The following is a 72,089-nucleotide window of genomic DNA, read 5'->3' on the forward strand; positions in this document are numbered from 1 at the left end:
TACTCACCCCAACAGCTGGGTCATTGTTCCGTTCGGGAAGTCCGTACCCTGCTCGCAGCGCCAAATGTAAGGGGGAGATGGGAAGGCTTCCTCTCCCTCGAGCGGGTCCACTGATATAGAGGGTCGACGCTCGCCCCAGCCCATGTAGCAATTCTTGAAGTTAGCAGACAGAGACGGATGGCAAAGTATAACGATCTTTATTACGAACGTCCGGGAACACCTCTTATCACAGCCGCCTGTGAGTGGAGATGCTCCCCGAACAGCACAATCATACAACTTTTATACATTTCAAAACCCCTCTGTTCCCGAACAAGACCTCCCTAGATTTCTAATTGAACTACCTTATCAGTACTACTTCTCTAATTGGACTATCTTATTCGTGCTACTTTGGATTGACAGGCCAAGACCCTCGTGACCGCTTTAGGCCGTGACTAGAATGACTTCATTAGGTCGGAATTTGTTATACATTTCCTTGGTGCCTGTGAGTCACCTCGAGCCTCTTCGCAAGGTCTTATCAATGTCTGTTTAGGTTCTCACATCGTATCCTGTCGGAATATTATTGAATTGTTAACTTCTGGAGCCTTGGTACAAGGCCGAAGAGAGGTCTTTTACCTCCTTATGGGCCATTGCAGGAACCAGCACTTTAACCCTTGTCCCGCTGGTACCCCTAATGCCAAATTTCTCTTACAACATATAAACGTATCTCTGCCTTTCTTGGGCAAGACCACATGGTTACCCCACAACAGACAGTCCGCCTGCAGGGACATTTTGTCTTTGTGCCTGTGGAACGGCTTAACTGCCTCCTGCATCTCCGCTGGGACACTGGACCAGCTCCCATGGAGGAGACAGTTTTTTTACCAGGGACAGTAAAGGATCCTGGCTGGTCCAGGTCCTGATCTGGCAGGTCGTAATGGGGTACTTCTCGTTCTCGAATGCCTCCATGACCATGAGCAAGTCCACTGGCTGTGCCATTTCCACCCCATTGGTGGGCAATGGTAGCCGATTGAGAGCATCTGAGCAGTTCTCTGTGCCCGGTCTGTGGCGGATTACATAGTTGGATGCGGGCAGAGGCATTAGTGTTAAACCCTTTGCTCTCAGAGAACAGCGATATGAGCGGTTTGTGGTCAGTTTCAAGCTCAAACTTGGGGCCAAATAAGTACTGGTGCATTTTTTTTACCCCGTAAACGCATGCCAGAGCCTCTTTTTCAATTATGCTGTAGGCCCTTTCGGCCTTGGACAAACTCCTGGATGCATACGCGACTAGTTGCAAAATCCCCGATTCGTTAGCTTGTTGTAACACACACCCGACGCCGTATGACGACGCATCGCAAGCTAGCACTAATCTTTTCCAAGGGTTATACAGGACAAGCAATTTGTTTGAACACAACAGATTTCTGGCTTTCTTAAAGGCAGCCTTTTGTGAATTCCCCCATACCCAGTCATCTCCCTTGCGCAGTAGCGCATGTAGGAGTTCTAGCAGGGTGCTTAACCCAGGCAGGAAATTACCAAATTACCAAGGGAATTAAGGGTTACGGGGAGCGGGTGGGTAAGTGGAGCTGAGTCCACGGCCAGATCAGCCATGATCTTGTTGAATGGTGGAGCAGGCTCAAGGGGCTAGATGGCCTACTCCTGTTCCTAATTCTTATGTTCTTATGTTCTTATGTTCTTAAAATAGTTAAGGAGTCCCAGAAACGACCGCAGCTCCATCACGTTCTGTGGTCTCGGCGCGTCCTTGATGGCCTCTCTCTTGACATCGGTGGGTCTGATGCCGTCTGCCGCGGTTCTTCTTCCCAAGAACTCGACCTCCTGTGCCAGGAAAACACACTTTGAGCGTTTCAACCTGGGCCCCACGCGATCCAACCGACTAAGAATCTCTTCCAGATTCTGCAAGTGCTCCATGGTGTCCTGACCTATAACCAATATGTCGTCCTGGAAAATCACGGTGCAAGAACGGACTATAGCAGGCTCTCCATGTTCCGTTGGAAGATCGCCGCGGCCGACCGAATCCCGAACGGGCACCGGTTATAAATGAACAGACCTTTGTGCGTGTTGATGCAGATGAGGCCTTTCGAAGACTCCTCCAGCTCCTGTGTCATGTAGGCCGAGGTCAGGTCCAGCTTGGTGAATGTCTTCCCTCCAGCCAGGGTCGCAAATAGGTCGTCTGCCTTGGGTAGCGGGTACTGGTCCTGTAGCGAAAAACGGTTAATCGTTACTTTATAGGCCCCACAAATTCTAACCGTGCCGTCCTCTTTAAGTACCGGGATAATCGGACTGGCCCACTCGTTGAATTCCACCGGCGCGATGATGCCTTCTTGTTGCAGCCTGTCCAGCTCAATTTCCACTTTCTCACGCATCATGTACGGTACCGCCCGAGCCTTGTGGTGGATGGGTCGCGTACCGGGAACCAAATGGATCTGCACTTTCGCCCCCGAGAAGCTTCCAATGCCTGGCTCAAACAACGATGGAAACTTGCTCAGAACCTGGGTACATGAGGCGTCGTTGATGGACGAGAGCGCTCGGATGTCATCCCAGTTCCAGCGTATTTTTCCCAGCCTGCTTCTGCCAAACAACGTGGGGCCATTTCCTGACACAATCCACAGCGGGAGTTCGTGTACTGCTCCGTCGTAGGAGACTTTGACTTCTGCACTGCCAATTACAGGGATTAGTTCCTTGGTGTAAGTCCTTAGCTTGGTGTGAATGGGGCTGAGCTTGGGCCTGTGTGCCTTATTTCCCCACAGCCTGTCGATGTTGTTTTTACTCATTATGGACTAACTTACACCCGTGTCGAGTTCCATAGATACTGGAATACCGTTCAGTTCAACTTTGAACATTATTGGTGGACATTTCGTAGTGAATGTGTGTACCCCGCACACTTCTGCCTCCTTGGTACGAGTCTCCAATTCCGCCTGATCCACCGTGGATCGATCTTCCTCTGCAGCGTGGTGGTTTGCAGGGTTTGCAGCTCACCTGCACATTCGCTGGCGGTGTCCCATTGTTCTGCAACCATTGCACGCATAGTGCTTGAAGCGGCATTGATGGGGCCGATGATTGGTCCACAGCGCCAACAGGGTGTTAACTGCCTCGGATTAACAGATGATGGCGAACTCTGGGTCATCTGAGGTCAGACAGAAGCAGCCGGCGTGTACGTTCTGCCATGTATATTTCTGCTCGAAACCGACGTTACTTTATGCACAGTACTGGCCGAAACCTCTTTACTCTGCGAAATCTGTTTGGTGTTAATGGCTGGGCTATCGTTATGGCTTTACTTAGATTCGGAGTTTCTACAGTCAACAGTTTGCGAAGGATTGTCTCATGGCCAAGGCCCAGTACAAAAAAGTCTCTAAGTATTTGTTCTAAGAATCCCTCAAACTCACAATTTCCTGCGAGGCTCCTTAGTTCGGCGACATAGCTCGCCACTTCCTGGCCCTCCGATCGTTGACACGTGTAGAACCGATATCTCGCCATCAAAACGCTTTCCTTAGGATTTAGATGCTCCCGGACCAGCGTACACAATTCTTCGTAGGATTTCTCTGTTGGTTTTGCCGGAGCTAGGAGATTCTTCATGAGGCCATAGGTTGTCGCCCCACAGACAGTTAGGAGGATCGCCCTTCGTTTGGTAGCGTTCTCGCCCCCTTCCAGCTCGTTGGCCACGAAGTATTGGTCGAGTCTCTCCACGAAGGCCTCCCAATTGTCCCCTTCTGAGAACCTGTCCAGGATACTGACTGTTGTTTGCATTTTCGCGCGGTTGTTCATCACCTTGTCGCCAATTGGTACACTCATATTAAGTGATGAAACTGAGTACTGTGTACAATGAGCAAATGTAACCTTAGCTCCTTTAATAAGACTCCAGAGTGCAGGTATCTCGTGGGTGGCCTGATTATATACCGTGCTCCCAAGGGATGCTGGGATCCCTTGGGACTCCAACAGGTGGGCCCTCTGGTGGTGGTGTAATACAGGTTACAAGGGGTTAAATACTTAACACACACAGTGCCCCCTCTCTCTCTGTCTCTGTCTCTCTCTCTCTCTCTCTCACTGACCACACAGTACCTACGCTCTCTCCGTCTCTCTCTGTCTCTCTCTTTCTCAATCTCTCCACCTCCCCTCTCTCTCCCTGTCTCTCTCCCTCACTCTCTCTCCCCTTCTCTCTCCCTGTCTCTCTCTCTCTCTCTCTCTCTCCCTCTTGCTCCCTCTCCCTGTCTCTCTCCCTCTCTCTCGCCCCTTCTTTCTCCCTGTCTCTCTCCCTCTCTCGCTCTCCCTGTCGCTCTGTCTCTCCTTGTCTCCCTCTCCCTGTCTCTCTCCCTCTCTCTCTCCCCCTCTCTCTCCCTGTCTCTCTCTCCCTCTCTCTCCCTCTCGCTCCCTGTCTCCCTCTCCCTGTCTCTCTCCCGCTCTCTCTCCCCTTCTCTCTCCCTGTCTCTCTCCCTCTCTCTCTCTCCCTCTCGCTCTCTCTCTCCTTGTCTCCCTCTCCCTGTCTCTCTCCCTGTCTCTCTCTCTCCCCCTCTCTGTCTCAGCCCCTCCCTCCCTCTCTCTTTGTGAACCTGGCTGTTGGTGGCCAGTCCTGATGCTGGGGAGCCGGATGGACTATTGGGCCTTGGGTGTTGCCGAGGCTGTTGGATCAGCACAGGCGTGAGACCTTCAGACCGGGGACCTGTATTGGATACACGCCCCACTGCCACGTCGTGGAGCCCTGAAGATTTATTTCCTTGCTCTGACTCTCCTCTAACCAGCCCCGGGTTCGTAATGCTTCCATTATTAACCCTTCGATGGAAGAACAGGCTTCCTGATCCACTTTAGCAGGTCTCCCCGGAGCTTGCCGAGGTGCTCCGCTCACAGCCCAGGACATTGAAACACAGTCGTGTAGTCAGCCATTTTGCGCACTGCAAGATCCCAAAAGCTGCTTGATCGCTTTTCTTTCGGTGGTCGACGGAAGGATCTCGGCAGAAAGCGCCCGCTCTTCGAATAAGGTCACGGAGATCATCAACATCCTGCTTTAAAAAAAAAAAAATTTGTTCCGGGTATGTGGGCGTCGCTGGCAAGGCCGGCATTTATTGCCCATCCCCTAATCACCCCTTGAGAAGATGGCGGTGAGCCGCCTTGTACTTTCAGCCCTGCGAAAATTGGAGCAGGCGGACTGGGGCCTTGGACTTCAGGCCTCGTCCGAAGGCCTGGTATTTTTCTACCAGCATTGAACACTCTGAGAGCACGGTGCCAAGTGAACCGCTCGAGAATCGCTGCCCTCCGTCAGCGTCGAACTTATTCCGACAGGGTGCACTTATCGTCCTGTTCGTAACCCAACAGCCCGGGAATAGGCTCGCCCGTTCTGATTGGCTGTAACCCCGGAGGTTCCATCGTGCGACCTTCAACCTCCAGCTGCCCCGCCCCCACCACCTTTCGCCATTGGTCGCCCGGCATGTCCATCCCCGCTGCGCTCCGCCCTCCTACACCAATTGGAAGGCGAGTAGACGCATCGTTACACGATTGGTGACTCCCGACGGTCAACCAAACAGCCTCTCCCGCCCGCCCCCCCACCCCCGGCCATCTCCTCTACTTTCCTAACTTTGTCAACTGTGTCTCAGTGGGCAGCACACTCGCCTCTGGGTCAGGAGGTTGTGGGTTCAAGTCCCACTCCAGGAACTTGAGCACATAAATCCAGGCTGACACTCCCCAGTGCAGTGCTGAGGGAGTGCCGCACTGTCGGAGGTGCCGTCTTTCGGATGAGATGTTAAACCGAGGCCCCGTCTGCCCTCTCAGGTGGATGTAAAAGATCCCGTGGTACTATTTTGAAGAAGAGCAGGGGAGTTCTCCCCGGTGTCCTGGGGCCTATATTTATCCCTAAATCAACATCACACAAACAGATTATCTGGTTCATTATCACATTGTTGTTTGTGGGAGCTTGCTGTGCGCAAATTGGCTGCCCTGTTTCCCACAATACCACAGTGGCTACACTCCAAAAAACGACTTCATTGGATGTAAAGCGCTTTGGGACGTCCGGTGGTCGTGAACGGCGCTATATAAATGCAAGTCTTTCTTTTCTTTTAACTAATAAATAAAAAGCATGTCAAGAATTTTTTTTTAAAAAACCCTTACAACAGGAGAGTGTCCGGAGCCTATCACATCAAGGAGCCAAACACAAGCCAAGATCTTTCTCCCGTGACCTTTAATCCTTTGAAGATGTCAGTTTGGCCATTCTCGTCATGGAAACCGGTCAGGACCAAAGCCCCGGAAGCTGCCATTTTCTGCTCTACTTCCCAATGTGCAGCGGCTCATTAGCAAGTCCCACATCGGCGCAGTGCGGCTTATCAAGGCCAGCCCGTGTCCCAAGGGCGCGATGTCACGCGCGATTGCAATCGCAGAATTCGTTGCCACAAACGTTTCTCCTTGACAAACCTTAACCCTCTGTAACGTCCAAGTCAAATTCTGACCTCTTGAGCATCCTGATTATAATCGCTCCACCATCGGTGGCCGTGCCTTCTGTTGCCGGGGCCCCAAGCTCTGGAACTCCCTCCCTAAACCTCTCCGCCCCTCTCTCCTCCTTCAAGACGCTCCTTAAAACCGACCTCTGTGACTGAGCTTTAGGTCACCAGCCTGAATTTCTTCTTATGTGACTCAGTGTCAAAATGATTTGTTTTGTCTTAAAACACTCCTGTGAAGCGACTTGGGATGTTTCACTACGTTGAAGGCGCTATATAAATACACGTTTTGTTGTTGTTGTTGTATGGGGTCGCCAACTCGAATTGGATGTCTGCCCGGAGGCTTCATCACATGGCCTCTCACCTCCGTCCAGTCAAACAGCCACTTTTCCTCCATCCTCAATATTTTTATCGCTAAGAAATGAAAGATTTTGTTGAAGCCCCTGTGATTGTTCTCACTTACAGCATTGTTCAGGGGACTGATGTTTAACTCCTGGCTGGTCTCTCACGTTCCACCCTACGTAAACCTGAGGTATTCCAAAACTCGGCTGCCCCCGTGTCCTAACTCGCACCAAGTCCCGCTCACCCAACTGTGCTCGCTGAACTTCATGGGCCCCCGGTTAAGCAACGCCTCCATTTCAAAATTTTCATCCTTGTTTACAAATCCCACCATGACCTCGCCCCCTCCCTATCTCTGTAACCTCCTCCAGACCCACAATCCTCTGATATCTCTGCACTCCTCCAATTCTGGCCTCTTGTTTATTCCAGATTTCCATCGCTCCACCATTGGCGGCCGTGCCTTCAGCTGCCTGGGCTCCAAGCTCTGGAACTCCCTCCCTAAACCTCTCCGCCTCTCTACCTCTCTGTCCTCCTTCAAGACGCTCCTTAAAGCCTACCTCTTTGACCAAGCTTGTGATAATTTGCCCGAATATCTCCTTATGCGGCTCATGTCAAATTTTGTTTGATAACACCCCTGTGAAACGCTTTGGGACGATTTACTCTGTGAATGGTACAACATAAATAAAGTTGTTGTTCTCGTGCATACATCTCTCACGTTACATGAGCAGCGTCATCAAGCAATAGCTCGAGCAAATAAGCTATTGCGGTGCATTCATATGATTCTAAGACGGGGCATGGCTCCAGTTGGGATGGAGCGTAGGTTGTTTCGGTGTAAGGGGGTGTCGCAGTTGTGTGGGGCGGACTGGTTGGGCTGGGTGCTCTTTACCTTTCCGCCATTGTTCCTAGGTTTAGATGTAACCTTCAGGGCTGCTGACCGAGGGCCGTGTCGGCCGGTGCGGACACGATGGGCCGAAATGGCCTCCTTCTGCGCTGTAACTTTCTATGTTTCTATATTATTTTGTCTTTGTACAAGATCTTGATCAGGCCTCATTTGGAATACTGTGTCCCAGTTTTGGACTCCTCACATAGCGGATGACACTGAGTCTGACAAAAGGGTGCAGTGGTGGGTCACGAGGCCAATTCCCAGTATAAAGCTTCAAGATAGGCTGAAAGAATTGAAACTCAACACTGTCGAGAAGCGTAGACTTCATTTTCATAGGCAGTCCCTCGGAATCGAGGAAGACTTGCTTCCACTCTTAAAATGAGTTCTTCGGTGGCTGAACAGTCCAATACGAGAGCCACAGTCCCTGTCACAGGTGGGACAGACAGTGGTTGAGGGAAAGGGTGGGTGGGACTGGTTTGCCGCACGCTCCTTCCGCTGCCTGCGCTTGCTTTCTGCTTGCTCTCGGCGACGAGACTCGAGGTGCTCATTGGATGCACTTCCTCCACTTAGGGCGGTCTTTGGCCAGGGACTCCCAGGTGTCGGTGGCGATGTCGCACTTTATCAGGGAGGTTTTGAGGGTGTCCTTGTAACGTTTCCTCTGCCTGCCTTTGCCTCGTTTGCCGTGGACGAGTTCCGAGTAGAGCGCTTGCTTTGGGAGTCTCGTGTCTGGCATGCGGACAATGTGTCTGATTGAGGTTTCTAAGATAATGAAGGGATTGTGTTCCAGTTGACAGTTCGATCCAATAGGTTAGGGAGGGCCAGGGGTCACACATTTAAGTTGTACGAGGCCAGATCTAGGTTCGATGCCAGGAGGTCCTTTCCCCCCAGAGAATAGTGGACCGCTGGAACGGGCTGATGTCTCGTGCGGTGGACGCTGAGTCGCTGAATTCCTTCAAGCGAGAGCTGGATCTGTCTCTGGCTATGGTGGAGATCGCCTCTTACAGAAGGGCGTCACACTGCCAGAGAATTCAGAGCCAGAGTGATCTCCTGGACTAGTTCCGATCGCCTAGATGGGTCACAGAAACATAGAAAATAGGTGCAGGAGCAGGCCATTCGGCCCTTCGAGCCTGCACCACCATTCAATATGATCATGGCTGATCATGCAACTTCAGTACCCCATTCCTGCTTTCCCTCCATACCCCCTGATCCCTTTAGCCGTGAGGGCCACATCTAACTCCCTTTTGAATATATCCAACGAACTGGCCTCAACAACTTTCTGTGGTCGAGAATTCCACAGGTTCACAATTCTCTGGGTGAAATAATTTCTCCTCATCTCGGTCCTACACCTTATCGTTACACTGTGACCCCTGGTTCTGGACTTCCCCAACATCGGGAACATTCTTCCTGCACCTAACCCGTCCAATCCTGCCAGAATTTGATATGTTTCTATGGGAGATGAAGGATTTCCCCTTCCTCCCCCTGCAAATTGGCTTGTGTTTTTAATCTGGTCGTCCCAGGAGGTCACATGGTTTCGGGTGGGGTGGAGTGTATATGTTGAGGTACACAAGGTATCCCAATTGTGAGGGATGGGCTCAATGGACCAAAAGGTCTTTATCTGATCGTTAATGTTCGTAATTCATTCACACGCTAAATTGTCACAATCTTGCTTGAATATGATATATGGCCTTGTCTGAGATATATATTTTGCCAATCATAATTTACTAATCTCACAAATATTTACTGGTAAATTTTCTATATATGTTACGTTTCTCAGCAGTGATATAATCTTATTCAGAAGATTTATGGTTCACTCCGATGCCATGATGCAAAGGTTATTGATCTCCTGTTGTCATTATTTATAATGAGAATATAATTTTGTATCATGATTTGTCCCATAAATCACACTCCACATTTTCAATAACAGTATTCATTTCCATCTTCAACAAGGCTGCCAGTTTTATTGACACTTAAAAAGAAAGCAAGACTTGCATTTATATAGCACCTTACACGACCACCGGACGTCTCAAAGCTCTTTACAGCCAATGAAATACTTTTGGAGTGTAGTCACTGTTGTAATGTGGGAAACGCGGCAGCCAATTTGAGCACAGCAAGCTCCCACAAACAGCAATGTGATTATGACCAGATAATCTGTCGTTTTGATATATTGATTGAGGGATAAATATTAGCCAGGACACCGATGATAACCCCCCCTGCTCTTCTTTGAAATAGTGCCATGGGAGCTTTTATCTCCATATGAGAGAGCAGACGGGGCCTCGGTTTAACGTCTCATCCGAAAGACGGCACCTCCGACAGTGCGGCGTTCCCTCAGCACTGCCCTGGGAGTGTCAGCCTGGATTTTTGTGATCTAGTCTCTGGAGCGGGACTTGAACCCACGACCTTCTGACTCAGAGGCAAAGGTGCTGCCCACTGAGCCACGGCTGACACAGCTTCACATTCAGAGTGTTGGTCAATTTGGGAAATTACAGTCTCCCATGGCAGACCAGTCAAAACAAAATGTCAGTTCACTCAGAGCAGCTTTTTGCCCAACCCTCTACCCATCCCCCTCTCATTACAACAGTGACTACACTCCAAAAGTACTTCATTAGCTGTAAAGCGTTTTGAGACGTCCGGTGATCGTGAAAGGCGCTATATAAATGCAAGTCTTTCTTTCTTTCTTTGTCTCTTTCTTTCTTTCTCTCTCTCTTTCACTATCTCTTTTTTTCTCTCTTTCTTTCGTTCTTTCGTTCTCCCTCCCACCCCACCACTCTCCCCACCTCCCCCAGGCAATCATTCCGTTGATCAGGGGAGGGTATCATGCTCTTCAGGGAGGTGCTCAGTGTTGTCCTGACTTGCCCACCATTTCGGGGGGTGGTGGGTGTTCAGACCCATTTTGGTCACACTGCACCAGACCAAACGTGGGTCGGGGTACATCAACAACAGGCAAAGGCCCCCGCCATGTTTACCATCAACAACAGCGAGATCCAACACCGCCTCCAGTGTGCCAGTGCAGCCTTCGGCTGCCTGAGGAAGAGAGTGTTTGAAGACCAGGCCCTCAAATCTGCCACCAAGCTCATGGTCGACAGGGCTGTAGCGATACCGTCCCTCCTGTATGGCTCAGAGACGTGGACCATGTACAATAGAGACCTCAAGTCGCTGGAGAAATATCACCAACGCTGTCTCCGCAAGATCCTGCAAATCCTCTGGAAGGATAGACACACCAATGTTAGCGTCCTCGACCAGGCCAACATCCCCAGCATCGAAGCACTGACCACACTTGATCAGCTCCGTGGGGCGGGGCCACATTGTTTGCATGCCTGACACAAGACTCCCAAAGCAAGCTCTCTACTCAGAACTCCTACACGGCGGGCGAGCCCAAGGTGGGCAGAGGAAACGTTACAAGAACACCCTCAAAGCCTCCTTGATAAAGTGCAACATCCCCACTCACACCTGGGAGTCCCTGGCCAAAGACCGCCCTAAGTGGAGGAAGTGCATCTGGGAGGGCGCTGAGCACCTCGAGTCTCGTCGCCGAGAGCATGCTGAAAACACGCGCAGGCAGCGGAAGGAGCGTGCGGCAAACCAGTCCCACCCACCCTTTCCTTCAGCCACTGTCTGTCCCACCTGTGACAGAGACAGTAATTCCCGTATTGGACTGTTCAGTCACCTGAGAACTCACTTCAGGAGTGGAAGCAAGTCTTCCTCAATTTCGAAAGACTGCCTATTGTCATGTATTCAACCAGCATTCAACCAGCATTTGTAACCCATGTATAATCTGACCTAAGTTGTACACTGTGAGAACAATGACCACTAGGTGGTGAACTTGTGGGAGACACTCCTAACCTGGACCTTCAGGTATAAAAGGGGAAGCTCCACCCACTTCCATCACTTGAGTGCTAAGGAATAAAGGACAGGTCACAGACTGACCTTCTCTCAAGCATGGGCCTCGTGTGCATTTATACTGTATAGTAAGGACCTATCAATGGCGACGAGAAACTGAGATTTAAACCATGCGAGCATGGCTACTAGCAGAACAGATGAGAGGTACTTATTAAGGAATGGTTGGGACAGAGATTCAACATTAAAGCAGCACACAGTTCTCCAGGCAGACAAGGGCAATCGAGCATGCCCCAACATGTAGTCAAACCCAGAGGGGGAGTTCGACAGAGACAATGGCAAGCTGAACGGCAATTCACGCCATTTCAAAGGACAATGTGGCCAGTAATGGGGCCATCAACACCTGTTAATGGCGCACTCAAGGGCAATAACAGGGGCAGTCAGGGACGATCGACTGGCAAGGGACCTTTTGTTTCAAACCCCAGTTCATGCTGGAGACGTGGAGGCACACACTCAGCCAGAGTTTGCAGAGATGAGCAAAATACCTGCAGAAATTGCAGAAATGAACGCTGGGGGAAATCGCTGGAAGCTGAAGTTCAGCGAGTTCATGTGGAGCACGTATACAGTTCATACACCAGGACGCCACCGATAATGATGAAAGTGCTCCTCAATGGCATCCCAGTATCAATGGAGCTAGACACGGGGGCCAGCCAGTCCCTGATGGGTATCAAACAGTTCGAAAAGTTGTGGGCGTCCAAGGCCAGGAGGCCAAAATTATTGCCGATTGACGCACAGCTACGGACATACACAAAGGAGATCATTCCGGTGCTAGGCAGTGCCACGGTAGTCGTGACCCACAAAGATTTGGAGAACAGGTTGCCGCTCTGGGTTGTCCCGGGGGACGGTCGCGCACTACTGAGGAGGAGTTGGCTTGCTGTCATAAACTGGAAATGGGACGATGTCAATGCAATTTCCTCTGTGGAGCGAGTATCATGCTCACAGGTCCTGGACAAATTTGACTCATTATTTCAACCCAGCATTGGCACTTTCATGGGGGCCAAAGTAGTGATTCACATAAACCCGGACACCAGACCAGTACACCACAAGGCCAGAGCGGTGCCGTACGTGATGCGGGAAAAGATGGAAGGCGAATTGGACCGCCTGTTGAGGGAAGGCATCATCTCGCCAGTCGAATTCAGTGACTGGGCGAGCCCAATTGTGCCGGTGCTCAAGGCGGATGGGTCGGTCAGGATATGTGGTGATTACAAGGCCACCATCAATCGCGTGTCACTCCAAGACCAGTACCCGCTACCGAGAGCGGAGGACCTCTTTGCGACGCAATCCGGTGGCAAACTTTTTTCAAAATTGGACCTGACCTCAGCTTACATGACCCAGGAGCTGGCGAGTGAGTCGAAGAAGCTGACCACCATCACGACACACAAGGGGTTGTTTGAGTACAACAGATGTCCGTTCAGGATTCGCTCGGCCGCCGCGATCTTCCTACGAAATATGGAAAGCCTCCTCAAGTCGATTCCAGGGACGGTGGTTTTTCAGGACGACATCCTCATCACGGGTTACGATACTGAAGAACACCTCCACAACCTGGAGGAGGTGCTACGCAGACTGGACCGGGTAGGGCTGTGACTGAAAACATAGAAACAGAGAAACATAGAAAATAGGTGCAGGAGTAGGCCATTTGGCCCTTCAAACCTGCACCGCCATTCAATGAGTTCATGGCTGAACATGCAACTTCAGTACCCCATTCCTGCTTTCTCACCATACCCCTTGATCCCCCAAGTAAGGACTACATCTAACTCCTTTTTGAATATATTTAATGAATTGGCCTCAACAACTTTCTGTGGTAGAGAATTCCACAGGTTCACCACTCTCTGGGTGAGGAAATTTCTCCTCATCTCGGTCCTAAATTGCTTACCCCTTATCCTTCGACTGTGACCCCTGGTTCTGGACTTCCCCAACATTGGGAACATTCTTCCTGCATCTAACCCGTCCAAACCCGTCAGAATTTTAAACGTTTCTATGAGATCCCCTCTCATTTTTCTGAACTCCAGTGAATACAAGCCCAGTTGATCCAGTCTTTCTTGATTTGTCAGTCCCGCCATCCCGGGAATCGGTCTGGTGAACCTTCGCTGCACTCCCTCAATAGTAAGAATGTCTTTCCTCAAGTTAGGAGACCAAAACTGTACACAATACTCCAGGTGTGGCCTCACCAAGACCCTGTACAACTGTAGTAACACCTCCCTGCCCCTGAACTCAAATCCCCTCGCTATGAAGGCCAACTGCCATTTGCCTTCTTAACTGCCTGCTGTACCTGTATGCTAACCTTCAATGACTGATGTACCAAGACATCCAGGTCTCGTTGCACCTCCCCTTTTCCTAATCTGTCATCATTCAGATAATGTCTCTCTGTTTTTACAACCAAAGTGGATAACCTCACATTAATCCACATTATACTTCATCTGCCATGCATTTGCCCACTCATCTAACCTATCCAAGTCACTCTGCAGCCTCATAGCATCTTCCTAGCAGCTCACACTGCCACCCAACTTAGTGTGATGCGCAAATTTGGAGATACTACATTTAATCCCCTCGTCTAAATCATTAATATACAATGTAAACAGCTGGGGCCCCAGCACAGAACCTTGCGGTATCCCACTAGTCACAGCCTGCCATTCTGAAAAGTACCCATTTACTCCTACTCTTTGCCTCCTGTCTGACAACCAGTTCTCAATCCATGTCAGCACACTACCCCCAATCCCATGTGCTTTAACTTTGCACATTAATCTCTTGTGTGGGACCTTGTCGAAAGCCTTCTGAAAGTCCAAATACACCACATCAACTAGTTCTCCCTTGTCCACTCTACTGGAAACATCCTCAAAAAATTCCAGAAGATTTGTCAAGCATGATTTCCCTTTCACAAATCCATGCTGACTTGGACCTATCATGTCACCTCTTTCTAAATGCGCTGCTATAACATCCTTAATAATTGATTCCCTCATTTTACCCACTACTGAGGTCAGGCTGACCGGTCTATAATTCCCTGTTTTCTCTCTTCCTCCTTTTTTAAAAAGTTGGGTTACATTGGCCACCCTCCACTCCATAGGAACTGATCCAGAGTCTATGGAATGTTGGAAAATGACTGTCAATGCACCCGCTATTTCCAAGGCCACCTTCTTAAGTACTCTGGAATGCAGACCATCAGGCCCTGGGGATTTATCGGCCTTCACTCCCATCAATTTCCCAACTAATAAGGATTTCCCTTAGTTCCTCCTTCTTACTGGACCCTCTGACTCCTTTTATATCCGGAAGGTTGTTTGTGTCCTCCTTAGTGAATACCGAACCAAAGTACTTGTTCAATTGGTCTGCCATTTCTTTGTTCCCCGTTATGACTTCCCCTGATTCTGACTGCAGGGGACCTACGTTTGTCTTTACTAACCTTTTTCTCTTTACATATCTATTGAAGCTTTTGCAGTCCATTTTAATGTTTCCTGCAAGCTTCCTCTTGTAATCTATTTTCCCTGTCCTAATCAAACGCTTTGTCCTCCTCTGCTGAGTTCTAAATTTCTCCCAGTCTCTGGGTTCGCTGCTATTTCTGGCCAATTTGTATGCCACTTCCTTGGCTTTAATACTATCTCTGATTTTCCTTGATAGCCACGGTTGAGCCACCTTCCCTTTTTTATTTTTACGCCAGACAGGGATGTACAATTGTTGTAGTTCATCCAGGCAGTCTCTAAATGTCTGCCATTGCCCATCCACTGTCAACCCCTTAAGTATCATTTGCCAATCTATCCTAGCCAATTCACGCCTCATACCTTCAAAGTTACCCTTCTTTAAGTTCTGGACCACGATCTCTGAATTAACTGTTTCATTCTCATCCTAATGTAGAATTCCACCATATTATGGTCACTCTTCCCCAAGGGGCCTCACAACGAGATTACTAATTAATCCTCTCTCATTACACAACACCCAGTCTAAGATGGCCTCTCCCCTAGTTGGTTTCACGACATATTGGTCTAGAAAACCATCCCTTATGCACTCCAGGAAATCCTCCTCCACCGTATTGTTTCCAGTTTGGTTAGCCCAATCTGTATGCATATTAAAGTCACCCATTATAACTGCTGCACCTTTATTGCATGTACCCCTAATTTCCTGTTTGATGCCCTCCCCAACATCACTACTACTGTTTGGAGGTCAGTACACAACTCCCACTAACGTTTTCTGCCCTTTGGTATTCCGTGGCTCCACCCATACCGATTCCACATCATCCAAGCTAATGTCTTTCCTTACAATTGCATTAATTTCGTCTTTAACCAGCAACGCCACCCCACCTCCTTTTCCTTTCTGTCTATCCTTCCTAAATGTTGAATACCCTTAGATGTTGAGTTCCCATCCTTGGTCACCCTGGAGCCATGTCTCCATGATGCCAACCACATCGTATCCGTTAACTGCTATCTGCACAGTTAATTCGTCCACCTTATTCCGAATACTCCTCGCATTGAGGCACAGAGCCTTCAGGCTTGCCTTTTTAATACACTTTGACCCTTTAGAATTTTGCTGTAAAGTTTCCCTTTTTGTTTTTTGCCTTGGGTTTCTCTGCCCTCCACTTATACTCATCTCCTTTCTGTCTTTTGCTTCTGCCTCCATTTTGTTTCCCTCTGTCTCCCTGCATTGGTTCCCATTCCCCTGCCATATTAGTTTAACTCCTCCCCAACAGCATTAGCAAACACTCCCCCTAGGACATTGGTTCTGGTCCTGCCCAGGTGAGACCGTCCGGTTTGTACTGGTCCCACCTCCCCCAGAACCGGTTCCAATGCCCCAGGAATTTGAATCCCTCCCTGCTGCAACACTGCTCAAGCCACGTATTCATCTGAGCTATCCTGCGATTCTTACTCTGACTAGCATGTGGCACTGGTAGCAATCCCGAGATTACTACTTTTGAGATCCTACTTTTTAATTTAGCTCCTAGTTCCTTAAATTCGTCTCGTAGGACCTCATCCCATTTTTTACCTATATCGTTGGTACCAATGTGCACCACGACAACTGGCTGTTCACCCTCCCTTTTCAGAATGTCCTGCACCCGCTCCGAGACATCCTTGACCCTTGCACCAGGGAGGCAACATACCATCCTTGAGTCTCGGTTGTGGCCGCAGAAACGCCTATCTATTCCCCTTACAATTTAATCCCCTATCACTATCGCTCTCCCACTCTTTTTCCTGCCCTCTGTGCGTCTTCCTAGCTCCAGAGGTAGAATTCCTGGGGATGAGGGTAGCAGCAGACGGGGTCAGCCCTACTGCGTCCAAGACGGAAGTGATCCAGAGAGCACCCAGACCCCGTAACACGACGGAGCTGCTTTCGTTCCTGGGGCTCCTGAACTATTTTGGTAACTTTCTTCCCAAATTGAGCACGCTGCTAGAGCCACTACACGTGCTCCTACGCAAAGATCGCGAATGGGTCTGGGGTACAGCCAGGAAAGGGCTTTTAATAGAGCACGCAATTTGTTATGTTCCAACAATCTGTTAACGCTATATGACCCATGTAAGAAACTTGTGTTAACGTGCGATATGTTGTCCTATGGTGTCGGGTGTGTGTTGCAGCATGTCAATGCCAAGGGTCAGTTACAGCCGGTAGCTTATGCCTCCAGGAGTCTGTCCCAGGCAGAAAGGGGCAACGGGATGATAGAAAAGGAGACGCTCGTATGTGTATATGCGGTAAAGAAAATGCACCAGCACCTGTTTGGCAGGAAATTTGAGCTGGAGACAGATCACAAACCCCTAATGTCCCTTTTGGCCGACAACAAGGCCATAAATGCAAACGCATCGGCCCGCATACAGAGGTGGGCACTCACGTTAGCCGCCTATGACGACACAATTCGGCACAGACCGGGCACCGAAAACTGCGCCGATGCACTCAGCAGGCTCCCACTAGCCACCACCGAGGGGGCTACCGAGCATGGTGCTGAGATGGTCATGGCTGTTGAAGCTTTCGGAAGTGAAGGCTCACCTGTGACAGCCCGTCAGATTAAAGTCTGGACAAATAGAGACCCGCTATTGTCTCTAGTCAAGAAATGTGTCCTGAATGGGGACTGGGCAGCCACGTACAGGGCATGCCCTGAGAAATTTAAACCATTTCACAGGCGCAAGGATGAACTCTCGATTCAGGCCGATTGCCTACTGTGGGGAAACCGTGTAGTCATGCCCCAGATGGGCAGAGAGGTGTTCATCAGAGAACTCCACAATGGGCACCCGGGCATTGTCACGATGAAGGCAATTGCCAGGTCACACGTTTGGTGGCCAGGGATAGATGCAGATCTGGAACTTTGTGTTCGCAGGTGCAACACATGTGCCCAGCTGGGCAATGCGCCCAGGGAAGCCCCCCTTAGCTCCTGGCCATGGCCCGCCAAGCCTTGGTCACGCATCCATGTGGACTACGCAGGTCCTTTCATGGGAAAAATGTTTTTGGTTGTAGTAGACACCTACTCCAAATGGATCGAGTGTGACATTTTAAATTCAAGCACATCCTTTGCCACGGTAGAAAGTCTACGGGCAATGTTCGCCGCCCACGGTCTACCAGATATCTTGGTCAGCGACAATGGTCCGTGTTTCACAAGCACTAAATTCCAGGACTTCATGGCAGGCAATGGAATTAACCATGTTAGAATGGCACCGTTCAAGCCGGCCTCAAACGGCCAGGCAGAACGAGCAGTGCAGATAATCAAACAGGGGATGCTCAGAATCCAAGGGGGTTCCCTACAAACCCGCTTATCACACCTCCTGTTGGCCTATAGATCCCGACCACACTCGCTCACAGGGGTTCCACCCGCAGAGCTACTAATGAAAAGGACGCTCAAAACCAGGTTATCCCTTATACACCCCACCATGAAAGAAATTGTCGAGAGCAGGCGCCAGCCACAATATGACTACCATGACAGGAATGCGAGGGCGCGATGTATTGATGTCAATGACCCTGTTTTTATCCTCAACTACGCTGCAGGGCCCAAATGGCTCGCAGGCACTATGATTGCCAAAGCGGAAATAGGATTCTGGTAGTTAAACTTACCAATGGACAAATCTGCCGCAAACACGTAGATCAAACTAAAAGGAGGTTCAGCGACCCCATAGAAGAAGCAGAGGAAGAACACGATGTAGAGTTTACTCCACCACAGGTGACCGAACACCAGAACCAAAGGGAGGAGAGCCCAGTCACTGTGGGCAGTCCGGACAGGCCTGAGGCACCACAAACAGCAGACACTCAGGCCAGCGCCCAACAACTGGAGCTCCAACTCAGGCGCTCTACAAGGGAGCGTAACTGCGGGAAATCCGGACAGGCCTGAGGCACCGCAAACAGCAGACACTCAGGCCAGCGCCCAACAACCGGAGCCCCAACTCAGGCGCTCTACAAGAGAGCGTAAACCACCAGAGAGACTCAACCTGTGATCCCAATAAGACTTTGGGGGGGAGGTGATGTCATGTATTCAACCAGCATTTGTAACTCATGTATAATCTGACCTAAGTTGTACACTGTGAGAACAATGACCACTAGGTGGTGAACTTGTGGGAGACACTCCTAACCTGGACCTTCAGGTATAAAAGGGGAAGCTCCACCCACCTTCATCACTTGAGTGCTAAGGAATAAAGGACAGGTCACAGACTGACCTTCTCTCAAGCATGGGCCTCGTGTGCATTTATACTGTATAGTAAAGAGCTATCACCTATGATGATGATGTGTTTATATTGCACCTTTAAAGTCGAAGGCGCTTCACAGGAGCATGATCAGACACAACTTGACACCATGCCAAATAAGGAGACATTAGAACAAAGCTTGGTCAAAGAGTTAGGTTTTGAGGAGCGTCTTAAAGGAGGGCGGTAGATTAGGGAAGGATTTCTAAAGCTTGGGGCCTAGGTAGTTGCAGGCACCACCACTAATGGTGTGGCGAAGGAAGTGGCCAGAATTGGAGGGATGCAGTGGTTGTGAGGGTTGATGGGCTGGAGGAGGTTACAGAGATAGGGAAGGGTTGGGGGGGGGGGGTGGTTGAGGCCATGGAGGGATGTGAAGACAAGGAGGAGAATTCTAAACTTAAGGCGTTGGTGGACGGTGACCCAATGCAGGTGGGCGAGCATGGGGGGGGGGGTGATGGGTCAGGCCTGCGGATCTGTCGGGAGTCTCAGGATATGAAGAGGAGAAAGGCCATTACAGGCACTCATGGACTGTGGTCACACTCAGATCCAATTCAACAAAATACCCTCTTTCCATTTCCCCCCACAAGGCTCAAATTTTCATTTACTCATCGCTGGAGGCCACACCTGGAATACTGCGTGCAGTTTTGGTTTCCATATTTACGAAAGGATATACTTGCTTTGGAGGCAGTTCAGAGAAGATTCACTCGGTTGATCCCGGGGATGAGGGGGTTGACTTATGAGGAAAGGTTGAGTAGGTTGGGCCTCTATTCACTGGAATTCAGAAGAATGAGAGGTGATCTTATCGAAACGTATAAGATTATGAGGGGGCTTGACAAGGTGGATGCAGAGAGGATGTTTCCACTGATGGGGGAGACTAGAACTAGGGGACATAACCTTAGAATAAGGGGCTGCCCATTTAAAACTGAGATGAGGAGAAATTTCTTCTCCCACTCCCCCGCCCTTTCCCCGTAGCCCTACAATATTTTTTCCTTCAGGTACTTATCCAACTCCCTTTTGAAAGCCGCGATTGAGTCTGCCTCCACCACCCTCTCAGGCAGCGCGTTCCAGATCCTAACCACTCGCTGCGTAAAAACATTTTCCCTCATGTCGCCTTTGGTTCTTCTGCCAATCGCCTTAAGTCCGTGTCCTCTGGTTCTCCACCCTTCCGCCAATGGGAACAGTTTCTCTCGATCGACTCTGTCCAGACCCCCTCATGATTTTGAACACCTCCATCAAATCTCCTCTCGACCTTCTCTGCTCCAAGGCGAACAACCCCAGCTTCTCCAGTCTCTCCGTGTGACTGAAGTCCCTCATCCCTGGAACCATTGTCGTAAATCTTTTCTGCGCCTTCCCTAAGGCCTTCACATCCTTCCTAAAGTAAGGTGCCGCAGTGTAACAGTCGAGGTCAGCCCAGGGTTTTATACAGGTTCATCATAACTTCCTCATCGTCCTTTCCTCAGTATCTTCCCTCCGGCCTCCGTTGGCTGAATTTTCTACACTTTGTCATCTGCCCCGCACCCCACCCAGGCATTGCTCTGGTTTACAGAACAACACCTCCTTCCTGTCCTTTCTCACACAAAATCTAGGCTGACACTCCCAGTGCAGTGTTGAGGGAATGCCGCACTGTCGGAGGTGTTGTCTTGGATGAGATGTTAAACCGAGGCCCCAACTGCTCTCTCAGGTGGACGTAAAAGATCCCATGGCACTAATTCGAAGAAGAGCAGGGGGAGTTCTCCCCGGTGTCCTGGGGCCAATATTTATCCCTCAATCAACATAACAAAAACAGATGATCTGGTCATTATCACGTTGCTGTTTGTGGGAGCTTGCTGTGCGCAAATTGGCTGCCGCGTTTCCCACATTACAACAGTGACTACGCTCCAAAAGGACTTCATTGGCTGTGAAATGGTTTGAGACGTCCCATGGTCGTGAAAGGCGCTATATAAATGCAAATCTTTCTTTTCCCCCCCACCCACTCACCACATATTCCCCCTTCCTCAGCCACCCTGTCCCCATCAGTGTTCTCGACCAGGCCGACATCCCCAGCATCGAAGCACTGACCACACTCGACCAGCTCCGCTGGGCAGGGCCACATTGTCCGCATGCCCCGACACCAAGACTCCCAAAGCAAGCGCTCTACTCGGAACTCCTACGCGGCAAGCGAGCCCCAGGTGGGCAGAGGAAACGTTACAAGGTTCACCCTCAAAGCCTCCCTGATAAAGTGCAGCATCCCCACTGACACCTGGGAGTCCCTGGCCAAAGACCAGTCCTGCCCTAAGTGGAGGAAGTGCATCCGGGAAGACGCTGAGCACCTCGAGTCTCGTCGCCGAGAGCGTGCAGAAAACAAGCGCAGGCAGCGGAAGGAGCGTGCGGCAAACCAGTCCCACCCACCCTTTCCCTCAACCACTGTCTGTCCCACCTGTGACAGGGACTGTGGCTCCCGTATTGGACTGTTCAGCCACCGAAGGACTCATTTTTAGAGTGGAAGCAAGTCTTCCTCGATTCCGAGGGACTGCCTATGATGATGATGATGATGACGATGATGATGATTCCCTCCCTGTCCTTCTCCCACTCCTCTATTTCCTCCTTCCTTCCCTCTCTGCCCCCATCCTTCCTCTTCCCTTCACTGTCCAGTGAGCCTTACTGTGAAGCGTCTGGAGTGCGGTCATTGGGTGGGGGCTGTGATGTCAGCTGTGCCCCCCCCTTCATACAAACACAGGAACAGGAGGAGGCCATTCAGCCCCTCGAGATCCCATTTGATCATGGCTGATCTGTACCCGTTTACCTGGCTTGGTCCTTACCCAACAAAAATCTATTGATCTCAATCTTGCCATTTTCACTCGCCCCTCCGGCCTCCACAGGTTTTTGAGGGAGCGAGTTCCAGATTTCCACCAGCCTTCGTGTGATGAAATGCTTCCTGACATCATATCTGAATGGCCTAGCTCTCATTTTAAGGTACGGTCCTCTTGTTCTGGCCTCTCCCACCAAGGGGAAACAGTTTCCCTCCAGTGACCCTATCAACTTCTTTAATCAACTTTATCGCCTCAATTAGATCACCCCTCAAATCTTTGAGACTGAATGACACAGGAGAAAATTGGGCGAGGTCCCAGGGATTGGCTGGTGCCTGTGGAATAACGACTCCAGGAGAGAACAACAACAACAACTTGTATTCATATAGCGCCTTTAACGTAGTAAAACATCCCAAGGTACTTCACAGGAGTGTTAGAAGACACAAAAACAAATTTGACACCGAGCCAGTTAAGAAATTACAAGCTTGGTCAAAGAGGTAGGATTTAAGGTACATCTTGACGGGGGAAAGAGAGGTGGCGAGGTTTAGGGAGGGAGTTCCAGAGCTTGGGGCCCAGGCAACAGAAGGCACGGCCACCGATGGTGGAGCGATTATAATCAGGGATGCTCAGGAGGGCAGAACTAGAGGAGCGCAGACATCTCGGGGGGTTGTGGGGCTGGAGGAGATTACAGAGATAGGGAGGGGGCGAGGGCCATGGAGGTGATTTGTAAACAAGGATGAGAATTTTGAAATCGAGGCGTTGCTTATCAGGGAGCCAATGTAGGTCAGCGAGCACAGGGGGTGATGGGTGAGCGGGACTCGGTGCGAGTTAGGACACGGGTCAGCGAGCACGGTGGGGTGATGGGTGAGCGGGACTCGGTGCGAGTTAGGAAACGGGGTCAGCGAGCACAGGGGGTGATGGGTGAGCGGGACTCGGTGCGAGTTAGGACACGGGGTCAGCGAGCACAGGGGGTGATGGGTGAGCGGGACTCGGTGCGAGTTAGGACACGGGGTCAGCGAGCACAGGGGGTGATGGGTGAGCGGGACTCGGTGCGAGTTAGGACACGGGGCAGCGAGCACAGGGGGTGATGGGTGAGTGGGACTCAGTGCGAGTTAGGACACGGGTCAGCGAGCACAGCGGGTGATGGGTGAGCGGGACTCGGTGCGAGTTAGGACACGGGGCAGCGAGCACAGGGGGTGATGGGTGAGCGGGACTCGTTGCGAGTTAGGACACGGGGTCAGCGAGCACAGGGGGTGATGGGTGAGCGGGACTCGGTGCGAGTTAGGACACGGGGTCAGCGAGCACAGGGGGTGATGGGTGAGCGGGACTCGGTGCGAGTTAGGACACGGGCTGCCGAGTTTTGGATGAGCTCAAGTTTACGAAGGGTAGAATGTGGGAGGCCGGCCTTGAATGCAATGGAATAGCCAAGTCTGGACGTAACAATGACAGGGATGAGGGCTTCAGCAGCGGATGAGCTGAGGCAAGGGGCGGAGACGGGCGATGTTACGTAGGTGGAAATAGGCGGTCTGAGTTATGCTGCGGATATGTGGCCGGAAGCTCATTTCAGGGTCAAATATGACACCGAGGTTGCGAACAGTCTGGTTCAGCCTCAGACAGGAGCTGGGGAGAGGGATGGAGTCAGTGGCTGGGGAACGGAGTTTGTGGCATGGGACCGAAAACAATGGCTTCGGTCTTCCCGATATTTAACAGGAGAAAATAGCAGGGAAGAAAACTAAGAAGAAATAAAAAAATAGTTATGGCGATAAACAAGTTGAAATGACTCGCACACGTCTTCAAAGGCCCATCATCTCGGTTTAAAAACAAAGAGTGGAAATATGCCATCTTACAGACGTGTTGTTAAAGAAAACAGGATGTTGGTACACAAGGGAATCTTTGAGGTTGGCATGATTTGTAGCCTTGGCTTGTTCCAGGCTAGAATTCCCGATCCGTGGCCAAGTCTCCGAGGAAAATGAAACCAGAGCTTCTGTCGAGAGCTAACCTCACTGCTGGGAAGCGTGATCGAGCCAGAGGGTAATTAAACTCCGCTGGGCGGGCCACATTGTTTGCATGCCCGACAAGAGACTCCCAAAGCAAGTGCTCTACTTGGAATTCCTTCACGGCAAAGGAGCCAAAGGTGGGCAGAGGAACCGTTACAAGGACACCCTCAAAGCCTCCCTGATAAAGTGCAACATCCCCACTGACATAGAAACATAGAAACATAGAAAATAGGTGCAGGAGCAGGCCATTAGGCCCTTCGAGCCTGCACCGCCATTCAATAAGATCATGGCTGATCATTCACCTCAGTACCCCATTCCTGCTTTCTCTCCATACCCGCTGATCCCTTTAGTCGTAAGGGCCACATCCAACTACCTTTTGAATATATCCAATGAACTGGCCTCAACAACTCTCTGTGGTAGAGAATTCCACAGATTCACAATTCTCTGAGTGAAAAAGTTTCTCCTCATCTCGGTCCTAAATGGCTTACCCCTTATCCTTAGACTGTGACCCCTGGTTCTGGACTTCCCCAACATCGGGAACATTCTTCCTGCATCTAACCTGTCCAATCACGTCAGAATTTTATATGCTTCTATGAGATCCCCTCTCATTCTTCTAAACTCCAGTGAATATAAGCCGATGCATTGGTGGCCATTTTCCAACATTCTATAGACTCTGGATCAGCACCTATGGATTGGAGGGTAGCTAATGTAACCCCACTTTTAAAAAAAGGAGGAGATAGAAAACAGGGAATTATAGACCAGTTAGCCTGACATCGGTGATGGGGAAAATGCTGGAATCAATTATTAAAGATGAAATAGGAGCACATTTGAAAAGCAGTGACAGGATCGGTCCAAGTCAGCATGGATTTATGAAAGGGAAATCATGCTTGACAAATCTTCTAGAATTTTTTGAGGATGTAACTAATAGAGTGGACAAGGGAGAACCAGTGGATGTGGTGTATTTGGACTTTCAAAAGGCTTTTGACAAGATTCCACACAAGAGATTAGTGTGCAAAATTAAGGCGCATGGTATTGGAGATAATGTATTGACGTGGCTAGAGAACTGGTTGGCAGACAGGAAGCAAAGAGTGGGAATAAAGGGGTTCTTTTCAGAACGGCAGGCAGTGACTAGTGGGGTGCCGCAAGGTTCAGTGCTGGGACCCCAGCTATTTACAATATACATTAATGATTTAGATGAAGGAATTGAATGTAGTATCTCCAAACTTGCGGATGACACTAAGCTGGGTGGCAGTGTGAGCTGTGAGGAGGATGCTAAGAGGCTGCAGGGTGACTTGGACAGGTTAGGTGAGTGGGCAAATGCATGGCAGATGTGGATAAATGTGAGGTTATCCACTTTGGTGGCAAAAACAGGAAGGTGGATTATTATCTGAATGGTGACAGATTAGTAAAAGGGGAGATGCAACGAGACCTGGGTGTCATGGTACATCAGTCATTGAAAGTTGGCATGCAAGTACAGCAGGCAGTGAAGAAAGCAAATGGCATGTTGGCCTTCATAGCGAGAGGATTTGAGTATAGGAGCAGGGAGGTCTTACTGCAGTTGTACAGGACCTTGGTGAGGCCACGCCTGGAATATTGTGTACAGTTTTGGTCTCCTAATCTGAGGAAGGACATTCTTGCTATTGAGGGAGTGCAGCGAAGGTTCACCAGACTGATTCCCGGGATGGCAGGACTGACGTATGAAGAAAGACTGGATCGACTGGGCTTATGGGGCCCAAGTTTCCACATGATTTGCGCCTGATTTTTAGGAGCAACTGGTGGAGAACGGACTATCTTCGAAATCGCAATTCTCCACATTTTTTTTTCTGCAGTTCTAGTCAGGTAGAACAGTTCTACTTTGGAACAGAATTTTTTCTTCAAAAGGGGGCGTGTCCGGCCACTGACGCCTGATTTGAAAGTTTCCACAGTGAAAACTTACTCCAAACTAAAGTAGAATGGTGCCAGTGAAGATTTTTGTAGAACTGAAAAAACCTGTTCTACACATTAAAAAATCAGGCGCAGGTTACAAATTAGGCGTAGGGAACGAGGTGGGGGGGGAAAGGGAACTCATTAAATTCTACAATAAATCCTTATTTATACTTCTACAAATATTATACAAATAAATCCAACCTGAATAAACATTTATAAGCAAAGAAAAGATTAAATAAACCATCTTCCTACCTGTGTGAAAGTGCTTCAGCCAGGGAGAATTCTGCAGCCGTTCGTTGCCGCTGAGCGGGAGGGTGGGAGGGGAGGAGAAAGCGATTTGTTGCCGGGGAGGGAGGGGAAGGAGACAGCGGTTTGTTGCCGCGGAGGGGAGGGAGGGAAAGGAGACAGCGGTTTGTTGCCGCGGAGGGAGGGGAAGGAGACAGCGGTTTGTTGCCGCGGAGGGGAGGGAGGGGAAGGAGACAGCGGTTTGTTGCCGCGGAGGGGAGGGAGGGGAAGGAGACAGCGGTTTGTTGCCGCGGAGGGGAGGGAGGGGAAGGAGACAGCGGTTTGTTGCCGCGGAGGGGAGGGAGGGGAAGGAGACAGCGGTTTGTTGCCGCGGAGGAGAAGGAGACAGCGGTTTGTTGCCGCGGAGGGGAGGGAGGGGAAGGAGACAGCGGGCTGTTGCCGCGGAGGGGAGGGAGGGGAAGGAGACAGCGGGTTGTTGTTGTGGAGGGTGGGGAGGGGAAGGAGACAGTGAGAAGGGTAGCCTCAGTGCTGATGTGCTGATGGCAATGTGATTTTATAAAAAAATGTTCAAAAATTAAACAGCTACAAAGAACTACAAAAATGGCCGAGTGCCAATGTTTTTTTTCACACTGCGCATGCGCGAACGCTCCAACGCCCACGCGCAGCGTTGCCGGCAGGAAAAAAACTAATTTAAATAGTACCCGCCCCCTCCCACTTACAAAATCGGCGCGAGTGTAGGCTCCGCCCCCCTGGGCGTCGCGCCAAACAGACAAGGAGCTGCAAAGCGCTCGAGAATAGCGCGTTTTTTTTCTGGCGCTGTTTTAGGCGCGAAAAACGGGCGCCCAGCTCGGAGGGGCGCCCGTTTTTTATCCTGTGGAAACTTGGGCCCTTATTCACTGGAATTTAGAAGAATGAGAGGGGATCTCACAGAAACATATACAATTATGACGGGACTGGACACAGATTTGAGGCGATTGACAAAAGAGCCAGCGACGACACGAGGAAAAACTATTTTTACGCAGCGAGTGGTTAGGATCTGGAATGCGCTGCCTGAGAGGGTGGTGGAGGCAGACTCGATAGTAGCCTCCAAAGGGGAATTGGACAAATACTGGAAGGAGAAAACATTTGTAGGGACAGGAGGAAAGAGTGGGGGAGGGGGACTGACTGGGTTGCTCTTGCAGAGAGCCGGCGCAGACTCAATGGGCCGAATGGCCTCCTTCTGCGCTGTACGCTATGGTGATTCCATAATCGGTAATCCTTAAATCCTTAAATCCAGAGACAGCGACTCCCTTCCCCCCCCCCCGCCCGTCCCGTCCCCCCCGCCCCAACACTGCGAGCGTGTCTAAGCCGCGTCTCCTGCGGATTCGATTGGAGGGCTCGGCACCGCAGCCCGCGCCTCAACGCCTCGGCGGTTGCCATGGCGAACCGAGTACCAATCACATTTTCCGCTCGTCGGCCGCCCCTGTTAGCGCCCCGGGGTTGCGGCAATGGCGACGCTGAGCGGACGGGCCAGCTTTTGGCGCCCCGCCGGGATCGGTTTCGGCGGCGGGGGTGGGGGGGCGGGGACGGTGGGGGGTGGGGGGGGTCAGTACCGGGTCACTGGGGGGGTCACAGGGTCAGTACCGGGGTCACAGTGTCAGTACCGGGGTCACAGGGTCAGTACCGGGGTCACTGGGGACTGAGGGGGAGAGGAGGCAGTGCAGCCTGGAGCTGGGGGTCAGTACCGGGTCAGGGGGGGTCAGGGGGTCAGTACCGGGGTCACTGGGTCAGTACCGGGGTCACTGGGGACTGAGGAGGAGAGGAGGCAGTGCAGCCTGGAGCTGGGGGTCAGTACCGGGTCAGGGGGCGTCAGGGGGTCAGTACCGGGGTCACTGGGTCAGTACCGGGGTCACTGGGGACTGAGGAGGAGAGGAGGCAGTGCAGCCTGGAGCTGGGGGTCAGTACCGGGTCAGGGGGGTCACAGGGACACCGGACGGTCAGTACTGGTGTGTGTTAGGGGGGCGCGGAGCCCGGGAGAGGAGTTATGGGGAGCGGGCGGGGAAGTGGAGCTGAGTCCATGTTGAATGTTCAGCCATGAACTCATTGAATGGCGGTGCAGGCTAGAAGGGCCGAATGGCCTACTCCTGCACCTATTTTCTATGTTTCTATGATCTTATTGAACGACGGAGCAGGTTCGAGGGGCCGTCTGGCCGACTCCTGCTCCGATTTCTTATGAGTGGCGAGCCAGTGTGCGACATCCACCGGTTGCGACACCGGCTCAATTTTTGGCTCACGCCCGATCCGTAGCGCCCCGTAGAGTGCCCCCTGCTGGGATCGCCTGGAAAAGCGGGCGCTACGAGCTGTAGCGGCCACAGTGAGGTAACTGACGTCCACCTCAGGTCAGTGTGATTGATTTTTATTTTTATTTTTTCTGCGATTTATGTTGAGGCGGCGTGAGGTATTTATTGGGAACGTTTTTGGTGGGGGGGTTTTTTCTCCCCAGGACTCTCCCAGAGCACTCCCAGGCCGGCCCCTCGAGCCTGCTCCACCATTCAATGAGATCACGGCTGATCTTCGACCTCAACTCCACTTTCCCGCCCGATCCCCATATCCCGTGATTCCCTTAATATCCAAAAATCTAGCGATCTATCGAATATCATTATCAACATCATCATAGGCAGTCCCTCAGGATCGAGGAAGACTTGCTTCCACTCTAAAAATGAATTCTTGGGTGACTGAACAGTCCAATACGGGAATTACGGTCTCTGTCACAGTTGGGACAGACAGTGGTTGAGGGAAGGGGAGGGTGGGACAGGTTTTCCGCACGCTCCTTCCGCTGCCTGCGCTTGGTTTCTGCACGCTCTCGGCGACGAGACTCGAGGTGCTCAGCGCCCTCCCGGATGCACTTCCTCCACTTAGGGCGGTCTTTGGCCAGGGACTCCCAGGTGTCGGTGGGGATGTTGCACTTTATCAGGGAGGCTTTGAGGGTGTCCTTGTAACGTTTCCTCTGCCCACCTGGGGCTCGTTTGCCGTGAAGGAGTTCTGAGTCGAGCGCTTGCTTTGGGAGTCTCGTGTCGGGCATGTGGACAATGTGTCCTGCCCAGCGGAACTGATCACGTGTGGTCAGTGCTTCGATGCTGGGGATGTTTGCCTGGTCGAGGATGCTAACGTTGGTGCGTCTGTCCTCCCAGGGGATTTGCAGGATCTTGTGAAGACATCGTTGGTGGTATTTCTCCAGCGACTTGAGGTGTCTTGAATATACTCAACGACTGATCCTCCACAGCCCTCTGGGGCAGAGAATTCCAAAGATTCACCACCCTCTGAGTGAAGAAGTTTCTCCTCATCTCAGTCCTAAATGGCCAACCCCTTATTCTGAGACTGTGTCCCCTGGTGGCACACCTTGTGATAGTACCAACAGTGGCCATGTAGGATACATGACCCATGGCTGACTCCCTTGGACTCTCTCTGATACAACCAGCGGACATAGATTTCAAGTAATTGGGGGGAGGTTTAGAGGGGATTTGAGGGGAAATGTCTTCACCCAGAGGGTGGTGGGGGTCTGGGGCGGAACTCACGGCCTGAAAGGGCGGTCGAGGCAGAAACCCTCACCACATTTAAAAAGTACTTGGATGTACACTTGAAGTGCCGTAACCCACAGGGCTACGGACCGAGAGCTGGAAAGTGGGATTAGGCTGGGTAGCTCTTTGTCGGCCGGTGCGGACACGATGGGCCGAAATGGCCTCCTTCCGTGCTGTTACTTTCTATGATTCTCTGACACTGAGCCGAGGATGAGGGCGAATATTTCATGTGTCTCCCGAACGGACCAGATCTTCAAGGGCAGGGTCACGTTGCAAGGTCAGATGGGGGATGAGAATGGTGGATGAGGGTCGCAGGGGAGGAGGTTGTCAGCTCTTCAGGAATTTGCTGAGGCCACTCAGTCTGGAGGAAGTTGCACACGTGCTGGAGCATAGCATCACGCCGTGATTCGGTTTCGAGTTCATCGCAGGAGACAAGGTTTCTGATGGACTGAGTGGTGATCGATGTGACACATGGGTCGTCATCTGTGAACACGTCAGCACCAGAGCCCGACGCAGGTGTCGAGCCGCTGAGCAGGTCAGCTACGTGGTCGCGACTGCCGGCGGTGTACTGTACGTCAAAGTTATACTGATGAAGGCGATCTGACCATCGGCTGATTCGTAGTGGTCTGTGCCCAGATCCGGTTGTAGCCAGTAGTGTAGTTAGCGCTTGCCGATCTGTACGGAGGGTAAATTTCCTGCCATAGAGGTAGATGTGCCAGCGTTCACACGCGTAGATGCAAGCGAGGGCTTTGCGTTCCCCTGCAGAGTATTCACGTTCTGCAGATGATAGTGTGCGAGAAGCGAAGGCGACTAGGCGTTCCAGGCCACCAGTCCATTGCGAGAGCACAGCACCCAAGGCGGTGCCTGATGCATCCGTGGTGATGTACGTAGTGACATTCGGATCAAAGCGCGCGAGGATAGGAGCGGGTGTGATTTTTCTCCTTAAGCGTGGTGAATGCCTGAGCCTGGGAATCTGTCCATTCCCAAGGGATGCCCGAGTGCAGCAACTTGCAAAGCGGTTCGGCAATGTGCGCGTAGTGTGGGACGGACTTCAGATAGAAGTTGCAAGTGCTGAGGAATGATGGAAGTTCTTTGACGTTGGTAGCCTCCTGCATTTGCTGGATTGTGTTAATGTTGTCAAGCATTGTGACTCTATAGCCCAGAAAGTTTATTTCTCCAGCAGCGAATGTACACTTATCGGCGTGAAGTGTAATGTTATGTGTAGCAAGTCTAGCCATAACTGCGTGAAGTCGCTGGTCATGTTCTTCCATTGTCCGTCCATGGACGACGATATTGTCAAGCAGATTGAGGGCTCCCTCTATGCCTGCTAGCATAGCAGCGGCAACATTAGCAAAATGGTTCATTTTTACCACATGCAGGGCATTTCTTCCCAAATGCAGGGCAGTTAGGACTCTTTGTTGAATGTGACTTGTCCCCACAGTTAAAACAGTGGAAGTTAGGCGTGCGATCCGTAGTGGGTGGCTTATTACTAGCCCTGGTACTCTGCTGTGATTTCCGCTTTGGACGAACGCCTTGCACATGGGCTGTAGCTGCAGTCTGCTGCACAGGGGGAGCAGGGGATCTGATCACTTTTGAATCGGAAAGCGCTGATTCGATTTGAATGGCCAAATTAGTTGCTTTGTTCAATGTCAATTTGTCATCCTCCATTAGCAAGCATTTCCGAATGCGGGGTATTGTTGTTTCCTCAATCATTTGATCCCTGATCATTTCCTCTGTGAGGGCTCCAAAGTTACACACAGCAACCAGTTCAATTAATGAAATGATATACTGTTTGATTGGTTCACCGTTCCTGTTGTGTATCTGCAAAGCATGCACTCCCATGTTCCGCCACCAGGGAGCTCATCCCCTGAAGTCCCAAGGGATCCCAGCATCCCTTGGGAGCACTGTATATAAGCCGGCCCCGAAGGACTGTTCCTCACTCTGGAGTGTCTTGTTAAAGACTGAGGTCACTGTTACTTTAACCTCCCTGTGTGCAGCCTCATCTGTGTTAGGAACACAATAACTGGTGACGAGAATACGAATCCAACGCAAAGATGCAGCAAACTGTGGACATCCTGGAGAAGTTCTCGGAGGGTGAGGACTGGGAAGCCTATGTCGAACGGCTAGACCAGTACTTTGTAGCCAACGAGCTGGACGGAGAAGGAAGCGCTGCAAAAAGGAGAGCAGTCCTCCTCGCGGTCTGCGGGGCACCGACCTACAGCCTCATGAAGAATCTTCTGGCTCCGGTGAAACCCACAGATAAGTCGTATGAGGGACTATGTACACTGGTTCGGGAGCATCTTAACCCGAGGAAGAGCGTGCTGATGGCGGGGTATCAGTTCTACATGTGCCAGCGATCTGAAGGTCAGGAAGTGGTGAGCTACGTCGCCAAGCTAAGGCGACTTGCAGGACAATGTGAGTTTGATGGCTACCTGGAGCAAAATCTCAGAGACTTTTTTGTACTTGGCATTGGCCACGAGACCATCCTACGAAAACTTTTGATTGTAGAAACACCGACCCTCAATAAGGCCATTGCGATAGCACAGGCGTTTATGTCCACCAGTGATAACACCAAACAAATCTCTTAGCACACAAGTGCTAGCAATGATCATAAATTAACTGGACCTGTGTTTGCGAGCAGAAATGTACAGGGCAGAACCCACGAGTCTGCAACTGCCAGCAGACCTCAGGTGACCCAGATGACTCAGAGTCCCCAACAAAGGATGAATGCAAGGCAATTCACACCTTGTTGGCGTTGTGGAGGCTTCCATTCAGCCTATTCATGCCGCTTCAAAAGGTATATTTGCAAGAGCTGTGGAACAATGGGTCATCTCCATTGAGCTTGCAAATGAGCTGCAAGCTCTGCAAAACCTGCTAACCACCATGTGGCAGAGGAAGATCGGTCCATGGTGGATCAAAGCAATTTCGAGCCTCAGAGAAAAGAGGCAGATGCTGAAGTATACGGGGTGCACACATTTTCGACAAAATGTCCACCTATAATGCTAAACGTTAAATTGAATGGCTTACCCATAGTCATGGAACTGGACACTGGTGCTAGCCAATCCATCATGTGTAAAAAGATGTTTGAGAGACTGTGGTGCAACAAGGCATTCAGACCAGCTCTGAGCCCCATCCACACGAAACTGAGAATGTACACCAAAGAGCTTATACTCTCATGGGCAGCGCCATGGTCAAGGTCACCTACGAGGGCACGGTGCACGAACTGCCACTCTGGATTGTCCCGGGCGATGGCCCCACACTGCTTGGAAGGGGTTGGCTGGGCAAAATCCACTGGAACTGGGATGACATCCTAGCGCAATCACATGTCGATGAGGCCTCATGTATCCAGGTTCTTAACAAATTTCCTTCCCTTTTTGAGCCAGGCATTGGAAACTTTTCTGGGGCAAAGGTGCGGATCCACTTGGTCCCAGAGGCACGACCCATTCACCACAAGGCGCGAGCGGTACCTCACATAATGAGGGAGAGAGTGGAAATCGAGCTGGACAGGCTGCAACACAAGGGCATCATCTCCCCAGTGGAATTCAGCGAGTGGGCCAGCCCGATTGTTCCAGTACTCAAAAGTGATGGCACGGTCAGGATTTGCGCCGATTATAAAGTAACTATTAATCGTTTCTCGCTACAGGACCAATGCCCGCGACCTAAGGCAGACGACCTATTTGCGATGCTGGCAGGAGGCAAGACGTTCACCAAGCTCGACCTGACTTCAGCCTACATGACGCAGGAACTGGAGGAGTCTTCAAAGGGCTTCACCTGCATCAACACACACAAGGGACTGTTCATCTACAACAGATACCCGTTTGGAATTCAGTCGGCTGCAGCGATCTTCCAGAGAAACATGGAGAGCCTACTCAAGTCGGTACCACACATGGTGGTCTTTCAGGACGACATATTGGTCACGGGTCGGGACACCGCCGAGCACCTACAAAACCTGGAGGAGGTCCTCCAGCGACTGGATCGCGTAGAGCTGTGGCTGAAGAGGTCAAAATGCGTCTTCATGGCAACAGAAGTGGAGTTTTTGGGGAGAAAGATCGCGGCGGATGGCATTTGGCCCCCAGACGCCAAGACAGAGGCTATCAGGAATGTGCCCAGGGCACAGAACGTCACGGAGCTGCGGTCGTTCCTGGGACTCCTCAACTATTTTGGTAACTTCCTACTGGGGTTAAGCACCCTTTTAGAGCCCCTACATGTGTTATTGCACAAAGGTGAGAACTGGGTATGGGGGAAAAAACCAAGTAATTGCTTTTGAGAAAGCCAGAAACATTTTATGCTCCAACAAGCTGCTTGTATTGTATAACCCGTGTAAAAGACTTGTGCTAGCATGTGACGCGTCGTCGTACGGAGTCAGGTGTGTATTACAACAAGCTAACGTTGTGGGGAAGTTGCAACCTGTCGCCTATGTTTCCAGGAGCTTGTCTAAGGCCGAGAGGGCCTACAGCATGATTGAGAAAGAGGCATTAGCGTGTGTGTTCGGGGTAAAGAAAATGCATCAGCACCTGCTTGGCCTCAAATTTGAGCTGGAAAGCGATCACAAGCCCCTCACATCCCTGTTCGCTGAAAACAAGGGAATGAATACTAATGCCTCAGCCCACATACAAAGGTGGGCACTTGCGCTATCAGCGTTTAACTATACCATCCACCACAGGCCAGACACCGAGAACTGTGCGGATGCTCTCAGTCGGCTACCATTGCCCACCACGGGGGTGGAAATGGCGCAGCCTGCAAACTTGTTGATGGTGGTGCAGCCCGCAGACTTGTTGATGGTCATGGAAGCGTTTGAAAATGATAAATCACCTGTTACGACCAGCCAAGATCCTCTGCTGTCCCTAGTAAAAAACTATGTACTGCATGGGAGCTGGGCCAGCATCCCTGTTGAAATGTAAGAGCCAATCAAGCCGTTCCAGCGGCGAAAGGACGAGCTGTCCATTCAGGCAGACTGCCTGTTGTGGGGTAACCGCGTAGTGCTACCCAAAAATGGCAGGGAGACGTTCACCTCGGATCTCCACAGCACACACCCGGGTATAGTAATGATGAAAGCGATAGCCAGATCCCACGTGTGGTGGCCCGGTATCGATTCTGACTTGGAGTCCTGTGTACGGCAATGCAGCATATGTGCTCGGTTGAGCAACGCGCCCAGAGAGGCACCACTAAGTTTGTAGTCCTAGCCCTCCAGACCATGGTCGAGGATCCATGTCGACTATGCGGGCCCGTTTCTCGGTAAAATGTTCCTGGTGGTGGTGGATGCTTTTTCAAAATGGATTGAATGTGAAATAATGTCGGGAAGCACCGCCACCGCCACCATTGAAAGCCTGAGGGCCATGTTTGCCACCCACGGCCTGCCTGACATACTGGTCAGTGACAACGGGCCATGTTTCACCAGTGCCGACTTTAAAGAATTCATGACCCGCAATGGGATCAAACATGTCACCTCGGCCCCGTTTAAGCAAACCTCCAATGGGCAGGCAGAGCGGGCAGTACAAACCATCAAACAGACCCTTAAACGAGTCACAGAAGGCTCACTCCAAACCCGCCTGTCCGGAGTACTGCTCAGCTACCACACGAGACCCCACTCGCTCACAGGGGTGCCACTCATGAAAAGGACACTTAAAACCAGTCCCTCGCTGGTTCACCCCAACCTGCATGATCAGGTAGAGAGCAGGCGGCAGCAACAAAATGTAAACGATGGTCGCGCCACTGTGTCACGGGAAATTAATCTGAATGACCCTGTGTATGTACTAAACTATGGACGTGGTCCCAAGTGGATCGCGGGCACGGTGATAGCTAAAGAAGGGAGTAGGGTGTTTGTAGTCAAACTAGACAATGGACAAATTTGCAGAAACCACCTGGGCCAAACGAGGCTGCGGTTCACAGACTGCCCTGAACAACCCACAGCAGACACCACCTTTTTCGAGCCCACAACACACACCCAAAGGGTCAACGACACCACCCCGGACCAGGAAATCGAACCCATCACGCCCAACAGCCCAGCAAGACCAAGCTCACCCAGCAGCCCTGCAGGGCCAACAACACGCCAGCCCAGCGAGGGCACAGCCAACACACCAGAACAGACATTTGTACCGAGGCGGTCCACCAGGGAAAGAAAGGCTCCCGACCGCCTCACCTTGTAAATAGTTTTCACTTTGACTTTGCGGGGAAGTGATGTTGTGTATCTGTAAAGCATGCACTCCCATGTTCCGCCACCAGGGAGCTCATCCACTGAAGTCCCAAGGGATCCCAGCATCCATTGGGAGCACTGTATATAAGCCGAACCCTAAGGCCTGTTCCTCACTCTGGAGTGTCTTAATAAAGACTGAGGTCACTGTTACTTTAAACTCCCTGAGTGCAGTCTCATCTGTGTTAGGAACACAAAAGTTCCCTTGCCCCCATTGACAAAATTGGTATCTCTCCATCACAATACTTTTTTTTGGCCCAAAATATTTCTCGAGGGCCCTTACCGCTTTATCGTAGGACTCCGTGTCTTCGATTTGGCCAAAGATGCATTGGCATTCAGTGCCGAGACAGTGGATAAGTATTGCACGGCGGTGAGCTGGTGTTACATTGTCGCCGTCTAACCCAATCGCCGTGATGTACATAGAAAAGCTTTTTATCCATCTCGGCCACAGAATTGGAGGGTCCCTGGATGTGGAGAGGAAAGACGGGGGGGTTAGGGAGGTTGATTTGATTCATCTTCATCGCCAAATGATATTGTGTATGTAAATAACCAGACTAACTGAAATAGGAGTAATGTAACTTAACTGTGTCCTTTATAGCAACTCCCAAAATGGTGTCCCAAAATCCAGCATGAACCAGCTTGTTTACAGCACTGTGAGAATAGCTCCCTCAGGGTCCTAATGCCTGTCTAGTGTCTCCGTTTCGGATGCCCCCCAAAAGTTCATCACCATCCTCCACCTGCCCCACGACGACATGCAGGCTGTGACCCATACCAACGGATCCATTACAGACCCAATCCACGTCCGGACCGGGGTCAAACAGGGCTGCGTCATCGCCCCAACCCTCTCCTCAATCTTCCTCGCTGCCATGCTCCACCTCACAGTCAATAAGCTCCCCGCTGGAGGAGAACTAAACTACAGAACCAGTGGGAAGCTGTTCAAACATCGCCGTCTCCGGGCCAGGTCCAAGACCACCCCAACTTGTGTCATTGAACTGCAGTATGCGGACGACGCCGGTGTCTGTGCATATACAGAGGCTGAACACCAGGAAATAGTTGACGTATTTGTTGAGGCTTATGAAAGTACGGGCCTGACGCTAAAAATCCGTAAGACAAAGGTCCTCCACCAGCCTGTCCTCGCCGCACAGCACTGGTTCTGGTCACCAAGATCCACGGCGCGGCCCTGGACAATGTGGACCATTTCCCATACCTCGGGAGCCTCTTATCAACAAGAGCAGACATTGACGACGAGATCCAACACCGCCTCCAGTGCGCCAGTGCAGCCTTCGGCCGCCTGAGGAAAAGAGTGTTTGAAGATCTGGCCCTCAAAACTGCCACCAATCTCATGGTCTACAGGGCCATAGTAATACCCGCCTTCCTGCATGGCTCAGAGACGTGGACCATATACAGTAGGCACCTCAAGTCGCTGGAGAAATACCACCAACGATGTCGGCGCAAGATCCTGCAAATTCCCTGGGAGGACAGACGCACCAACGTTAGCGTCCTCGATCAGGCCAACATCCCCAGCATCGAAGCACTGACCACACTTGACCAGCTCCGCTGGGCGGGTCACATCGCTCGCATGCCAGACACAAGGCTCCCAAAGCAAACGCTCTACTCGGAACTCCTTCACGGCAAACGAGCCAAAGGTGGGCAGAGGAAACGTTACAAGGACACCCTCAAAGCCTCTCTGAAAAAGTGTAACATCCCCACTGACACCTCGGAGTCCCTGGCCAAAGATCGCTCTAAGTGGAAGAAGTGCATCCGGGATGGTGCTGAGCACCTTGAGTCTCATCGCCGAGAGCGTGCAGAAATCAAGCGCAGGCAGCGGAAGGAGCGTGCAGCAAACTAGTCCCACCCTCCATTTCCTTCAAAGACTGTCTGTCCCACCTGTGACAGGGACTGTGGCTCTCGTATTGGACTGGTCAGCCACCTAAGGACTCATTTTAAGAGTGGAAGCAAGTCTTCCTCGATTCCGAGGGATTGCCTATGATGATGATGAGTGTCCTGTAACAAACAAAGAGAGTATCAACACAATAATGGGGACAGTGTAGAGGGAGCTTTACTCTGTATCTAACCCCGTGCTGTACCTGCCCTGGGAGTGTTTGATGGGACAGTGGAGAGGGAACTTAGCTCCGGATCTAACCCCGTGCTGTACCTGCCCTGGGAGTGTTTGATGCGACAATGGAGGGAGGGCTTTAATCTGTATTTAGCCCCGTGCTGTACCTGCCCTGGGAGTGTTTAATGGGACAGTGTAGAGGGAGCTTTACTCTGTATCTAACCCGTACTGTACCTGCCCTGTGAGTGTTTGATGGGACAGTGTAGAGGGAGCTTTACTCTGTATCTAACCCGTACTGTACCTGCCCTGTGAGTGTTTGATGGGACAGTGTAGAGGGAGCTTTACTCTGTATCTAACCCGTACTGTACCTGCCCTGGGAGTGTTTCATGGGACAGTGTAGAGGGAGCTTTACTCTGTATCTAACCCGTACTGTACCTGCCCTGTGAGTGTTTGATGGGACAGTGTAGAGGGAGCTTTACTCTGTATCTAACACCGTGCTGTACTTGCCCTGGGAGTGTTTCATGGGACAGTGTAGAGGAGCTTTACTCTGTATCTAACCCGTGCTGTACCTGCCCTGGGAGTGTTTGATGGGACAATGTAGAGGGAGCTTTACTCGATATCTAACCCCATGCTGTACTTGTCCTGGGAGTGTTTGATGGGACAGTGTAGAGGGAGCATTACTCTGTATCTAACCCATCCTGTTCCTGCCCTGGGAGTGTTTGATGGGACAGTGTAGAGGGAGCTTTACTCTGTATCTAACTCCATGCTATACCTGACCTGAGAATGTTTGATTGGACAGTGTAGATGGAGCTTTACTCTGTATCTAACTCCATGCTGTACCTGCCCTGGGAGTGTTTGATGGGACAGTGTAGAGGGAGCTTTACTCTGTATCTAACACCGTGCTGTACGTGCCCTGGGAGTGTTTGATGGGACAATGCAGAGGGAGCTTTACTCTCTATCTAACCCTGTACTGTACCTGCCCTGGGAGTGTTTCATGGAACATTGTAGAGGGAGCTTTACTCTGTATCTAACCCCATGCTGTATTTGCCCTGGGAGTGTTTGATGGGACAGTGTAGAGGGAGCATTACTCTATATCTAACCCGTGCTGCACCTGCCCTGGGAGTGTTTGATGGGACAGTGTAGAGGGAGCTTTACTCTGAATCTAACTCCATGCTGTACCTGACCTGAGAATGTTTGATTGGACAGTGTAGATGGAGCTTTACTCTGTATCTAACTCCATGCTGTACCTGCCCTGGGAGTGTTTGATGGGTCAGTTAGAGGGAACTTTACTCTGTATCTAACCCCATGCTGTACCTGCCATGGGAGTGTTTGATGGGACAGTGTCGAGGGAGCATTACTCTGTATCTAACCCGTGCTGTACCTGCCCTCGGAGTGTTTGATGTGGACGTGTAGAGGAAGCTTTACTCTGTATCTAACCCGTGCTGTACCTGCCCTGGGAGTGTTTGATGGGACAATGTCGAGGGTGCTTTACTCTGTATCTAACCCCGTGCTGTACCTGCCCTGGAAATGTTTGATGGGACAGTGAAGAGGGAGCTTTATTCTGTATCTAACCCGTGCTGTACCTGCCCTGGGAGTGTTTGATGGGGACAGTGTAGAGGGAGCATTACTCTATATCTAACGCTGTGCTGTACGTGCTCTGGGAGTGTTTGATGGGACAGTGTAGAGGGAGCTTTACTCTGTATCTAACTCCAAGCTATACCTGCCCTGAGAGTGTTTGATGGGACAGTGTAGAGTGAGCTTTACTCTGTAGCTAACCCCATGCTGTTTTTGCCCTGGGAGTGTTTGATGGGACAGTGTAGAGGAAGCTTTACTCTGTATCTAACTCCATGCTATACCTACCCTGAGAGTTTTTGATGGGACAGTGTAGAGGGAGCTTAACTCTGTATCTAACCCCATGCTGTATTTGCCCTGGGAGTGTTTGATGGGACAATGTAGAGGGAGCTTAACTCTGTATCTAACCCCATGCTGTATTTGCCCTGGGAGTGTTTGATGGGTCAGTGTAGAGGGAGTTTTACTCTGTATCTAACCCTGTGCTGTACCTGCCCTGGGAGTGTTTGATGGGACAGTGTAGAGGGAGCTTTACGCTGTATCTAACCCCATGCTGTACCTGCCCTGGGAGTATTTGATGGAACAGTGTAGAGGGAGCTTTACTCTGTATCTAACCCGTGCTGTACCTGCCCTGGGAGTGTTTGATGGGGCAGTGTAGAGGGAGCTTTACTCTGTATCTAACCCCATGCTGTACCTGCCATGGGAGTGTTTGATGGGACAGTGTCGAGGGAGCTTTACTCTGTATCTAACCCCGTGCTGTACCTTCCCTGCGAGTGTTTGGTGGGACAGTGTAGAGGGAGCTTTACTCTGTATCTAACCCGTGCTGTACCTGCCCTGGAAATGTTTGATGGGACAGTGAAGAGGGAGCTTTATTCTGTATCTAACCCGTGCTGTACCTGCCCTGGGAGTGTTTGATGGGGACAGTGTAGAGGGAGCATTACTCTATATCTAACGCTGTGCTGTACGTGCCCTGGGAGTGTTTGATGGAACAGTGTAGAGGGAGCTTTACTCTGTATCTAACTCCAAGCTATACCTGCCCTGAGAGTGTTTGATGGGACAGTGTAGAGTGAGCTTTACTCTGTAGCTAACCCCATGCTGTACGTGCCATGGGAGTGTTTGATGGGACAGTATACAGGGAGCTTTACTCTATACCTAAGCCCGTGCTGTACCTGTCCTGGGAGTGTTTGATGGGACAGTGTCGAGGGAGCTTTACTCTGTATCTAACCCGTGCTGTACCTGCCCTGGGAGTGTTTGATGGGACAGTGTAGAGGGAGCTTTACACTGTATCTAACCCGTGCTGTCCATTCAGCGCAAGCATTCTGGCCTTTTATTAGCCATCCCAGAAGGCTGCATACAAAAGAAAGACTTGCATTTATATCGCACTTTTCACAACCTCAGGACATCTCAGAGTGCTTTGTCGCCAATGAAATATTTTTGGACTGCAGTCACTGTTGTAATGTGGGAAACACAGCAGCCAACTTTCACACAGCAAGCTCCCACAAGCAGCAATGTGATAATGACCAGATAATCTGTTTTTGTGATTTTGATTGAGGGATAAATATTGACCCCAGAAATAACTTCCCCTGCTCTTCTTTTTAATAGTGGCCATGGGATTTTTTAGGTCCAGCCGAGAGAGCAGACGGGGCCTCGGTTTAACGTCTCATCTGAAAGAGGGCACCTCCGACAGTGCAGCACTCCCTCAGCACTGCACTGGGAGTGTCAGCTTAGATTTATGCGCTCAAATTCCTGGAGTGGGACTTGAACCCACAACCTTCTGACTCAGAGGTGAGTGTGCTGCCCACTGAGCCACAGCTGACTCTACAGGCTGTTTTTTATGCTAACAAGTGGCCTTACGCCTGCGGCCTAAGTTTGGATTTCCGCCCACAGGTAAATTCTTGACACAAACCAGCAGAATAAAGTTCCTGTAACCGGTGGTGGTGCTTTTAAAACTTATTTTAACTTTATCTTAATTAATTCCATCAAGCTGAGAATGAAATACTTTTGGAGTGCAGTCACTGTTGTAATGTGGGATAAGCGGCAGCTAATTTGCGCACAGCAAGCTCCCACAAACGGCAACGTGATAATGACCAGATCAACTTTAGGCTGCCCACGGCCTCTTGCCCGCTGATGGCCACCACGTCTTGATTCAGTCACAGGCGGCTGTGGGCATCACTGGCTTGGCCATCCCCATTTATTGCCCATCCCCAATTGCCCTTGAGAAGATGGTGGTGATTCACCTCACACAACTGGGTGTCTCTGCTGGGCCATTTCAGAGGGCAGTTCAGGGCCAGCCATGTTTAACCGGGCCTAGTCTGTTCTGGACCTGACATTTTCCTGTCCCTCAGGGGCAACTCTAGAAACCTTCGCTCAATCTCAAGAGCTAGCTCAAGGTAGGAAAGCTCAACTGTGTAGATCCCAGCTGTCCTCTCGCTGACGAACGCGAATGAATAGGTCCCGTGGAACATCTGATTAATCAATTCACTCAGCTCTGTCAGGACCGAAATGAAAAATAAACACAATTACATTTTACTGTGTTTTTTAAATCGCATTTTTGATCCAAATTTTCCTTCCAGCACGAGGTCACACCAAACACTGAGGTGACTAATTCAGAATCCCATCTGGACAATTCAGCTCCCTTGGGCTAGGTACGGTCTGTCTACGATATTAAACAGTTTTGCAAACTGCATCCAATCACCTACCATTCTAATTTCTCCTCTCTGATCCTGCTGAATTTAACCCTTTGTATCTTGATGTTTCTCTCCCCCACAACTCCCAACCAACGTCTGTTCCATACCCGACATCATGGAAGGATACAGGCTGATCAACCCATCATATCTGTGCCAGCTCTCTTGTGACTCAGTGGGCCGCACTCTCACCTCTCAGTAAGAAGGTTTAAGAACATAAGAACATAAGAAATAGGAGCAGGAGTAGACCATACGGCCCCTCGAGCCTGCTCCACCATTTAATACCGACCATGGCTGATCCGATCATGGACTCAGCTCCACTTCCCCGCCTGTTCCCCATAACCCCTTATTCCCTTGTCGGTTAAGAAACTGTCGATCTTTGTCTTATAATTTATTCAATGTCCCAGCTTCCCCAGTTCTCTGAGACAGCAAATTCCACAGATTTACAACCCTCTGAGAGAAGGAATTCCTCCTCAGCTCAGTTTTAAATGGGCGACCCCTTATTCTAAGATTATGCCCTCTAGTTCTAGTCTCCCCCATCAGTGGATCTGTGGGTTCAAGTCCCACTTCAGGGACTTGAGCACATAAATCTAGGCTGACACTCCCAGTGCACTGCTGAGGGAGCGCCGCACTGTCGGAGGTGCCGTCTTTCAGAGGAGTTTTCAAACCGAGGCCCCGTCTGCTCTCTCAGGTGGACGCAAAAGATCCCACGGCACTATTTCGAAGAAGAGCAGGGGCGTTCTCCCCGGTGTCCCGGGTCAATGTCACTAAAACAGATGATCTGTGTCATTATCACATTGCTGTGTGTGGGAGCTTGCTGTGCGCAATTTGGCTGCCGCGTTTCCCCCATTACAACAGCGACTCCACTCCAAAAAGTACTTCATTGGCTGTAAAGCGCTTTGGGAAGCTCTGAGGTCGTGAAAGGCGCTATATAAATGCAAGTCTGTCTTTCTTCCGGGCGAGCTGCCCACCTCCCGGGATTCTCGGCTCCGTCTCCCTCAACGGAACTGCGCAGATTCTAATTAGGAGAGTGACTCAGACCTGTTCAACTCGAAATAGTTGCCTACTCGAAGACAAGGCTGAGAACCGAGGCTCCACTCGAGGCTTGTTAAAATATTAAATCCAATATTTGCTGTATGGATGAAGTCTGAAGGTCTGTGACTCACATAATTCCGTCATTCGAGCTGCTTGTTGCATAGTTACCCATTTTTCAAACTCACAGCTCTCGGTCGGGTTCTGATACTGCCTTTAAACCAGAGCTATTGTATTTTTATAATGCATACCAGAATCATAGAATGACTACAGCGCACAAGGAGCCCAATCGGCCCGTTGAGCCCGTGCCGGCTCTCTGCAAGAGCACTTCAGCCAGTCCCACTCTCCCCGCCCTTTCTCCATAGTCCTGCACATTTATTTCATTCAGGTACTTATCCAACTCCGAGGTCAAACTCCAAGGCCATCGTCAACACCTTCACTGAGGTGAACAGGAGCATGGGCCTTACATTAAACATCCGTAAGACAAAGGTCCTCCACCAACCTGACCCCGCCACACAGCACTGCCCCCCCGGTCATCAAAATCCACGGCGCGGCCCTGGACAACGTGGACCATTTTCCATAACTCGGGAGCCTACTGTCAGCAAGGGCAGGTATCAATGACGAGGTCCAACACTGCCTCCAGTGCGCCAGCGCAGCCTTCAGTCGCCTGAGGAAGAGAGTGTTTGAAGACCAGGACCTCAAATCTGGCACCAAGCTCATGGTCTACAGGGCAGTGGTGATACCCGCCCTCCTGTATGGCTCAGAGACGTGGACCATGTACAGTAGACACCTCAAAGCACTGGAGAAATACCACCAATGCTGTCTCCGCAAGATCCTGCAAATCCCCTGGGAGGACAGACGCGCGTTCTTTTTCAGGCCAACATCCCCAGCATCGAAGCACTGACCGCACTCGACCAGCTCCGCTGGGCGGGCCACATTGTCCGCATGCCCCCGACACGAGACTCCCAAAACAAGCACTCTACTCGGAACTCCTTCACGGCAAGCGAGTCCCAGGTGGGCAGAGGAAACGTTTCAAGGACACCCTCAAAGCCTCCCTGGTAAAGTGCAACATCCCCACCCACACCTGGGAGACCCTGGCCCAAGACCGCCCTAAGTGGAGGAAGCGCATCCGGGAGGGCGCTGAGCACCTCGAGTCTCGTCGCCGAGAGCGTGCAGAAACCAAGCGCAGGCAGCGGAAGGAGCGTGCGGCAAACCTGTCCCACCCTCCCCTTCCCTCAACCACTGTCTGTCCCACCTGTGACAGAGACTGTAATTCCCGTATTGGAATGTACAATCCTCACTATTGCCTGAGAACTCACTTTTAGAGTGGAAGCAAGCTTTCCTCAACCTCGAGGGACTGTCTACGATGATCTTACGCGTGCCTAACCTGCGACCTCCCCTGTGGGCCTGGGAAGGCTGCTGTGTTCCCTGTGTGGAAGCTGCAGATGTCCTTCTGGGACGCCCTCGAGCAGCTTTGGGCCTGGAAGGACTGGCTGCAGACTGTCCAACACCCTCCTGGGAGGGATCAGTCGGGCTTGGCTCGGGCCAGGCCATGCACGGAGGCACTGGCGGAGTGACGGGTCTGGGCCCAGGAATGCTCCGAACCGGAGGGAGCCCAAGATCTGTGTCCTGGCCCGAGGAGCCTGAGTCACTCACCAGGGGGCGACACAATACCACCACCACCAATCTGAGGGAGCTCAGGTCGGTGCTGTGGCCCCACACCGGAAGGTCCCCCGTGGTCCCCGTGATGGACCCAGTCGCGAAAGCAACACTGAGGTCTCGGGGGGGGGGTGTGGGCACCCAGCTCAGACTGCGTGCGAACAGCCACAGTCTGAAAGCCACCAGATATGACGGCACTTAGACACTCCGTCACCGCGACCATCCTCTCCAAAGCAGCACCGATACGTTCGTTCTCTCGCGCCTGTGCTGCAATGGCCACTGCCACATCACCCTAAGGGCGAATTTCCTGTGGGAATAACAGCCCAATTAAGACTGCAAACTTTCAGGTTTGCAGGGCTAATAAGACTGGAACACGTTTTTGGGGTCAAAAAGCTGAATTTGGATCCAACGGCTGCCACAATCTTTGCGGCGCTAATCAGGGAAAAAAGGCCTTAACACCACCAGCTTTCTGGCTGCACTGAATTTTGGGCCCCACATGGTCTGACCTTAGTCATGAGTGCACTATGCAGTAGAAAGCCAAATATATTACATCTACTGCATTGCCCTTATCTATCCTTTCCGTTACTTCTTCAAATAGGGTTGGCCAAGGTTGACTGTCCCTTTTGGAATCTGTGCTGGGTACTCTTTGTTATATTTTCAGTTTGTAGATACATCTTTGAGTGAGGATTCCATTTTCTTTCCTGCCACCGATGTTAAGTTGCTTTATAGTTCCCTGACTTGTTCTATCTTATATGTAGGAATCACATTGGCTGTCCGTTAGTCCTCTGGCACCATTCCATTTTCTAATGAATGTTTATATCTATGTAATAGTACCTCTGCTATCTCTTCCTCTAACTTCTTTTTAATACGGGCGGATGCAATCCATCCGTACCAGAGTTTTATCCTCTCTACATTTGATTAGTTTATCAATTATCCCCTGCTTTCTACCTTAAATGCCTTCATATCATTTTAGATCTCTTCTTCTAATGTCATATCACTTATTTTAGTCTCTCTGGTAATTACCAAGGCAAAATAATATCGCTGTCATTTCGCTGTCATAACCTGTGAGTTTCTCCCTCAGTGACCCTAGCCCTATCTTTTTCTATGATTTTTCTTGTGTTATTTATGTTGTGCTATTTGAGCAGAAGTTTTCTCCAATTAAATATTGGGAAGACCGAAGCCATTATCTTTTGTCCCCGCCACAAACTGCGTTCCCTAACCACTGACTCCATCCCTCGCCCTAGCCTCAATCTGAGGGTGAACAAGACTGTTCGCAACCTAGGTGTCATATTCGACGCTGAAATGAGCTTCCGGCCACATATCCGCGGCATAACTAAAACCGTCTTTATCCACCTCCGTAACATCGCCCGCCTCTGCCCCTGCCTTAGCTCTTCTGCTGCTGAAGCCCTCATTCGTGCCTTTGTTACCTCTAGACTTGATTACTCCAACTCAGTCCTGGCTGGCCTACCACATTCTACCCTATGTAAACTTGAACTGATCCAAAACTCGGCTGCCCGAGTCCTAACTCGCACCGAATCCCGCTCACCAATCACCCCCTGTGCTCGCTGACCTACACTGGCTTCCGGTTAAGTAACGCCTCGATTTCAAAATTCTCTACCTTGTTTACAAAGCCCTCCCTATCTCTGTAATCTCTTTTAGCCTCACAACCCCCCCCCGAGATCTCTGCCCTCCTCGAATTCTGCCCTCTTGAGCATCCCTGATTATAATCGCTCAACCATCGGTGGCCGTGCCTTCTGTTGCCTGGGCCCCAAGCTCTGGAACTCCCTGCCTAAACCTCCCTGCCTCTCTACCTCTCTCTCCTCCTTTAAGATGCTGCTTAAAGCCAACCTCTTTACTGCCGTAATTTCCTCTCATGTGACTCGGTGTCAATTTTTTTGTTTTATCTTATAACAATCCTGTGAAGCGATTTAGAGCGTTTTACGGCGTCAAAGGCACTATATAAATAAAAATTGTTGTTGTTGATGTTGGTTGAGGGATAAATATTGGCCAGCACAGTGAGAAGAGCTCATGGAATCTTACAGCTCAGAAGGAGGCCATTCAGCCTATCGTACCTGTGCCAGCTCTTTGATGGAGCTATCCAATTAGGCCCACGGATTAAATTCAATTTAATTGATACAATTAATTGTCACTTGGAAGACCATGCGTTAATAAATGTCAGTCAACATGGATTTGTTAAAGACAAATTATGTCTGACATTTGACTGAGTTCTTCAATGAGATCACCGAGAGGGTTGATGAAGGAAATGAAGTTGATGCACGTATGAATGTTCAAAAGGATTTTGATAAAGTGCCACATAATTAGAAATTCCTTCTTTCCAACAGAAATGAGGAATTAATTGTAAATGAATTCAATTTAATTCAAATTATTTTCAAATAAAAAAAATAAGAAAGCAACAAAATTACAAATGCATTCACTGGTTCCCCTGCTCTTAGAATAGTGCCGCGGGATCTTTTACATCCGCCTGAGAGAGAAGACGGGGCCTGAGTTTAACATCTCATCCGAAAGACGGCACCTCTGACAGTGCGGTGCTCCCTCAGCACTGTACTGGGACTGTCAGCCTTGATTATGGGCTCAAGTCCCTGGTGGGGGGGGGGGCTTGAGCCCGCAAGTGGGTCAAGGTGTTTCCGATGCGGAAAATAACAACAAATAAAACTTGCGAAGATTATTTTCTTCATATGGCCTCCCGGAAGAAATGGTGTCTAATAATGGGCCACAATTTTGTTCAGGAGAATTTGCACTGTTCACGAGCAAAAAGAGTGTGAAATATACCAAGTTTCCACTGTACCACTCTGCTTCAAATGATACAGCAGAGTGCACAGTACAAATTGTAAAGCATACCTTTATCAAGCAAATGTTGTATCCAAATCCAAAGAAACAGCAGTTGTCGTTGGACACAAATTGTAAAATTTTCTAATTACTTATCGTAACACTCCTCAAACAACTACTGGTAGAACACCAGCAGACTTGTTTCTCAAACGACAGCCACAAACTAGGTTCTTGTTGTTAAAGCCAAACTTGGCACAGTCTGTAGAAGAGAGACAATTAAGACAGAAAGAGAATCATGATAGAGGTAGAGCGAGAGAGAGAAGTGTGAAATTAAATCAGAAGGTGAGAGTGAAGAACCATCACCATAAATAGTTAAAGTGGTTACTAGGAAGAGTGGTGAAGCTATGTGGGCCTCGCACATATTTAGTCAAGATATTTGATCATGGACAGGTTCGGTTTGTTCACATTGATCATATTTTACCTACAGATGTGGAAGGAGTTGAAAGTTGGAATGATTCGATTATTTCTGATGAGTCAGATCGTTTATTACAAGTACAGTACCAGTAGCATATCCCACATCAAATGTATCAGAAACAAGTCTACGAGAAAGTCAAAATTGAAATCTGAGTCCAAGTCAGGCAGACAAACAGTCTGAGGTTGTAGAGAGTTCAAATGTAGATCACGGGTATACTTTGGAGGAAAACTTTCCTCAGGATCAGCCGAGAATGAGTCTAAGTTCGACACCATGCTTGGAAAGTTCTGCTCGAGTGGTTAAGTTTGATTTGTAAAAACGGCAAAATAAGTCCATGGGCTGGACGTTCTCCTTCATTTTCGGCGATTTTCTCGGCGGTACAGCTGTTTTTCCGCCCGGCGAAAGTTTCCATTTAAGTTTTTTCCATGGCATCGCCCACATCTGAACACGCCCGCCGGGACCAAACCGCCGACGGGCAACGCTGAGAACAACCGCCAGGGCATAAGTTTGGCCTCAACCGCCGACATCCAGATCGCGAGGGAACCACCCTGTAAAAGTGGTGTGTACTCTGCAAAGAAAGGTAAGTTAAAGGTTCTTTATTTTTAATTTTAAAATGGCGATTAGGTTTAAAACTATCTTGGGAATGCTTTGCACATTTTTTTTAATTGAAATTTTTAAAAAGGTTTTCCCCCCTCCCTAGGCCCAACCACAGCCTGGGACTAAATTTTAAATACTTACCGTCCAATCCGGTAACTACCGCCCATTTGCTGACTTTCCACTTAACCGCCGAGAAACCCGCCGACAATGAGTGTGCAACCCCAATTTTCTCGCCGGGCGATTAGTTTTAATTAGTTTAAACATAAAAATGGAAATTCTCGCCAGCGTTACTCACCGAACGTTAGCAGTTCCTCTCAGCGGGCAATCGGGCGTTGAGGGCCTTTAGGGAAAGTCTAGCCCGATATCTTTTGTTATGTACAACCATGCAAATTATGTATGATGATTATTTTGTTATAATTACTTCTTCATTAAGGAGGGAGAAGTGTACTATATAGCTCCACCTTGTGGACTACTGTGGTAATGCAGCGAAGGCATCAGGTGACAGGTCACCTGACAAGTTCCTGTGTTAAGATCCATCTTGTAAGGGTGTGTTTGTGATGTCGTTAAGAATATATCACACCAACCTGCTCAACCTTTCTTCATAAGACAACCCCTTCATCTCAGAAATCAACCTTGTGAACCTTCTCTGAACTGCCTCCAATGCAAGTGCCTATCACCACGCTATCACCGGAAGATTGATTGACGTTCTTTTGAATTTCTCCAGAAACTTTCTTGTTGATAAAGGCTCTAATTGCAATGGCACACAACCCAACATATCAAGCTGTTTGGATGCAACATCTGTTCTATAACTACTTTCCGCTGGGGTGAAGACAGGGTCAGTGCAATTAACCTTTGTTCTGTTAGGAATGTGAGTTCTGTTATGTTGCAAACAAAAGCTGGCATCTGTGCATGCATGCCAAGAATGATTGGAACACGCATATCAAATACTTGAAGGTTGATTAAAAGTTGAATGTACGAGCATATGCATGGCCAACTTTGGGATTACAGAAGGCGCTATAGCAGCAGTTGTGCACTTTATAATTGGTGTCAGTCATGGCCCAGTGGCACAAAAGAAAAGAAAAAAACTTGCATTTATATAGCGCCTTTCATTACCTCAGGACGTCCCAAAATGTTTTACAACCAATGAAGTACTTTTTTTGAAGCGTAGTCACTGTAGGAAACGTGGTAGCCAATTTACACACAGCAAGCTCCCACAAACAGCAATATGATAATGACCAGATCTTGACAGTCAGAAGGTTGTGCCCCACTCCAGAGACTTGAGCACATAATCTCGGCTGACACTCCCAGTGCAGTGCTGAGGGAGCGCCGCACTGTCGGAGGGGCAGTACTGAGGGAGCGCCGCACTGTCGGAGGGGCAGTACTGAGGGAGCGCCGCACTGTCGGAGGGGCAGTACTGAGGGAGCGCCGCACTGTCGGAGGTGCCGTCTTTTGGATGAGACGTTAAACCGAGGCCCCGTCTGCCTCGACATAAAGGATCTCACGTCACTATTGCGAAGAAGAGCAGGGAAGTTATCCCCGGTGTCCTGAGGCCAATAGTTATCCCTCAATCAACATCACTAAAACAGATTATCTGGGTCATTATCTCATTGCTGTGTGTGGGAGCTTGCTGTGCGCAAATTCGCTGCTGCGTTTCCTACATTACAACAGTGACTACGCTTCAAAAAAAAAGTACTTCATTGGCTGTAAAGTGCTTCGGGACGTCCTGAGGTAGTGAAAGGCGCTATAGAAATGCAAGTTTTTTTCTTTTCTTTAGAGATCAACCCTCCCACTGTCCCTCACTCCACAAGAGGCCAATATGTTACTTCCCTCACGGCCATCGTTCTTGAATTGATGTTAGTTATTTTAAGCGCAAATGATTCACAAAAGCTCCACAGCATGACCGCAGGACTTGAACGCAAACCACCTTATCTGTTTACATGTACAGCAATGTATAAACATGTCCATGGAACGTATCCAAGGCTATTTTATCTTGTGACCGCTAGGACCGACCAGATGTAATGACGTTCCAGATTTTGTCCAGCATTTCCAGGTTTTTTTGCGATTCTCAGATTCTAGCTGCGGAACGAATAAAATGCAAGCAGCAACATAGAAACATAGAAAATAGGAGCAGTAGTAGGCCATCCGGCCCTTCGAGTCTGCACCGCCATTCAATATGATCATGGCTGATCCTCTATCTCAAGGGGATTAAATGTAATATCTCCAAATTTGCGGATACACTAAGTTGGGTGGCAGTGTGAGCTGCGAGGAGGATGCTGTGAGGCTGCAGAGTGACTTGGATAGGTTAGGTGAGTGGGCAAATGCATGGCAGATGAAGTATAATGTGGATAAATGTGAGGTTATCCTCTTGGGTGGTAAAAACAGAGAGACAGACTATTATCTGAATTGTGACAGATTAGGAAAAGGGGAGGTGCAACGAGACCTGGGTGTCATGGTACATCAGTCATTGAAGGTTGGCATGCAGGTACAACAGGCGGTTAAGAAAGCAAATGGCATGTTGGCCTTCATAGCGAGGGGATTTGAGTACAGGGGCAGGGAGGTGTTACTACAGTTGTACAGGGCCTTGGTGAGGCCACACCTGGAGTATTGTGTACAGTTTTGGTCTCCTAACTTGAGGAAGGACATTCTTGCTTTTGAGGGAGTGCAGCGAAGGTTCACCAGACTGATTCCCGGGATGGCGGGACTGACATATCAAGAAAGACTGGATCAACTGGGCTTGTATTCACTGGAGTTCAGAAGAATGAGAGGAGATCTCATAGAAACGTTTAAAATTCTGACGGGTTTAGACAAGTTAGATGCAGGAAGAATGTTCCCAATGTTGGGGAAGTCCAGAACCAGGGGTCACAGTCTAAGGATAAAGGGTAAGCCATTTAGGACCGAGATGAGGAGAAACTTCTTCACCCAGAGAGTGGTGAACCTGTGGAACTCTCTACCACAGAAAGTAGTTGAGGCCAATTCACTAAATATATTCAAAAAGGAGTTAGATGAAGTCCTTACTACTCGGGGGATCAAGGGGTATGGCAAAAAAGCAGGAATGGGGTACTGAAGTTGCATGTTCAGCCATGAACTCATTGAATGGTGGTGCAGGCTCAAAGGGCTGAATGGCCTACTCCTGCACCTATTTTCTATGTTTCTATGTTTCTATGTCTATGTAACACCATAGTCCCGCTTTTTCCCCATACCCCTTGATACCTTTTGTGTCTCGAAATCTATCTCTCTCCCACTTAAATATATTCAGTGACTTGGCCTCCACAGCCTTCTGTGGTCGAGAATTCCACAGGTTCACCACCCTCTGAGTGAAAACATTTCTCCTCATCTCGCTCCTAAATTTCCTACCCCGTATCCCGAGACTGTGACCTCTTGCTCTAGACTTCCCAGCCCGGGGGAAACATCCTCCCCGCATCCAGTCTATCCAATCCCATCAGAATTTTATACATTTCAATGAGATCCCCTCTCATTCTTCTAAACTCTAGCGAATACAGGCCCAGTCGACCCAATCTCTCCTTCGCATAAAATGGATCCCTTAACTGTTTCTTGATCTCAATGGCTGTGGGCCAGGGATGGGAGATTGAGTGCTCGGGTTCCTCCGGGTGATCCATCCAGTGGTTGTTGCAGTCCTTTGTGCAAGCATCAAATGAAGCAACTTTTGAGGGCATCGTTGAACAAAAAGATTTATGTAGCACTTAGATTTTACAGCGACAGTCATTATAATAGTATGCACTTTCCAAAGACTAAGAGAAACAAATATTTTTGCAATTAATCACAATGCAGTTCAATTTACATTCAGGATTGAAAGAGATGGCCTTCCTTCTGCCTCCCTGATAAAGTGCAACATCCCCACCGACACCTGGGAGTCCCTGGCCAAAGACCGCCCTAAGTGGAGGAAGTGCATCCGGGAGGGCGCTGAGCACCTCGAGTCTCGTCGCCAAGAGCGTGCAGAAACCAAGCGCAGGCAGCGGAAGGAACGTGCGGCAAACCAGTCCCACCCTCCCTTTCCTCAACCACTGTCTGTCCCACCTGTGACAGGGACTGTGGTTCTCATATTGGACTGTTCAGCCACCTAAGCACTCATTTTTAGAGTGGAAGCAAGTCTTCCTCGATTCCGAGGGACTGCCTATGATGATGATGATGATGATTGTTGTATGAAAACAAAATCATAGAGAATCATAGAAACATAGAAAATAGGTGCAGGAGTAGGCCATTCAGCCCTTTGAGCCTGCACCACCATTCAATATGATCATGGCTGATCATGCAACTTAAGTACCCCACTCCTGCTTTCTCTCCATACACCCTGATCACTTTAGCCGTAAGGGCCACATCTAACTCCCTTTTGAATATATCTAACGAACTGGCCTCAACAACTTTCTGTGGTAGAGAATTCCACAGGTTCACCACTCTCTGGGTGAAGAAGTTTCTCCTCATCTCAATCCTATATGGTTTACCCCTTATCCTTAGACTGTGAGCCCTGGTTCTGGACTTCCCCAACATCGGGAACATTCTTCCTGCATCTAACCTGTCCAGTCCCGTCAGAATTTTATATTTTTCTATGAGATCCCCTCTCATTCTTCTAAATTCTAGTGAATATAAGCCTAGTCAATCCTGTCTCTCCTCATATGTCAGTCTTGCCATCCCGGGAATCAGTCTGGTGAACCTTCACTGCACTCCCTCAATAGCAAGAATGTCCTTCCTCAGATTAGGAGACCAAAACTGAACACAATACTTAAGGTGTGTTCTCACCAAGGCCCTGTACAACTGCATCAAGACCTCCCTGCCCCTGTACTCAAATCCTCTCGCTATGAAGGCCAACATGCCATTTGCTTTCTTAACTCCCTGCTGTACCTGTATGCCTACTTTCAATGACTGATGTACCATGACAACCAGGTCTCGTTGCACCTCCCCTTTTCCTAATCTGTCACCATTCAGATGATAGTCTGTCTCTCTGTTTTTACCACCAAAGTGGATAACCTCACATTTATCTACATTATACTGCATCTGCCATGCATTTGCCCGCTCACCTAACCTTTCCAAGTCACCCTGCAGCCTCTTAGCATCCTCAGAAAAATGGATCCTCAGAAAAGGCCTGTAGCACTGAAACAGTGTGGTCAGTCAGAAATATATTTTACTCTGCAGGACTCTCAATGAACAATATTTTCACTGCTCAGAGGAGCGACATTCACATGAATGACAAATAAAAACAAACTCAGAGACCAGGGAAGGTAGCTTGGAATGGTGGTGAGATGGAACTGGGAATGAAAAAACATCTCGAAGAATTGTGAGCTATCTTAGAAATGAACTAGAGCTAGAAAGGAGATAGAGATAGGCAGGGAAGCAGAAAAGTGTGTAATTATCTTGAATTATGTTCAAGGATTATAAAAGTGAAAGCCTTCAAGCCAAAAATGTAACTGCTCTGACACTATTGATAATGGTTGTCCATTGAAGTGAGCTCACGTTTACTTGTTGAAAATAATGTGCAACGTGCAGAGTTTGAGGTGTTAAACGTAAAACTGTTGTATGTACCTGGACTATTATTGAATGACAATAATTAAGATAACGAGGGGGGCTCGACAAGGTGGATGCAGAGAGGATATTTCCACTCATAGGGGAAACTAAAACTAGGGGACATAGTCTCAGAATAAGGAGCCGCCGATTTAAAACTGAAATGAGGAGAAATTTCTTCTCTCAGGGGGTTGTAAATCTGTGGAATTCGCTGCGGAAGAGCTGTGGAAGCTGGGACATTGAATGTACTTAAGGCGGAGATTTTTGAGCGATAAGGGAGTAAAGGGAGCGGGCAGGGAAGTGGAGCTGAGTCCATGATCAGATCAGCCATGATCTTATGAAATGGCGGAGCAGGCTCGAGGGGCCGTATGGCCGACTCCTGCTCCTATTTCTTATGTTCTTATGTAGGCGCTGATGTTGAGACAGAAGGGGACCCGACTCGACTGTGGGCAGACAGCGTGTGGGAACTCGTTGCGTTGTCACACGTATGAAGCACGGCCACTTCTCCACAGTGCCAAAGGAGAGGTCGCGTCGATGGGATTGTCCGCGTGACCGATATTAGACTCCTGACACAGGCGCTCTACTCTGAGCTCTGGCGAGCCTCAGGAGGGCAGAGAAAACGCCCTCAAAGCCTCCTTGAAAAAAAATGTAACATCCGCACCGACTCTTGGGAATCCCTGGCCCAAGACTGTTCACAGTGGAGGAGAAGCATGCAGGTTTGGTCTCCTTATTTAAGGAAGGATATACTTGCATTGGAGGCAGTTCAGAGAAGGTTCACTCGGTTGATTCCGGAGAAGAAGGGGTTGACTTATGAAGGTAGGTTGAGTAGGTTGGGCCTCTACTCATTGGAGTTCAGAAGAATGAGAGGTGATCTTATCGAAACATACAAAATAATGAGGGGCTCGACAAGGTGGATGCAGAGAGGATATTTCCACTCATAGGGGAAACTAAAGCTAGGGGGCATAGCCTCATTTAAAACTGAGATGAGGAGGAATTTCTTCTCTCAGAGGGTTGTAAATCTGTGGAATTCACTGCCTCAGAGAGCTGTGGAGGCTGGGTCATTGAATATATCTAAGGCGGAGATAGACAGACTTTTGAGCGACAAGGGAGTGAAGGGTTATGGGGAGCTGAGTCCATGATCAGATCAGCCATGGTCGTATTGAATGGCGGAACAGGCTCGAGGGGCCAGGTGACCCACTTCTGCTCCTATTTCTTATGTTCTTAGCATCTGAGAAGATGCCGAACACTTCAAGTTTCTCCATCGGGAGCATGCGGAAGCCAAGCGCAAACAGCGGAAGGAGCGTATGACAAACTAAGCACCCCACCCGTCCGTCCCTTCAACCACCGCCTGCCCCTCCTGTGACAGAGACTGTAGGTCCCGCATTGGTCTCATCAGCCACCTTAGAATTTAATATGTCCTTACTATACAGTACAAATGCACACGAGGCCCATACTAGAGAGAAGGTCACTTTGTGACCAGTAACCATTATTTGCCAGCACTGGAGTGATGAAGGTGGGTGGAGCTTCCCCTTTTGTACTTGAAAGTCCAGGTTAGGAGTGTCTCCCACAAGTTCACCACCTAGTGGTCAGTGTTCTCACGGTGTACAACTTAGGTCAGTTTATACATGGGTCACAATGACAGTTGAATACATGACAGAATTTATTTTAGTGTGGAAGCAAGTCAGCCTCCACTCCGGGGTACTGCCTAAGAAGAAAAACCCCATTAAGGAGAGAAACATGGTTGAACAAATTGGGGTACGGTGGCATAGCAGTTATGGTGCTGGACTAATAATCCAGAGACACGAGTTCAAATCCCACCATGGCAGCTGGGGAATTTAAATTCAGTTAATTAAATAAATCTGGAATTAATAAGTTAGTATCAGTAATGGTAACTGCTGGATTGTTGTAAAAACCCATCGGGTTCATTAATGTCCCTTTAGGGAAGGAAATCTGCCGCCCTTACCCGGTCTGGGCCTATATGTGACTCCAGACCCACAGCAAATGGTTGACTCCTAACTGCCCCTCTGAAATGGCCCAGTGAGACACTCCGTTGTAGCAAACCGCTACGACGAAGTCAGCGCTGTTGGAGAACCTTCTTGGACTGCAGCGGTTCAAGAAAGCGGCTCACCACCTTCTCGAGGGGCAATTCGGGATGGGCAATAAATGCCGGCCTTGCCAGCGATGCTCACATGTTGTGAATGAATAAAAAAAAGTTCTCCTTGGAACTGAGAAGTTTAAGAGGTGACCGAAGAGAGGTTTTCAAGCCGAGGAGAGGTTCTGATCTGTAGAAGGAAAAAGTATTCCCTCTGGTGAGTTGCCCAATAACCAAGGGTCATGGACTTAAAATCATTGGCAAATCTCGAGGGGAGATGAAGAGATACTGTTTCAATCAGCGAGTTGTCGGGATCTGGATCTGGACAAAAGGCAAGGTGTGGTTCTAAGAACAACTGCTCTTTCCAAGAGCCGGCACAGGCACGATGGGCAGAATGGCCTCCCTCTGAACTGGAAGTTCCTATGATTCAAAATGCACAGACATTCCATAGTGGATCAAAAAGTGCAGATAAGCAATGGTTCCTGGAAGGGGCAGAAAAATGCATAACCTGTCCAACAGATTCATTAATCATTCAACGGGCAATTTTATCCAAACACGGGCTCCTACCAAAGAAAATAAGTTCGTCATAGAAAACGCATCTGGACAGCGTGCTAGCCTCCAAGGGTAAGTTAACAAAGGACAACCATATTTAGTGAGGCAGAGTATTGGCAACAGGAGCATTTTTCTTGGAGCATGGAATCCTTATACTGAGAGTAAAAAAGAAGGGGGTTTGGGTCCATTGGGATTGTGTAGATTGGGAGTGAATGGGAAGGGGTTTGAGTCCATTGGGATTGTGTACAATGGGAGTGAATGGGAAGGGGTTTGGGTCCATTGGGATTGTGTACAATGGGAAGGGGTTTGGGTTCATTGGGATTCTGTACAATGGGAGTGAATGGGAAGGGGTTTGAGTCCATTGGGATTTAGTACAATGAGAGTGAATGGGAAGGGGTTTGAGTCCATTGGGATTGTGTACAATGGGAGTGAATGGGAAGGGGTTTGGGTCCATTGGGATTCTGTACAATGGGAGTGAATGGGAAGGGGTTTGAGTCCATTGGGATTCTGTACAATGAGAGTGAATGGGAAGGGGTTTGGGACCATTGGGATTGTGTACAATGGGAGTGAATGGGAAGGGGTTTGAGTCCATTGGGATTGTGTACAGTGGGAGTGAATGGGAAGGGGTTAGGTACATTGGAATTTTTACATAATGGGAGTGAATCAGAAGTGGTTTGGTCAATTGGGATTCCAATCAGTGCGTTGGATGGTTAAGATCACTACACCCTGTGAATGAGATGTTAGGATGCACCTTCTCTCTAATTTTACACTTTCCTGAAATTGTTTTCTGCCTTTATGAGTTATTTTCCAGGAAAACTTCCTGTTCTAACACAGTGGGCCGGGTCTTAGCTGGGACAGGGAGCGAGGTGGATCTGTCTAAACCGCCCCCGCCCCCACCACACCCTGGCACCACTCACCAGATTTATTCTTCCTTTTTGCCGGTATCGAAAAGATTGAAAATAAATCGGTGCCAGTCCCTTCAGATTCAAGCGACCCTGATTCATGTTCCGCCGCTCACATTTAAGCAGGGCAGCAAATGCAGCTGTGCTATACACAACAATGTGTCTGCAATCCACCTTTCCACATCACGGCAGCTGAAAGTGCCACACAGCTGTGTTCCACTGTGGAAATCCCCCCTGCCCCTCACCACACCTCACCCACTCCACATTCCTCGCTTTAAAGACTTGCATTTCTATAGCGTCTTTCATGACCACCGGACGTCCCAAAGCGCTTTACAGCCAATGAAGCACTTTTGGAGTGTAGTTGTTATATATGTACACTGTAGATATAGTCTCTGTGTAGTCACTGTATAGTTGCATAAGATGGAGACTTGTTTACCGGAGGTACCATCAACAAGGTTCATACTGTATACACTATGCTGGCACCACCAGAGGGTGCAACTGGTGGAGGCCCAGAGGTCACCTGTACACCACAAGTACCCAGGTATAAAAGGGAGTCCACTATGTGTGATCCTCACTCTGGAGTTATATTAAATGGACTAAGTTCACTACAGTTCAAGTGCAATACATTGCCTCGTGGAGTCATTATCAGAGCATTTAAAAACATAACAGTAGTCACTGCTGTAATGTGGGAAACACAGCAGCCAGTTTGCGCACAGCAAGCTCCCACAAATAGCAATGTGATAATGAGCAGATCAACAGTTTTTTAGTAATGTTGATTGAGGGATAAATATTGGCCCCAGGAATTACTCCCCTGCTCTTCTTTGAAATAGTGCCTTGGGATCTTTTACGCCCACCTGAGAGAGCAGACGGGGCCTCAGTTTTACATCTCATCCGACAAACAGCACCTCCAACAGTGCAGCACTCCTTCAGCACTGCACTGGGAGTGTCAGCCTAGATTTATGTGCTCAAGTCCCTGGAGTGGGACTCAAACCCACAACCTTCTGACTCAGAGGCGAGGGTGCTGCCCACTGAGCCACAGCTGGCACTGGCGAAGAACCCGCTAGTTTTCCAGTAGGCCATGGGAAAGGCGGGCGATGTGAGGATGGACATGTCGGTTGACCAATGGGCGGGTAGTGCGGGACAAAAGGTTGTTTGACTGGCAGTCCAGAACTGGCCAATTGGGTGTTGCTCACGTTCGAAGGACCGCCCTGACCTGTGAGAGAGCACCACCGCAGGTCGGGGCTATAAATAGAGCTGGAGCACTGGGACCTGGAACATGGTGGGCGGAGGTGCAGCGAATGAGAGTACAGGGCCCAGAAGAGCCGAGGGTCCAGGGGCAGCACGGGGCCGGCCCACACTGCGATATTTTTGTGCGCATTTGGTCCGTGCAGCAGAGCTGGTCTCGTGTCGTCCTGGTTAACCCTTGCCACTGGACCAAGACCTAGCTCGGTCAAGCCCGTGTGGTGGCTGGTGTGCAACGGTCACCCCACGTTAAAAAAATCCACGCACAGGCATCTTCCACCCCCTCAATTGGAGCTCAGGACTGGAACATCGGGTCCTTCATCGAAATATCTGTGAACTCTTGTGGCATCAAGTCATCCTCGTTCGAGGGACCGCCTATGATGATGAATATTCCATTCCTGGAGACTCCGGGGAAATCCTTGAAGGGTTGGCAACACTAGGCTGCTCGTAGCCTTCTGGTCTTCTTCAAAAATGGCACCTACTGTACTGTGTGCGTGGTTCATTTGACATAAACTAAGTAATCAATGGATAGGGAATGAACCATCGATTGTGGTTAGCGGAGGGTACGGGGAACCTCTTATGGTGAATAGAATTAGCTTTTCCTGGAGCAACAACCTGTGGATTCTGTCATTGCAGTCTTGCGACATACCGCAGACACACTACGTACCGCATTCAGTCTCTATCACGATAGGTTTGCTGACCTACATTGGCTCCCAGTCCAGCAGTTCCTCAAATTTAAAATTCTCATCGTTATTTTCAAATCCCTCCATGGCCTTGCACCCCCCTCCTTATCTCTGTAATCTCCTCTAGCCCCACAACCTCCACCCGAGATCTCTGCGCTCCTCCAATTCAGGCCCTTTTGCATCCTCGATTTCCATCGCTCCACCATCGGTGGCCGTGCCTTCAGCTGCCTGGGCCCCAAGCTCTGGAACTCCCTCCCAAAACCTCTCTGCCTCTCTACCTCTCCTTTAAGACCTCTCCTTAAAACCTACCTCTTTGACCAAGCGGTCACCTGTCCTAATATCTCCTCATGTGGCTCGGAGTCAAACTGTGTCTGATACCACTCCTGTGAAGCGCCTTGGGATGTTAAAGGCACTACATAAATGCAAGTTGTTGTTGTAGGAGGAAGACAGTTTGAAAGAACGAAAGAACTCACATTTCTATAATGCATTTCACGATCTCCGGACGCCTCAAAGCGCTTTACAGCCAAGTCATTCCTTTCAAAGTGTAGTCACTGTTGAGATGGAGGCAAATATTTAGGCTTTCCCACCCACAGCTGTCAGCCATGACTCAGTGGGCAGCACCCTCGCCTCTGAGTCAGGAGGTTGTGGGTTCAAGTCCCACTCTAGCGACTTGAGCACAAAAATCTAGGCCGACATTCCCAGTGCAGTGCTGAGGGAGCGCTGCACTGTCGGAGGTGCCGTCTTTCAGATGATACGTTGAACCGAGGCCCCGTCTGTTCTCTCAGGTGGACGTAAAAGATCCCGTGGCCACTATTTTGAAGAAGAGCAGGGGGAGTTGTCCTGGGGCCAATATTTATCCCTCAATCAACATCACTAAAGCAGATGATCTGGTCATTACCACATTGCTGTTTGTGGGAGCTTGCTGTGCGCAAATTGGCTGCTGCGTTTCCCACATTACAACAGTGACTACACTCCAAAAGTACTTCATTGGCTTTGAGATGTCCCGTGGTCGCGAGAGGCGCTATATAAATGCAAGCCATTTCTTTGACAGTACCAACTCTGCGACACACATTACAGCTTCAACTTGTTTCTTGAATGAGTCCAGGGCCCTGTCATCAACCGCCTAATCCTTCTCTCACCACTCTTCCTGGCCAAGCACATTTTCATATTCCAGCTGTTCCCTTGGTGAGGAGCTGTTGTCAATAGACCAAGAATTTATCCTGAGGGCTGACTCATTAATCCCTCCACCATTGTTAATGCAGTTCCCTCCCTCCGAATGCAGAGCTCAGTGACCCCTCAAATTCAAACCTCCTTTAAGAGTCAATAGCTGTCACTACTCAAACACAAATATTGACATTTATTTTAAAATAGCCACGCAATTAGAAATGTCGAATTATTGTATTCCTTTTATCTTACGGTCTTTCGCAGAACACCCAACAGCACAGTGATCAGAAAGCAAGAAGGCGGAATCAGGGTACAGTAGTGGTATTGCTGTTGGACTAATAATCCAGAGGCCTGGACTAATGATCGCGAGGCCCGAGTTCAACTCCTGCCATGGCAGCTGGGGAATTTAAATTCAGTTAATTAAATAAATCTGGAATAAAAAGCTAGTGCCAGTAATGGTGAGTATGAAACGGTCGGATTGTCGGAAAAAAACCCACCTGGTTCATTAATGTCCTTTAGGGAAGGAAATCTGCCGCCCTTACCCGGTCTGGGTCTATATGTGACTCCAGACCCACAGCAATGTGGTTGAGTCTTAATGGCCCAGCGAGACACTCAGTTGCACCGAACCGCTACGACAAAGTCAGCACTGTGGGAGCACCTTCACCACACGGACTGCAGCGGTTCAAGAAAGCGGCTCACCACCACCTTCTCAAGGGGCAATTAGGGATGGGCAATAAATGCCGGCCTTGCCAGCGACGGCCACATCCCGTGAATGAATTTTTAAAATGAATACAGTATAGAAGGAGGCCATTCGGCCCATCGTGCATGTGCTGGCTCTTTCAAAGAGCGATCCGATTAGTCCCACTCCCCACTCCTCCCTGCTCTTCCCCATAGCCCCACGCAGAGCATTTATCCAATGCCCTATTGAGATTGCTACCACCGCCATTTCAGGTAGCGCGTTCCCAATCGTAACCACTCGCTGTCTACGCATTTCCCTTCTGGTTATTTTGCCAATTACCTTAAATCTGCATTCGTTGGTTACCGACCCTTCCGCCAGTGGAAAGAGTCTCTCCTTATTTACTCGATCAAAACCCCTCATAATTTTGAACACCTCTATTAAACTTCTCTGCACTGAGGTGAACAAGCTCCCTCTATACTGTCCCATCAAACACTCCCAGGGCAGGTACAGCACGGGGTTAGATACAGAGTAAAGCTCCCTCTACACTGTCCCATCAAACACTCCCAGGTCAGGTACAGCACGGGTTAGATACAGAGTAAAGCTCCCTCTACACTGTCCCATCAAACACTCCCAGGGCAGGTACAGCACGGGGTTAGATACAGAGTAAAGCTCCCTCTACACTGTCCATCAAACACTCCCAGTACAGGTACAGGGGGTTAAATACAGAGTAAAGCTCCCTCTATACTGTCCCATCAAACACTCCCAGGACAGATACAGGGGGTTAGATACAGAGTAAAGCTCCCTCTACACTGTCCCATCAACACTCCCAGGGCAGGTACAGCACGGGGTTAGATACAGAGTAAAGCTCCCTCTACACTGTCCCATCAAACACTCCCAGGGCAGGTACAGCACGGGTTAGATACAGAGTAAAGTTCCCTCTACACTGTCCCATCAAACACTCCCAGGTCAGGTACAGCACAGGTTAGATACAGAGTAAAGCTCCCTCTACACTGTCCCATCAACACTCCCAGGGCAGGTATAGCACGGGGTTAGATACAGAGTAAAGCTCCCTCTACACTGTCCCATCAAACACTCCCAGGTCAGGTACAGCACGGGGTTAGATACAGAGTAAAGCTCCCTCTACACTGTCCCATCAAACACTCCCAGGGCAGGTACAGCACGGGGTTAGATACAGAATAAAGCTCCCTCTACACTGTCCCATCAAACACTCACAGGACAGGTACAGGGCATTAGATACAGAGTCCAGCTCACTCTCCTGAAGCCCCCTTCCTTTAACCCCACCTTTGGCAGCTGTGGTCCCATTTTCTCAAATCCCCTGCCAATACCCCTCTGCCCTGCCCACCTCCATCTTCTGAGACCCTCCTTAAAGCCCACCTCTGAGACCACGCTGTTGGTCACTGCTCCTGAGCTCGCCTCCTATGGTTCGTAGCCGGTGTTCCCCATGTCTCTGTGAAGAGCCTGGAAATGGATTCGACCTTAAAGACAAATAAATGCAAATTGTTGTCGAAGTGATCAGGTTCTGTCAACACTGGGAGGACAGACGCACCAACGTTAGCGTCCTCGGCCAGGCCAACATCCCCAGCATCGAAGCACTGACCACACTCGACCTGCTCTGCTGGGCAGGGCCACATTGTCCACATGCCCGACACGAGACTCCCAAAGCAAGCGCTCTACTCGGAACTCCTTCACGGCAAACGAGCCAAAGGTGGGCAGAGGAAACGTTACAGGGACACCCTCAAAGCCTCCCTGATAAAGTGCAACATCCCCACCGACATCTGGGAGTCCTTGACCAAAGACCGCCCTAAGTGGAGGAAGTGCATCCGGGAGGGCGCTGAGCACCTCGAGTCTCGTCGCCGAGTGCGTGCAGAAACCAAGCGCAGGCAGCGGAAGGAGCGTGCGGCAAACCAGTCCCACCCTCCCTTTCCCTCAACCACTGTCTGTCCCACCCGTGACAGGGACTGTGGCTCTCGTATTGGACTGTTCAGTCACCTAAGGACTCATTTTTAGAGTGGAAGCAAGTCTTCCTCGACTCCGAGGGACTGCCGATGATGATGATAAGTATACACTCCGTGCTTTCTCGGTGTACTAATTATAAATAAAACAGCTGGTACCTGCATAATATCGGCTAGATGGAAAACTCACTGACATGTTTAACCAGTGCGTTTAACATACTGTGTTGGATCATTAGTTGTGATAATCAACGCAGGACAGTTGTGTTGGCTCCTGCACCTGTTGATTCTCCGATACACGTCTACGGCCGAGCCAATTAGAAAGCATTTTATTATCGACAGTGCCAACAAATCTTTACACTTCAATATGCGGTGAACCCACACTGAGGGAAAGAGTTACTGCCTCGTCCGATTTTTCTCCTCAAGCTTGCCGTGTGTCGGTCTTGGCAGCACTCTCACCTCGGAGTCAAGCCCCACTCCAGAGACTTCAGCACAAAGATCCAGGCTGACACTCCCAGGGCAATGCTGAGGGAGCGCCGCACTGTCGGAGGTGCCGTCTTTCGGATGAGACGTTAAACCCAGGCCCCGTCTGCTCTCTCAGGTGGACGTAAAAGATCCCACGGCCACTATTTCGAAGAAGAGCAGGGGGAGTTCTCCCCGGTGTCCTGGGGCCAATATTTATCCCTCAACCAACATCACTGAAAACAGATGAACTGCTCATTATCACATTCTTGTTTGTGGGAGCTTGCTGTGCGCAAATTGGCTACCACGTTTCCTACATTAGTGACCACACATTCAAGAGCAGGGAGGTTATGCCTGAACTGTATAAAACACTAGGTAGGCCACAGCTGGAGTACTGCGTGCAGTTCTGGTCACCACATTACAGGAAAGATGTGATTGCACTGGAGAGGGTACAGAGGAGATTTACCAGGATGTTGCCTGGACTGGAGAATTTTAGCGATGAGGAAAGATTGGATAGGCTGGGGTTGTTTGCTTTGGAACAGAGGAGGCTGAGGGGAGACCTGATTGAGATGTATAAAATTATGAGGGGCCTGGATAGAGTGGATAGGATGGACCTATTTCCCTCAGCAGAGGGGTCAACAACCAGGGGCATAGATTTAAAGTAATTGGGAGGAGGTTTGGGGATTTGAGGGGAAATGTCTTCACCCAGAGAGTGTTGGGGGTCTGGAACTCACTGCCTGAAAGGGTGGTAGAGGCAGAAACCCTCACCACATTTAAAAAGTACCTGGATGTGCACTTGAAGTGCCGTAACCTACAGGGCTACGGACCGAGAGCTGGAAAGTGGGATTAGGCTGGGTAGCTCTTTGTCGGCCGGCGCGGACACGATGGGCCGAAATGGCCTCCTTCCGTGCTGTAAATTTCTATGGTTCTATGATTCAAGAAAGTACATAATTGGATGTAAAGTTCTTTGGGACAGCCTTTCAACAAAGTGTCCAATTTCAAAAGATATTTGCAGATAAGGTGACCATCCAGCTCTTTCACACAGAGAGACCCCTTTTAGCATTCAATTATTTCTCAAATGATTCCAGGATTCCTGGGATTATTCTCCTTGGAGCAGAGAAGGTTGAGAGGAGATTTGATCGAGGTGTTCAAAATCATGAGGGGTCTGAACAGAGTAGATGGAAAGAAAGCCTTGCATTTATATAGCGCCTTTCACGACCACCAGACGTCTTAAAGCGGTTTACAGCCAATGAAGTACTTTTGGAGTGTAGTCACTGTTGTAATGTGGGAAACGTGGCAGCCATTTTGCTCACAGCAAGCTCCCACAAACAGCAAAGTGATAATGACCGGATAATCTGTTTCTTATTGAAGTTGGTTCAGTAATAAATATTGGCCACGGGACACCAGGGATAACTCCCCTGCTCTCCTTTGAGATAATGCCGTGGGATTTATTTTTCCATCCACCTGAGAGAGCAGATGGGGCCTCGGAGGACCTTGAGATGATCACTATCACTAGCGGGGTAGTGCTGGACAGGCTAATGGGATTGAAGGTAGACAAGTCCCCTGGTCCTGATGAAATGCATCCCAGGGTATTAAAAGAGATGGCGGAAGTTATAGCAGATGCATTTGTTATAATCTACCAAAATTCTCTGGACTCTGGGGAGGTACCAGCGGATTGGAGAGCAGCTAATGTAACGCCTCTGTTTTAAAAAGGGGGCAGGCAAAAGGCAGGTAACTATAGGCTGGTTAGTTTAACATCTGTAGTGGGGAAAATGCTTGAAACTATCATTAAGGAAGAAATAGCGGGACATCTAGATAGGAATAGTGCAATCAAGCAGACGCAGCATGGATTCATGAAGGGGAAATCATGTTTAACTAACTTACTGGAATTCTTTGAGGATATAACGAGCATGGTGGATAGAGGTGTACCGATGGATGTGGTGTATTTAGATTTCCAAAAGGCATTCGATAAGGTGCCACACAAAAGGTTACTGCAGAAGATAAATGTATGCGGAGTCAGAGGAAATGTATTAGCATGGATAGAGAATTGGCTGGCGAACAGAAAGCAGAGAGTCGGGATAAATGGGTCCTTTTCCGGTTGGAAACCAGTGGTTAGTGGTGTGCCACAGGGATCGGTACTGGGACCACAACTGTTTACAATATACATAGATGACCTGGAAGAGGGGACAGAGTGTAGTGCAACAAAATTTGCAGATGACAGTAAGATTAGTGGGAAAGCAGGTTATGTAGAGGACTCAGAGAGGCTGCAAGGAGATTTGGATAGGTTAAGCGAATGGGCTAAGGTTTGGCAGATGGAATACAATGTCGGAAAGTGTGAGGTCATCCACCTTGGGAAAAAAAACAGTAAAAGGGAATATTATTTGAATGGGGAGAAATTACAACATGCTGCGGTGCAGAGGGACCTGGGGGCCCTTGTGTATGAATCCCAAAAGGTTAGTTTGCAGGTGCAGCAGGTAATCAGGAAGGCGAATGGAATGTTGGCCTTCATTGCGAGAGGGATGGAGTACAAAAGCAGGGAGGTCCTGCTGCAACTGTATAAGGTATTGGTGAGGCCGCACCTGGAGTACTGCGTGCAGTTTTGGTCACCTTCCTTAAGGAAGGATATACTCGCTTTGGAAGGGGTACAGAGACGATTCACTCGGCTGATTCGAGAAATGAGGGGGTTACCTTATGATGATAGATTGAGTAGACTGGGTCTTTACTCGTTGGAGTTCAGAAGGATGAGGGGTGATCTTATAGAAACATTTAAAATCATGAAAGGGATAGACAAGATAGAGGCAGAGAGGTTGTTTCCACTGGTCGGGGAGACTAGAACTAGGGGGCACAGCCTCAAAATACGGAGGAGCCAATTTAAAACCGAGTTGAGAAGGAATTTCTTCTCCCAGAGGGTTGTGAATCTGTGGAATTCTCTGCCCAAGGAAGCAGTTGAGGCTAGCTCATTGAATGTATTCAAGTCACAGATAGATAGATTTTTAACCAATAAGGGAATTAAGGGTTACGGGGAGCGGGCGGGTAAGTGGAGCTGAGTCCACGACCAGATCAGCCATGAACTTGTTGAATGGCGGAGCAGGCTCGAGGGGCTAGATGGCCTACTCCTGTTCCTAATTCTTATGTTCTCATGTTCTTAACGTCTCATCCGAAGGACGGCACCTCCGGCAGTGCAGCACTCCCTCAGCACTGTACTGGGAGATTCAGACTGGACTTTGTGCTCAAGTTCCCAGAGTGGGACTCGAACCCGCGATCTTCCGACTCAGAGGCGAGAGTGCTGCCCACTGAGCCACTGACTGACACGCGTAGAAATTCGGTATTGCCCCGATTGGAGGCGGTCACGGTCACTTCCTTCCTGAGGCGCTAACGCTGTTGACTCTGCAAAATAAAGAGGGACCTAACTGGACCACCATCGAGCTGGGGATACCGCGTCGCGGGAGCAGCGCGCCGAGGCTGAGCGATGGCGGCCAGGAACCGCATCAGCAGCGCCAAAAAGAAGATACGGGTTTTTTTTTGTATTTTGCCCTCGGCCACCTCGCCTTTAATCCTCGCCCCCGGTAACAGCCGGCCGCCCGAGACGCGCCCCCTGTGGCTGCCGGTGTTTTCGCCCGGCGCTGCTGCACGGGGGTGAAAGTCCATTTCGGGTCCGGGGCGCTAAAGGGGGCGACGCGCGCAGCGATGACGTCACGGTCTCCGGGCGCAGGAGATCGGGGCGCAATACTGTAGCGCCGCCGCTAAACACCCGTCCAATATGGCGGGGGGAGGGATGCGTTAACAGCGCCAGTTGGTTAACTCACTTGCGCCCCATGAGCGCCCCCCAGGGGCATAAACTGGAGGCGCAAATGAGTTGAATTTCTAACCCTCAGTATCTAAGGTGTGGTTTGGCCAGAGCTCTACACAGTTTCATCATCAGCTCCTCTGACTTATATTCTGCTCCTCTGCTGTGTGGTTGGACAACCTATTGGCTTTTTTGATTGCTCCTCTGCATTGGTTGGACACGAGGGAACGGTGGCACAATGGTTATGTTACTGGACAGGTTCACTTCAGTTCATTAAATAATTCTGGAATAAAAAGCCTGCACAGGTAGAACGTCCTAAATCCGTAGTTCTAAAGACCGGAACTGTCCGAAGACCGGACACTGTGCAGATTGCAAGAGTCGTTGTCCGTAATCCGGGAATATTTCCCAAAAACCAGAGTTTTAAGCTGTACATACCTTTTTCAAACGTGAATCCCAAAAAATACGCAAACCGACCCGGCCCGGCCTGGAGGTTTCTGGATTCGAGATGTTGGATTGTCTCCGAAATCCGGAAATACCCAAAAACCGGAATGGCCTTGGGACGTACCTATACCAGTAATGGTGACCACTGAAACTACCTGATTGTCATATGTATGCTCACGGGTTTGTAGAGCTGTTGCATCGTGAGTGGCCTAACCAGTCACAAGCCTCACTAAAACCCCAGTCAGTTGGGACCAGGTCATCCACGATGAGGTATGCAGTTGTGAGCCTAGTGGATGAACTGGTAATATGTTGCGTGATTGTTAAACCTTTGTTAATAAACCAACTGGTTCTTAATGGCAATGTGTTGCTATGAATTCTTAAGCGAAGACTCTATAGAGCAAATACATTGCATCATAAAACCCCATCTGGTTCACTAATGTCCTTTAGGGAAGGAAATCTGCCGCCCTTACCCGGTCTGGCCGATATGTGACTCCAGACCCAGCAATGTGGTTGACTCTTAACTGCCCCTCTGAAATGGCCCAGCGAGCCTCTCTGTTGTCAAGAAGGCGGCTCACCACCAACCTTCTCGATGGCAATTAGGGATGGGCAATAAATGCTGGGCTTTTCCCAGCGACGCCCACATCCCCCACGAATGAATAAGCGGCAAATGTTTAGTGCTCCTATGTGTCCTCGGTCTTGTTCGGCTTCAGCCTTTAGCTTTCGACACCAATCCTGGCGTCCGCTCATCGTGCCCGATTCCTTCCTTGCTGCAGTACTTTACGCCTGTCTTCATTGTTCTGCCCGGGTGGAAGGCCAAGGCCCCCAGGGCAGGAGACCACGAAGGATGGAGCGGGCCGGAGAGACGGCGAGGGGAGGTGACGAAGGAGACAAAAGGAGGACGACGAGGGAACAGAGAGTAAGACGGCGGCCTGGGGAATCCATATCTTTGGACCCTATCCAAGGGTGTCCCCGACCCCCTTCACTTATACTACTTAATTTTTTTAAATGAGCCATGGCTGAACTGTGAAAGCAGAAAATCTCCAACACAAATACTGCTGACTGGAAAGGGGCATCTTGAGAGTTTGGTTACTTGATTCCCAAGGAAAACTAATTAGGAAGTTAAATCCCACATCTCCCTGATGCATGAACTTCCATCTTGACCTGGAGTTCCTATGGCTCTCCCAGTTGGCTTGGCAACCAGTCATTTTCCAACATTCCATAGACTCTGGATCAGTTCCTATGGAGTGGAGGGTAGCCAATGTAACCCCACTTTTTACAAAAGGAGGGAGAGAGAAAACAGGGAATTATAGACCGGTCAGCCTGACATCGGTAGTGGATAAAATTATGGAATCAATTATTAAGGATGTCACAGCAGCGCATTTGGAAAGAGGTGACATGATAGGTCCAAGTCAGCATGGATTTGTGAAAGGGAAATCATGCTTGACAAATCTCCTGGAATTTTTTGAGGATGTTTCCAGTAAAGTGGACAAGGGGGAACCAGTTGATGTGGTATATTTGGACTTTCAGAAGGCTTTCGACAAGGTCCCACACAAGAGATTAATGTGCAAAGTTAAAGCACATGGGATTGGGGGTGCTGACGTGGATTGAGAACTGGTTGTCAGACAGGAAGCAAAGAGTAGGAGTAAATGGGTACTTTTCAGAATGGCAGGCAGTGACTAGTGGGGTACCACAAGGTTCTGTGCTGGGGCCCCAGCTGTTTACATTGTACATTAATGATTTAGACGAGGGAATTAAATGTAATATCTCCAAAGTTACGGATGACACTAAGTTGGGTGGCAGTGTGAGCTGTGAGGAAGATGCTATGAGGCTGCAGAGTGACTTGGATAGGTTAGGTGAGTGGGCAAATGCGTGGCAGATGAAGTATAATGTGGATAAATGTGAGGTTATCCACTTTGGTGGTAAAAACAGAGAGACAGACTATTATCTGAATGGTGACAGATTAGGAAAAGGGGAGGTGCAACGAGACCTGGGTGTCATGGTACATCAATCATTGAAGGTTGGCATGCAGGTACAGCAGGCGGTTAAGAAAGCAAATGGCATTTTGGCCTTCATAGCGAGGGGATTTGAGTACAGGGGCAGGGAGGTATTGCTACAGTTGTACAGGACCTTGGTGAGGCCACACCTGGAGTATTGTGTACAGTTTTGGTCTCCCAACTTGAGGAAGGACATTCTTGTTATTGAGGGAGTGCAGCGAAGGTTCACCAGACTGATTCCCGGGATGGCGGGACTGACATATCAAGAAAGACTGGATCAACTGGGCTTGTATTCACTGGAGTTCAGAAGAAGGAGAGGGGATCTCATAGAAATGTTTAAAATTCTGACAGGTTTAGACAGGTTAGATGCAGGAAGAATGTTCCCAATGTTGGGGAAGTCCAGAACCAGGGGTCACAGTCTAAGGATAAGGGGTAAGCCATTTAGAACCGAGATGAGGAGAAACTTCTTCACCCAGAGAGTGGTGAACCTGTGGAATTCTCTACCACAGAAAGTTGTTGAGGCCAATTCAGTAAATATATTCAAAAAGGCGTTAGATGTAGTCCTTACTACTAGGGGATCAAGGGGTATGGCGAGAAAGCAGGAATGGGGTACTGAGGTTGCATGTTCAGCCATGAACTCATTGAATGGCGGTGCAGGCTCAAAGGGCCGAATGGCCTACTCCTGCACCTATTTTCTATGTTTCTATGTTTCTATGTTAAACACTCCAGCCTTATTGACTAGGCCCGAAACAGCAAGGATGCCCGTTTGATAAATTGCATGAAGGTTAGTCCATTTGTCAAGTCGGGGTGGAGGGGATTAGAATCACTCCTGAGGTGGGGGCGGTGGCGATTTCAAAAAGTCTCACCCTTATTTTCAAAATCCCTCCATGGCCCTCGCCCCCTCCCTATCTCTGTAATCTCCTCCAGTCCCACAACCCCCCGAGATGTCTGCGCTCCTCTAATTCTGCCCTCCTGAGCATCCCTGATTATAATCGCTCCACCATCGGTGGCCGTGCCTTCTGTTGCCGAGGCCCCAAGCTCTGGAACTCCCTCCCTAAACCTCTCCGCCTCACTACCTCTCTTTCCTCCTTCAAGACGCTCCATAAAACCGACCTCTTTGACCAAGCTTTTGGTCACCTGCGCTAATTTCTACTTATGCGGCTCGGTGTCAAATTTTAAAAAAATCTCACAATACTCCTGTGGGACGTTTCACTACCTTAAAGGCGCTATATAAATACAAGTTGTTGTTGTGAAGGATAGCATCAAAAGGGGTTCGGATCACTGCTGTGGGGGGGGGGGGTGGGTGGGGAGCGAGGAATGAGGGGCAGAGGGGACTGGGACCCCCATTAGCGGCCAGGATTGGGATCACTGCAAAGAGACAACAAAAGGGATTGGAAACACTGTTGATGGGGACAGGAGTGCAGGACAGAGAGGACTGGAATCACTGAGCGAGGCGGGGGGGGGGGGTGGGGGGATGGGGAGCTTAGAATTACATGTCATGTACAGCATGGCAACATGCCATTGGGCCCAGCAAGACCAGGCCAGTGTTTACCCTCCACATGAGCATGGAATCATAGGACGGTTACGGCACAGAAGGAGGCCATTCGGCCAGTCGAGCTCGTGCCGGCTCTCTGCAGGGCACCTCAGTCAGTCCCACTCCCCCCGCCCTTACCCAGTAGACCTGCAAACATTTTTTCCTTCAGGTATTTATCCAAATCCCTTCTGAAAGCTGTGATTGAGTCTGCCCCCACCGCCCTCCCAGGCAGGTGTGAAACAGAGTGCACTGGAACACTGGGAAATGCCTAACATTTTTTTTTAAACTGACTGACTTGTATTTATATCTTCTTCCCTTCACAAGATATCCAGGTGGCAACGTGGGCCCTTATCTTTTGGCT

Source organism: Pristiophorus japonicus, chromosome 26, assembly GCF_044704955.1.
Source record: "Pristiophorus japonicus isolate sPriJap1 chromosome 26, sPriJap1.hap1, whole genome shotgun sequence".
Classification (NCBI taxonomy): Eukaryota; Metazoa; Chordata; class Chondrichthyes; family Pristiophoridae; genus Pristiophorus; species Pristiophorus japonicus.